Here is a 70,382-nt window from a genome sequence, read left to right as displayed (position 1 = left end):
CTTTTGTTAAATTTCTATGTACTTTTTCCAGGCAAGCATGACGAATTAGGTTAAGGTGTAGCATGTAGAACAATTATGGACTTTTTTTTGTAATCATTGGTTCCCCTGTTCTACAAAATATCTCAAAAATAAAAATTACTGGCAAAGAGTTTGGCCTGCTTCGTTTTTACTTCTGGGACCGCAACACATTTGGACGAACCTGCTGGTTTGTTCGTTTTTTTAACTACTTGAAATTATGACAGCGGAGCTGCAAGGGCCTTGTTGGTGGGAAACAAGTGCTGATCTTGGTGCTGACTTATTTACATTCCACCTTTAATGCCCAACCAGGGGAAGACTGAATTACACTGCAACACTCGGGGACGCAACCTTTTGAATCACCGGCTAAATGTGGCTCCGGCTGAGGGAGAGATGGATTTGGATGTTGGGAGAGTCGGTGCCCAGGCTTTCCGACTGCCTTTGGTAAGGAATTCTGTGCAGGCGAAGCCAAACGACGACGAGAAATTTCCTCGTTGTACTGCAACTTCTTGCGTGAGAGGCGAGGATTAATTCTCGAGTCGGTAGAAAAGGTGATAAAATGAAGTCTGATGGCATAGAAAGTGTCAAAAGTCACTCGGGGAAGTGTACGGATGTGGAAAATTGATTGGAAGAAAATCCTTCCAAATTCCTACGCTCTGCCTCAGCATTTGAACGCACCAGGGTGAGTCACAGAATTACGAACCAATCAGAGAGCGCCTTTATTGCTCATTACGACCCGGGGCCAAATACAAACCGGAAGTCAGTTGCGAGTTCTTTACTCGAGCCAATAATACACTGTTTATGCGAAAAAAAGATTAATTTAAGCAAAATTAGACGGTGACAAGTAGTGACGGTCACTATGCACGTATTTTAAACGGCTCTGAGCAACCCGTCTGCTATTTTTTCAGCCATCTTTTCCAAAAATTGACTGTTGTATAAAAGTCAGTTGCAGCATCACGTTTGTGTCAATAACCTGATAATTTGTCGTTTCTATAAAACTGGTATGCTGGACTGTGTGACTGTATAATAAAACTTATAGATTAAGGTGAAGCAATCAAATGGATAAATGGTGAAACCTGTGACGCTTTTATGGACAATATTCTATGAATTTGGCACCACATAAATAATAATGCATGATTGCCCTTGTAAATGTATTGGGTGGTGGCTTTTTATTTTTATTTTAAGATTTCTTCTATATGAAAGCACTAAATACAATAATGGTAAAAGTTCGGGGTTTGATTTAAATTTCTAGTTTGATTGTATCATGCTTTCTCAAAAGTAATATTAAAAATAAAGTAGTTTTGGGTGTTAAAGTGTAGTAAGTTAAGGTGGAATCAGTTTTTGACTTTATATCTGTAAAAACATCAAATAAGTTTCATGGAAGGATGTTTATACATTAGATTTTTTTCCCCCTCTATTTTGTTGAATTTTTTAAAAAGTGGTCAAAACAATGTAGACTATATGTGCTGTTTGATAAAAATCAGTTTTAAACTAATCAAAATCTCACTTATTTTAGAATGTACGGCTGAAAAGTACAAAATCCATTAAAGCATATGTTGCTGGATGTTCTTATTACTTAGTAGACGTGTGAAAAGTTGTCAAATTAATCCTATTTCAATGTGAGCACTTCACTGATTGTTATTCATTTACCATTGTTCTTAAGAAATGAGGAAGCGACCAAATATGGTCAAGTTAAGTAGGTTAAGGGTTAAATAAGAGTCAGACTGACTTCACAGGAAGCAAACTTTTGTGGGGTTTACTTCTCGGAGCAAACAGAATAAACTGAGGTACAAAGGTTGGAAGTGGAAAGTCTTTCTGTAAATCAGCTGCAGCTGCGCTCGTTTTTTTTTTTCCACGGCTGTTACTTCCTGCTGAAACAAATGATGCCAGCTCCGTGTTGTTTTGCGTTCCCGGTAACAACACAATCCTCAGCCGCAGTGATCAAACCCCGCTGGAATACACTGATTAAAGCTGAGGCACCTGATTTGAGTGGTGAGGGAGGAGGGAGAGCACTGAAATAAAGTTATGTGGGTTAGATACGCTGTCAAGATCAAAAAATGCGTTTGCTTTTTCTTCCACCTCTTTTTATTTTCCAGCTCAGGCGTCGACATGTGTTCCGTTTGCAGCTCGCTTCCAATCCGCCTCCCTTCAGTTTTTCTGCGCTGCAGAAGCACGTGTTGGTTCACACTCAGTTTGTTTCTTGACTTTAATACCGTCATGAGGCCGACTCCATCGTTCCTCTCTGCTTCATCCACACATTCTTTAACCCCCCCTACCTGCCACTCGGCGTCAGAGGTATTCCCCGCATCCCGGGCTCATCAGGTTAAAAATAAAATCCCAACAACACCAAGATAAGCAGCTCAACTCGGCACCCATCAGCTGACAGTAGCTTAACACATCGCCGCCTAATTCAAGGTCATGAATGCTATTCTCCTTCCTGGGAGACCAATTAAATCTCCTCCCGGCAAAACAACAGGAGCCGCTTAAGCTTTTCACAGAACCTCCTCCAAAATAAGGTGTGTAAAATGTGGCGCGGCCTCAGCTTGGTGCAGCAACGTACATGCGAAGGCCCGGCAGAGGCCTCCAGTGGCTATCTGCTACGACTCGGGGAGTGAGTCGGCTCGTTGTGGCTCCCCAGCGTCAGAATGTGTGTCCATATTCAGACCAGGGCGACCGGCGCTAAAAATAGAACACAAAGTGCCCTCGTAAATAGACATCACCTCACAGGGACCTGCACTTTAGATGCTGAAACTCCAGCCAAAGTTACCGAGTGGCTTGACCTTATAACTCAGCACTACATGTGCCTCCAAGCAACATACTTTTTCAGGTCAGATGCTCAAATTGTGGACCTTTTGGAGCAGCGCTCTCAAATTTAAGGACGTGTCGTCCCCGAGGGCTGAGGACGGAGGAGAACTGAGCTGAATTAATGCTTTGTGTAACTCTTGTGTAACTATTTTGGTTCTTATTTCAATTCCCGCCTTTCTGGAAAAAGTTACATATTGTGTAGTTGGGCCACGTTGGGTTTTCAGAGATTGAGAGCCACATGCTTTACAACCAGAGGGTGATTTACCAGAAGAGGTTCAGGGAAAATATATGTCGATGTCACAGTTCTGCAACTTGCTTCACCGGAAATATAACATTATGCACAACATGTACTGTCGTTGCACAATAAGTGGGGATTTGGGGTGTTGATTAAAAGGTTTTCATGTTAACAGGGATCCGTATGTAAACTGTGGAAGTCGAGGTGAGGTGGGTTGGTCACAAAGGCCTGGGGATTGTTATACCTGTTCTGCTTATGGTCTAATTGATCTTCATGGTCATAAAGCTGTGCAATCACCGGTTGTAAAATTGTGATTTCAGCTGCTCCCCTTCCAGCAAATCAAGGGAGCTGCATGTTTGATCTGGCACCAAGCCGGATACATTCTGTAGCGGCAGGGCCTTGCTTAGGGATGACACATTGGCAGTATCTATAAGTATTTTTTTTGAGAACTGAGCTTCGACATAAAGAAAATTTGTCACTGAAACTGTAGCGCTCAGACAAAACAACTGACGTCAAACAGATTTGTATTGAATTTGAGGAAGAGCGATCGCCTTAAGGACAACGCGTCTCCAATCACGCTTTAGTACTTTCGAGTCGGCGTGGAAACACAAGGGCGGCTCACACTGTAATTTGTGCCCTCATTCAAAGGAAATCATCTTAAAAGCTTATTAATATTCACGCAGTCCTCGTAACACAATGTTCCCTCGGCCTGCGGGAGCAACAACAGATGCTCCCGGTGAACAACATCCGTCACTCAGACGGGGAAATTCAGCTCCAGAATTTACATAATGAAAGTTCCTTTTTCTTCTTTGGGCTGCATAAAGAGCTCAAAAAAGACAAAAGCTGGACTTTTTTTTTTTTTTTTTGGCTTTCTTGTATAATCAAAACATTCGACGAGTTGTTATGTTGTAGGATCGGTTGTGATGAATTAAGAGGATTTTCCTCTGCTCGGAGCAGCTGGAGGCGAAAGAAAACAAAGCCCCTTCTCACCAGGAACCATCTCATGTTGGTTTAGGTGCAGCGAGGTTTACGGATGTAGGTCAATTATGTCGTGTGACGATTTGATACAGCCGCTCAGAATCACCAAAGGTTGAGTCAAATTACACATTTGTGGACGAGGTCCATAGTATTCATGCTGCTATTCTAAAAGCTTTTTTTTTTTCCTGAACAATATGTTGTTGTGGATTAGCATGAGATATTCATGCACTTTTAAGCTTCCCTTTGGTTGTTTTTTAGGATTAAATAATCTGCATGATGTTATTCATTGTTCTCATCTGTTTTGTATTTTGCAATTCACTTCAGTAAAAAAATGGAATCACAGATTTAACCTATTAAGTAAAAGGGAGTAATCGAGGTTCCTAAAGGAACTTTCTTTTTTTTTTTTTTTAATGGGAAATGTATTGATGCTCTCTCTCTCCCCTCCATGCAGCTGTAGTGTTTACAACTCTTGCCTCGTGATAAGAATCAGGTTCAGTTGGGCTTTTTGTGTGGAGTTCGCATGTTTTTCCTGCTCGATATATCTGGTTTCCTTCTCCTGTGATCAGCTTCATTGTCGTGCGACCCTGAGTAGGAAAATTGGAATAGAAGATGGATGAGGCATGTTTTTTTACTTTACCTTTAATTTCAGCTAAAATCAGCCTTCATGTTGGACAGTCATGCAATGATGCAAAAAAACAAAACAAAACAGGACAGTTTCCATGATTCTGATTACAAACTATATAACCTATTCTGAAAATGTGAGTATAAACTAAAGATGTAAGCACAAGAACCTAAAAACTTAACAAAAAACAATCATCTGTACTTCATGTCTTAATAGCTACACTCATTTTGCTTATGTTGTTTGGCTGCAATTCTTTTCCAGTTGAGTTGTTTAATTGTCCTCGACAATTAAACATGAGTAATTTGAAGACCTCTGAATTGGATAAATATTTGGAAATCCTTCACTGTACTGACATGTGAGGTCTAAACCTTTGGCCTGCAGGTGTTTGACCGAATCGCCCCGGGAAAAAGATAAACTCAGACTTTATCAGTCCACTTTTTTCCACCCTGTGGCCAGTATTTAATGCACCGGGCACAAAACAACCTGCATATTTTCCTTCCGCAATAACAACTGGTTTCCATAACAAAGTTGGAGGAAACAGAGCTGAGTGGAAATCCCAACACAGAGACATTTCAGTTTAATGACATATAAATCCAGACAGTCAAATAAAACATATAGCATGTGTATTTTCTCAGCAGTTTAGCATAATGTATTTTCCACAAACCTCACGGGAGACAATACAACTATAATTATATATGCAGTTTCACACACTTGTGTGCCAAGTGCTGTAATTTAACTATTTATTTCTATACTTCTGCACTTCCTGTAAATTAGTGAATGTGGTGATCTCTACAGCAGCAGGAAGATGATGACAGGTTTTTTTATTTATAGGAGCGCATATGTGAGCGTGCCTTCATTTGAAAATAACACAGTCAAAAGCAAAGCATCGGCTCTGATGACTTCGCTGATTCTTCAGAACTAAATTCGACTTCACCGATGATGCAAGTAGCTGCTTGTGCGCCTGATGAATATAATCAACGGTTGTGTAAAGACCTCAGCATGTGACAGGATGTCATTATACTAAGTCCCTGCAGTGTGCTGTTAGACAAACTGCACACATCATGCCACGTCTCAGTGGTTATTACCCTAAAGACAATAAGCATTTTATTTTGCCTTCACTGACACATTTATATCATTTATCTGTGCTTGATCTGACTTTGCTTCAATGTTTCCAGTGAAATTCTTAAAAAAAAAAAAAAGAATCATCATTTTCATCCACTCTATAAACTCTACCAAAGGATAGCTTACGACTTTAGTTTCAAATTTGACTCGATCTATGGAAAAGTGACAAAGTTAAAATGATTTTCCAGCCGAATACTTCCTGCGAAGCATTTTACGAGGATGCGTGAAGCTGGACAAACCCTCGGAGGCAAGTTAAGAATGAGAAGCCGTTTTCCATTCAAGCAATTGAATCATCTTTCCTTTGGCAGACAGATGGTGGTGGTGTCATCTACCAACAGTCATTTATTCCATAAAAAGAAAAGAAAAATGGTGTCATGTCTGGCCACACTATATAAATTCACCCCAATAATTTAAAATACTTTTCCTTGGAATTGAAGTATTGTTAACTCTGAAGCCAAATTCAGTCGTTTTTTGTTTTGTTTTTGCAATTTTAAGAATTCCAGGTATAAACTGGTCATAAGTCCCGTAACAGGGCAAATACAAAGAGTCAGTCACAGATATTTAAATTCTACGGGCAAATTATAATCACCAAGTAACCTCACATACATGTTTCTGGGCTGTTTGAGGAAACTAGATGATTCTGAGTAAATCCACATGTGTCTAAGGAGAAATGCAAATCACTAAACACTACCTGTCACTTCAACATGTTGAGCAGGCGTGTGAAACATGTGGCTTGTGGGCTAAAATGGGCCCCCCTGGTTCAGAGAAGTGATGGGCGTTTGCCAAGTTTAAAGAAAAATCACCTGTTGGAACATTGTAGGGTTTCGTATTGTAGATAAATTGAGTTCAATACCTCTCGCGTAGAATGCTCTTTGAACAAATCCTCGAATTTGCACACGAATACACATGAAATCACAAACATCAAAGATAGATGAGTTAAATGAATACCGTACTTTACAGACTATAAGCCAGACCTGAGTTTCACTCCATTTAGCTGAGAACGGGCCGTTTACAGAAAAGCAACGTGTCCAGGGGTTGTTAGCTTCCGGTGGTTCTGTCGTTTGCAGACTTGTCAATCAAAAGCTGTTCCACAAAGAGAGCATCTGGAGGAAAATACTGTAGCTCACCTGCAGAATATATTTGAGTTGTTTCACACGACCAACTCTGTCCTTCACATGTTGCTTCAGACTCCCACATGAAATAAAATCACTACCTTTGTACTTTCTTAGCCATCGTGTGACACGGACCGGCCACTTCCCACTGAAAGGCATCCTGGAACAGCGGACACTTGATGATGCTTCAGGGAAACGAATGAATGAATGAATAGGTTTTTAGATGAGACGAAGCTCAAAAGGTGGCAGTGGAGGAGAGAAGATGCCCTTTCATATTATTGCATTAACATATTTTTCAGCTTGAAAGTGGATTTGATTTCATGCAAGAGAGCTTTCAGAGCCCTGTAGGCAGATGCACGATCCCGCCACCCCCAACGACAGGAAGAGTATTTCCATGACACCCCGGTGCTGCAGCAAGTATAACACATTCACAAACTGATGATTCCCAAATCATGAGGAGTTTTTACCATTTGTGCACATACTTGTTTCCCCAACTCATCACATTACATTCTTGTTCAATTGTGCAAGATTTGATTCTAGTAGATGACAGCTTTCAGGGAGTGATGTAGCTCTCTTCTTGTGTCAGTGAGGAATTATGAATCAAATTAGAATTAAAGAGTGTGATGCATGCAATATAGTCACTTTCATTCTGAAGGTGGCAGATTAATAGTTTAGACCTGTGGGCAAACAGTTTCCCATATCTTTGCAGTGTTAAATAAGCATCATTATTGTGCAAAGAAATACAAGAACCACACTGATGCAGGTTAACGTTGGCCAAAACCATATAACACACTGTTTTTTTAAGCATATCATTAGAGCTTATGTGACTTGATTCTCCACAGTCCTGATATTTCATGTGGCCCTGTGAGTAAAATCAATTGCGTAACCCCGGGCATACAGCAATAGAAGCCAAGTTTTAAATCCCAAAAGAGAGAATTATTATCTATGATGAAGACTGTAAGCAAATATTGTTTGGGCAGAACATGTAAAATTATACACATTTTTTTTTAATCAAAAACACCTGATGCTGTAAGTTCAAACTGCAGCTGAAAGACTGAAACTGATGAAAGCATCTAAATTTGATTTCAGGACTTTTGTGAAACAATTGCGTTATCACCTGTGCTTATGCAGTGGAAACCAGAAAGTGGGGATAAAAAAAATCCAGCTCACACCTGCACCTCTGGATGTGCAGTTCTCGTTGAGCCTGTAAGGGAAAAGCAGCTGAGCAAGGCTTGCTGCAGTGCAATGAGGGTAAAGCCATGCTATTACTCTGGTTTCTTACAGTGTCTGCTGGAAGATTCACGTGTTATAATTGTGTTCTGTGATAGTAAGACAGAATAGGACAGACACAAATATCTAACGTCAAGTTGAAACAGAAAAAAACCCACCTGATGGGGACAGATCAAGAACTTCCAGTTCCACAGCCAGAGACCCTGGGGGGGAAGGTGCAGAGCGAGTGACGACAGGAGAAAGACACGATGTAAATAACATGCAATGATGACATATGAATGACAGGAGGCTGAGGACTGCAGTAAAGAAGGTCTGTAGCAGCCACCACCTGTGAGTCCGGTTCTGCAGGTTTTCCTAAAAGTAAAGCAGAGTTTTTCTTCTTCACAGCCACTAATTCTCCCTCCTGTTGGATTGTTTCTTCCACTTTTCAGATGTCTTTTTTGTCAAAATGCCAAAAGTCGACTATGCCGCTATTGGCACAGCATGAATACCTGTGAAGTGAATGGAGGCGTTTTCGATTGCCTGAAATGTGAAATTAGAGTCTGCTTTTTCACACCTGTAGAGAGTTCCTCCACCTCCCGGACTGTTCCTGCTGGAAACCACTCGACATAAACCTCACATTTATATCCACAAAACTGCATCCTCCATTCAACTTTCCAGTTCAGGCTCTCATATTCCTATGCATCATTTTGCATAGAAATATCATGAGACGAAATAAGCATTTTGCATTTTGCATTTTTATTTACCGACATTTACGACTCGACCTTATATTCAATTGTCCGGATTCACCTGCTGCAAGATACAGCAAACAACAACATCATGTGAAACATCAAGTGCCATTGTTGTGTGTGCATGACCGGGCAGCTCAGATGTCACACTGGGTCTGTTGGAGTGAGTCCCGAGGTAGGAGGCCAGACCCCCGACTGTGAGATATGCCAGCCAGCCATGGTTCGTTGTAATGTAACGCCATCACAGGTGATACTGGGAATAGATCTCAGCACTCGAGATCTCAGTAAAGTCCGTCACCGATACTTTTGTGTGTAGATACAAGCTTGAAATCCATCTGTGGTTGTGTCATCGTGACTGTAAAGCATGTCAATAAAAACAATAAATCCCTCCTTGGTTAAATATGTTTCCCACATTGCGTAAGTTTATTCTATAGAAAGAAATTGGAGTGTGTGTCGAGTCATCTCTGGAGCACTCATCTAGACGAGTGTCTCTTTTTTTATTTTAGTCATTCGGTTTGTTTCTTTTGGTACACGTTCGGAAATGAATAAATAAAATAAATGTAAATTGTTTTTTAAATAAATAAATAAAATTTGCAATATGAAAAATAAGCAACGTAAACAGTAATGGTGGTTGCAGTCTACCGTATGTTGTTAATAAAGCTCAGCGGGTGGGAGCTGTAGGTCGTCACAGCCTTAAGTATTAACGAGACTCCCGCTGTCCAATAAGTGCAAACGCAGTGAGCGCAGATCAGTTGTAAGAAATAAAACATAATTAAAGGAAACACTGTTTTTGGACAAAATGTGCCACTATATGAGCTGTATTTCTCATAAAGGCCCCACAAATATGTACTTCTCAGTCTAATCAGTAGACACAGTAATACAAAAAGATGACAGTGATCGTGTCACTGTGAAAAAAAGCAGCCGTGCTTGGATTCCCAACGGTTTGCGAAATGTCAAGCTGAGTCCTGAAGTCAATCACAAGAGGACAAAAGACCCGTCACGAGAGCTGCGCTGCGATCACAGTGTCATGTTTTCATGTTACCAAGACACTGTTGTCTGGCTACTGTGGGTCCCCGGTGTTTTAACGCAACAGCAAGATTCTCATGAGTGCGTTTCACCTGAGAGCAGGCGTGTGCATGTGGAGAGCACATTCAGTCTGTCAAACACTCCACGGGATGGAAGTCACAACTTGAGGGCTCTGCTCATTTCCCCACTTTGCTATGAAACTGAAAAGGCTGCAGGAGGGACCTCAGGCTCACAGCAATTGCTTTTTGTGACTCATCTCATCTGTCGTAGTGTTCTGAGATCAGAGGTCTCTGTTGGGGTTGAGCTCATTGCTACCTTGAGATGCTTTTTTTTTTATTTATTTTTTTTTATTCTTTTTCTTGGACTATGCACAAAGATTAACATGAAGGCCAGGGCTTTGACAGTGAAAGAATGCACCTGGACGTCAGAGGAGTGCCACCTAGTGGATGAGCTGCATGGAGATGCCCAGAGGGACAACCTTTGCCTGCCAAACATCTTCAGGTCCAGAAAAGTGAAACCGCTCACCAAGAATCCCACCAGCCCGACCGTGCAGGTTTACTACACAGCCAGGGAGCTTCTGCTGGAGGTGTTTGATAGAGATGCCGTCCGGGAGCTCATCGGGAGAGCGGCCGGCGGGAAGGCGGGCGCAAACCGGCCTCCACACAGCCAGGACAAGGAGCAGAGCGCGGATCTGTCGGAGGCGGAGTACGCAGAGGCCTTATCGTGGCTCTCTGTGGTCCTCCAGAGCGGCCTGTCGGTGGGGGAGGACTGCAGCTTCGCCTCGGAGCTCACCCAGAAACTGGACGGACGGCAGGGTGTCCTGAAGAGAAACAGCATCCAGACGAGCCTCGTCTCTCTGACCAGGTTGGAGGACGGAGACAAGCTGGACACGCTCTCCGCTTTCTGCGGCCGCTTGACCAGACGCTACCAGGCCCTACACGCACCCGGTCCCAACTTAGCTGTGAAGAAATACGCACTCTCCTACCAGAGCGCGTCTTGCTCCCTCTGCCTCGCCCTCCTCTGGGACCTGAGCTCCGGCTTCATCTGCAACATGTATCTGTACAGTCCAGAACAGCTGCAGAGGCAGAGCAGGAAGCCAGTGGTGGAGCAGGTGGTCAAGCATCTGCTGAGGCCTTTCTGCAGCCACAGGCACCTGGTGCAGCTCGACAGCTCTGCCTGGATGGAGGGCAAACTCTCAGACATCTTCTCTGGGTTGGGGGTGAACATTGACTTTGTTCCGGCCGTCAAGAGGCCACTCATGATCTCAGCATCAGCCTCGTCTCCCGCGGCGACACTGCCTCAGCACCAGCGACCCTCTAAGGCCTCAACGCCTCAGCTTGTCGCCCTCCTGCAGGGCTGGACTGGACCCGCCATGTTTCCTCAGTCGGACCTGAAAGGGTCGGTGGCCGACGACTTTCTGCCGGGGATCTGGGCGACGCTGCACGTGATCTGCATCAACACGTTTGTGCTTCACGCTCTGCAGAGCCAGGGCTCGGGCCGGAAGGTCCACCTGACAGAGTTCATCCGGACTCTGGTCTCTCAGCTGGGGGCGGACAGCAGCGTCTCGGTGCCCGTCCTGCCACGACTCAACAGCTGCTCATATGAAGGGACGGGCTCCACGGACCTGCCCAAGCAAAGGTTAGTCTCACTCCCGGAGCTTCTGCAATCTGTCAACTAAATGAAACGTGTTTAATTCAAACAAAAGCAACCAAAGATGCTCACGATTTTCTATTTTGGAATACATATGATCTGATAATCTAAAAGGATGAGTTCAGTTACATTCAAGGTCATTGAATTGTCTTTCAGCCATTCACTGCTGAGGTTTTGATCATGTTTTATGTTGGAAACATTCAATTGTGCAGCAAACATTGTGTACATATTGCAGGTTGCAATGAGTAAGACACTGTTCATTACCTATTAACAGAAGTCTAATCAGTATAAAACTGACACTTTTTGATAGTATTATGATGGGAAATATTTGTTATCCATAACTGATATCAGCAGTCAGTTTAGTTATTTCATGATCAGTTTTGAAACTTTCTAATCTAAAAGTAAATAATGCAAACATGGTAGGTTTGATTTAAAAAAAATTTTTTTTATCAAATACAAGCACTGGAAAATCTGAAAGAAGTTTTGTTTTATGAATGGTTTCATTGTGGAAGTGATTATAGTTGTAATAAACAAATGTTCAATAATCATCCAACTACGAAACTGATCTCCAATAGACAGGAGCTGTTTATGGGCAAATCAGGGCCCTGGACAGACCCTCAGTCCGTCGTAGAGCAAACGCAGAGACAGTCACACTCATAACAGTTTGAGATGTCAATTAACATTAAAAGCGTGTTTTTAGACTGTGTGAGGAAACTGGAATGGCCATCCAGTTCCTATTTCCAATGCTTTCACTCTATTGAGGCACACTGCACTGCAATGCACAGGATGATACTTTTGACTTCTGGATTTAAAAATATATTTTTTTAGGACAAATAACAGAAGTGTTTGTCGGCGGAGAGAAAGCGAGAAACACGGCTGTGGCGCCGCAGTGAGGCTGCAGAACAAACCGGGGGTGTGTGGTTTAGACAACTCCGGAAACTCCTGCTACCTAAACGCAGTGTTACAGTGTCTGTGCTCCACCGTGCCCCTGGTGGAGCACCTCCTCAACCAGGAGACGCGCAAAGAGCTGGCAAAGTAAGACCCCCCCCCCCCCACGTGTGTTTATTATGGCTCACCTCAGCGCCGACAAGTCGGGTCATCCAACGTGGCTTCGCCTCTTGTAGGTCGAAGTGCCGTGTCGCTGAGGTGTTGGTCCGCCTGCTGGAGCAGATGTGGCTGGGAAGGACCTCCAGCTGTGCGCCCGTGGAGGCCCGGTCTGTGCTGTGCTCCGTCCTGCCGCAGTTCAACAACTTCTCCCAGCAGGACGCCCAGGAGCTGCTGCTCTTTCTCCTCAACGCCTTCCATGATGACCTCAAAAAGGTCAGCCCCCCCCCCACCCTCCTCCGTCCAGTAGATATGTTGTTTTTCCCCACACCTTTTAGTAGCCATACATTTTAGAACCCTTTCCATTTCTCTGCGAGGTTGCAAAGCGCCAGACGCGTCCGACGACCCGACGGCCGAGGCAAGAACGCAATAAGAACTGTGCCGGCGAGCCCACCATCGTCTCGCATCTGTTCGAGGGCCGACTGAGCTACATGACCCTCTGCATGCACTGCAGCCAGCGGGGCCACAGCGAGCAGACCTTCACCGTGCTGTCGCTGCCAATACCCACGGACATCATAAAGTGCACCATCCAGGTCCGCTTTAAAAGGCTTTTCTCTACACGCGTGCGTTCTAGACACGGCTGCTCCCGCGCTTCCTCACGGTGGTTCTGTGTGGCGCAGGACTGCCTGTCGCTGTTCTTCGAGCAGACGGTCCTGACGGGGGGAGAGCAGATGTTGTGTTCAGCGTGTGGGCTGAGGAGAGAAACGGCCGTCCTCACCTGTCTGGATGAACCTCCCGAGATTCTCACCTTGCATCTGAAGCGGTGGGTGTAAATAAATGGAAGGAAAAGAAATACGAAGCTGAGATAACACTTTCAAGTCAATTTGCATGTTTCTTCGACGAATCTTTCGCCGCTATGAATGAAAGCGTTACACCTATTTAATGAAATATTGAGAGAAAACTATCACCTACAGGTCTAATTAGTGTCGTAGCTGGCTGTGGGCTCTTTATCTAGATTCAGTGTGAATAACATCCATCTGAATTTATCAACTCAATAATAAAAATTTTTATACACCAACATAAGCTAGATATTCTATTCTAAACTCCCATCACAGCCAAAAAGCCTGGAAATTAAACTGCTGGCGATGAGATTACTCAATCTGTAAAATCCTCCCTAAATCAATGTGATGAATAGAATTGAATTTGTTTCTTTTAAGCAGGTTTGGCTGCAGAGGGAAGAGTCAGGTGAAGCTGAGGACCAACGTTGTTTTCTCCATGAAGCTGGATCTCAGTCCGTTTGTGTCCAGCTCAGCGCAGAACGACTCGTATTCCTCATACCACCTCTACGCTGTGGTGGTGAGTGAAAACAAAGAACGAAATCAACACATGGGATAACGGTCCATCAGTTTTCTCTGTACTTTATTTGTGATTATATTCATTGGATAATCTTATTGATGAGGTCACATGATGCTGGCTCTCCTGCAACATAACAAGATCGAGTATTTCTATATGGAGTTTTTTTTTTTTTTTATCTTGGTGATTCGAAGAAGGCACCGATGTCTTATCTGTTCCACCCGATCATTTTATCCTTCTTTCTCCAGAACCATATCGGCCACCTGAACATGGGCCACTACACGGCCCTGTGCCTCAACGCCCCGGCTCGGGCGTGGCACTGTTTTGACGACTCGATGGTCAGAGAGGTTCAGGACAGTCTTGTGCAATCACCAAACGCCTACATGCTGCTCTACAGCCGCAGGCCTTTCCACAAACCAAAGATCCACGGACTGTGAGTTGCTCGCTGGAAGTCTTTTGTCCCAATCATGCCTCTCATCATTCAGGGATCAATTCCACTGCCTGCAATTTGTAGTCGATGTTTTTTTTTTTCCACCCCCACTATTAAGAATAAAATTAAAAGTCTTGTCATGATGTGTGACAAAGTGTGTATAATCACAATAAGACATCAGGAAACACTCATCCACAGACACTATTTTGAAGCGGTTTTAATAAATAGTCGTATGAGGTTAATATGATCGCTATATCTGAAACACAATTTTCCTTCTGAGCATTAAGAAATAAAAATCAACACATATACAAGTGAAAAGAAAATGGATAATGATCTCATGCCAGGCAAATTAAAACTGCACTCGGGATGTAGAGTCAAATCCCTTCAATTCATACGTCTGGTCCATTCAGGAAAATAAAAATGAAAAATCTCTTAACTTTGTGCTCTCGTTATTCAGTCAGCAGATTTTGACACTAATGCACTCATGGAAGTGAAGAGGGCCAATTTCTCATGTCTTCATATTGTCCGTCTCGGTGGCGAACACAAAAAAAGAAGAAGAATCAACATTCCGGCCTCGGAGGATGTTAACGTATCTCAAAAATGTGTCCCCCTAAATAGTGGTAATGCTTGATTATACTGACGTAAAAGACTTTTATAAGTTCAGAGAACGAACACGACAGCAGCAGGGAGGATCTTCTGTCACCGGCTGGACCGAGCGAGGCGGACGGGTTGGCGGCGTCTGCGTTGTTGTAAAGCATTCAGAGGTGATTATTAAAGTTAAACCATGTGTTCTACACGAACAACTCAAATTGCATATTGTGTAAGTGCAACAATGTGGCTAATATGAACAAGCAACAATCTAAACGTTGTCTTCTCCTGCGGGAAGAATCTAAACTCACTCACAGTCTGTTTCGCGCCTCGTATGTGAAACATCAGAAAGTTAAACTGTTAAACGGTGATATTATGATGCCTGCTACTTCTGAGAAGATAAAAAAAAAAACAAACAAACAAGCAACATTTTGGTCACTTAACAGATACACTTGCCCTCAAAAGTATTTACATGTTTGAATGTGCAACATCAGCATTGGTAAGTTATGGACATGCCGTCTAACCGTTACTCCTGTGGATACACAGCACAAGAAAGCCGGGGGGGGGGGGGGGCAGTTCCGCCGCTCTGCCGTTCACACCGAGTGGCACAGAAATGAGAGTGGAACAGCGTCTGAACCTGCTGTTAAGCTCTACAACACAACCATGGCATCAGAGTTAGATTAAAAGGCCTGTTTAGTCCCTAAACGATCAGTTAATATGAAGAGACGGCATGTTTTTAACAGCTATAGGTTCTCCTAGCTGAAGCATTGCACCGTGTGCCGACACCACCCACCGGTCTGACGCGTCCGGGGGAGGGGGGGGGTGGGGACCTCGCCGCCTCCCCACTCGAGCGTGTACCCTCGTGCACGCGACAACGACTGGCTTACCCGCAACTGTGTTGTGCACAGCAGGTCCTCAAGCAGCCGCGGCTTGAAAAAGGGAGAGAAAAAAAAAAAACAACCTCTCGGCGTCGCTGCTCTGGCGTGGCGTTTCTCTCCGTGTCCGGCAGCACCGTCACAGGGTGGAGTAAAACAGGATGTAGGCCGCGGACGACTTGACGGACGAGGTGGAGATCTCGGACACCTCGTGGTCGTCAAACTTGTACCAGCGCTGCTTGAGGGCGTTCTTACAGTAGGCAGTGTAGTGTCCGCCGTCCAGACCTCCATAGTGATTCTAGCAGGGAGAAAATAAAACAAAGAACAAAGAAGAAAAAAAACAAGGGGGAATTTAAATGCAATTTCTTTTCTGCAAAGATACAACAACAAAAGAATAATCCAAGGTGCTGAGTTCACTTGTACTCACAGACACTCCGTACAGGTTGTATCTCTTCAAGGTCTGTCGGGGTCCTATGACGTACTGAGACAGGTCCAGACTGTCCAGGGGGAAGTCCACTGACGTCTGGAGCTTTTGCTTCCACCTGCCCTCGTAGGAAAACCTGCAGAAATCACGAAAGAGTGTGTTAAAAAAAAAAAAAAAAAAAAAAATAGTAATGTTGATCATCTAATTATGTAACGCACAAGACTGCCTGCACACAAACATGCTTACAAACCGTTTTAAATGGACGAGGACAATGGGCGGGACTTTCCAGATCTCCAGCTTCTTGGTGGAATCTCTGTGGGCTTTGCAGTGTCGGCAGAACACTTTGTTGTTGTCGGTCAGTCTCTCTTCTTTGGAGAACAGACGTAAACAGTCCTGCCGAGAACAGGACATTTTGGATGTTGTAACTTGTTGTTTTTTTTCACCGTCTAGAATTGTCCCCAATGATAAATACTCTGAATGAAACTGCAGACTAAGAGGAAGGGTTCTGTTATTAGGCAAAAAGAGACCTTTGTTGAAAAGCATTTTGAGGGTAGCTGGCGACCCTTAAATTGCCCAGAGGGGTAAAATATAAGTGTGTGTGTGTGGTTGACCGACTCTCTCTCTCGTTGAGCCCTGTGATGGACGTCAGCTTCCATCTGACCTACCTGCAGGGAGCACTTGCTGGTGGAGGCCAGAGGCAGTGACAGGTACATAAAGGTCTCGAACGTTCGCGACTTGCGGTGGCAGGTCAAGCATTGCACGGTGGACTTGAACTGGCCCTGGAACAGCGCCACGATGATGGACTCGTTTAGCAGCTTGTGTTTGCTCCAGGCCACGTCGGCGGCGGTTTGATCGTCCAGGTGGTCATTCTCCTCCTCCTTGTACCGCTTCCTGTTGTCCGCCTGAAAGCAGAGATGAGGAAACAACGTCGTCTTTTTTTTTTTAACAAATGAACAACTCTCAACTTTAGCTCAGCAGTCCCTCTTTTCATGATCCTACTAAAGCTTTGGTGGCAGATACCGACGACCCCTTCAATTTTACCACAATTTACTGGGAATTTCTTTCCGTACGACACCTTTCTCAACTCTTTCAGCATCACTAGAATGCAGCTTAGCCACAACAGTGATGAGCGGAGAAGAGATGAGTGGCAGATTAACTCTTGCGAACATATCTTTCATTAGTTACTTGAACTGAATAATCAACAGGTTTGAACATCACACAAAAAGGACACGACGAGATGGAGTGTGCGTCCAGAGAAATGCAAACTATCAACTTCAAGTCTCTGAATCTCTTAACGTGAAGGATTGTACGTGAAGCAGCCTCGTGTGATGTGGCGGTTGTAATACTGCAACTCAACTCCAGGTGGAGACATTTGTTATTAAATCTTCTCTAACGGCTCCAAACCTTCATGATAAATATTTTTCTTTATGTTGTAAATATGGTGCTTTGCCAAGTATTGAATCTGAACAGTTGCAAAAAAAAAACAAAAAAAAAAACCCCTACAAAATATTTGTGGTTATCTTAGAGATTCATCTTTCCTTTCCCTCACTCAAATGAACATGGAGCCTGTAATAGCAGAAAGAAAGGGAAAAAATAAGTTGATACAGGCAATGAGCATGTCTTGGGTCTAAATGCAAAGAGGTTCTGACGGATCATCAGACCAGACAGATGCAGACACGCCACACTCACACCGCTGTCGGAGGATCAAGGCCACAATTTGCCATCAAAATGAAACCCAGTGAAAAAAAAACGAAATCCCCCCCCCGAAAAAAAAATTATTAAAAAGACTGGTTGTTTTGTTGTCAACAGGTAAACGTGAAACACCAAACAGGGGCAAGCCCTAGTAAGCTATTATTTAAAGAAATATGTACTCGATATTCAATTTAAGATATTAGACCTCGCCGAATTAATGGTTTACTTCCAATGAAACGGTTGTAGTACTCCCTTTGCCGCGGTGGCGGTCGTGTTGGAGGTATGAAGAAAGGCGTGCGCTCTACCTTGTTGAGGTCCTCGTGGAGCCCGTCCATGAGGAAGAGCAGCAGCTCCTGGGAGTCCTGCTGGTCGTAGCCAGAGAACTGCTCGTTGATTTTGCCGATGGTGATCTTGAAGTCCCGCGCGCTGATGCATTTGTACAGGCCGGCCCACAGAGCTTTCATGATCTCGCCAAACTCCTCGGCCACCTCCCCTTTATGGCCGAGAATATTGTATCTGACGGAGAGGGAAAAAAAAAAAAACTAAATACAAAGCCGTTACGGTAAACACATGACTGGTCATGGTACAGTCGGAGATTTATCGAGGCGCCGGACCTGTTGATGTCCTCCAGGTAGTAATTGTTGTTGAAGTATTCAGCCATGGCAGGAGTGTTGCAAAGACATTGTAAGATAGAGTTCATGTAACAAGTGTTGCCCAGGTTGCGGAGGCCAGTCAGAGATGCGCCCAGACCTCCAAACACAGGATTCAGGTTGCGAAGTTTGGCCGCGGAAGGTCGAACGATCTCCACTTTAGAATAAACTTTAGCGATGGGAGGTCTGAAGAACAGATAACAGAACGTCAGAGACACAATTACAACAACCCGTTTGTAGTTATGCAAGTTTACAACAAGTGTATAGTGTTTCACATTGTTGTCTTATTGTGATTTCTAACAGTGAAATGTGCTTAAACAAGAGGAAGGGCAGTGTCTCCATGGAGCTGAAACACAGTGGAAATAACTCGTGAAGCACTGTGAATCACAACCAAGATTTTTTTCGATTCAATCTAATTTGTGTGAAACTTAAACATTTGTACCTGTATCTAATGTATTTCTTTGGCAAAACAATATTTTGCATTTTGATGAGAAAAAAAAAGAGTTAAAGGCTGTTTAATGGCTCGAGATCTGTTAGCAGCTCAGCGTCCGAACCAGCTCTAATGGAGAAATCTGTTTCATCGCAATGTCTGCGATTATGTTCTACCTTCTTCCTCAGATTTCACAACTCGTGAGCAAAATGCTGAAAACATTAGTCAATCAACGGAGCGGAGTCTGTTCGCTATTAAGCAGAAACATTGAGTACAAACTAAACATGTCCCTTACTTGGTTTCTCTGTTGATGGTGGGGATGACGGCGGTGGCGTTGGGGGGCGTGGCCTTCTTCTGGGCCTCTTCTCTCAGGTCCTTACTGATGTCGGGGGAGGAGTAGGAGCGCTTCAGTTTGGACTGTTCCCGCTCACGCTCGCGGCTGGCGTCTGGCTCGGCTGCTCGCGGCGGCTTGGGTTTGACCGTCGGCGGCGTGGAGGGCGGAGTCTGAGGGACGGTGACCTCGGGCGGGTACAGGTGGACGCGGTTTGTCGGGGAATGGTAGTATCGGTACGTTCCCGTCACCGTGTCGAGGAACTGGCGGCAAGAAAGAGAAACGAAATGGAATGCTGTTGAAATAGACACATTTTTTAACTCCGCTGACTCAGCATGTTTCTGGGGTTAAAAAAAACAAAAAAAACAACGCACCTTCATCCAACCATCCGGGAGGCCGGGCACACTGCGACCCATCTCCTCGCTTCTGGCTCTGGTCAGTGGCTCCTTCTGTCGATACGAACACACGCCCCCTTTACTCCCCATAAATAACAGCTTCTAGTTATAAATCCTAAAAATCACACGCAGCTTTGTTTTGTGACTGAAAGCCGACAATCAGGCGAGGCATTAAATAAAAAGGTATTTCCACCCGACTCAAGGGACAAAGAAAAAGAGAACGCTTCATATGGCATCGCTTTGATGTTGACTAAGGGAATTGAATGGTAAAAATATTGTTTTTTGAAAAATGCCCCACACTTTAAAAATAGTATAAAGCCTTGGAAGTGAAAATATGTCAAACACGACATTCTTACTGAAGTATTATTTTAATCATTATTATTGCCAAGTGAGTTGAATTAAGATAAACTGTTTTGATTGTGGAAAATGAACAGATATCCCTCACTGGAATGATCGTCTCCTTTGTAAACCGTGCGGAGCTCAATATTTTACTCACTGTCAAAAAAGTTTGATGACGACTCGGCACATGTTCGGAAATGGAGCGATCTCCCGGTTAAATGTAGATTAAATTGAGGAACTCCTTATTTCAATAAACTAGAAGCAGCCAGGTCATCTAAATCCTGTTTGTGTGTTTATGTACACAGAAGGTAGATTTAATACATTTCCATTAATCTACACAAGTAACACCCTTGCCTGTGGCTCCTCCTACTCTTTCCTTTATGACCGTCTCTTCTTGCAACAATAAAAGCAATGAAATGCTGTGAATAGTCAGAGATGAGCGATATTAAGTGAGGAGGTTTGAGAAGTCCAACTCTGTCTGATAATATAATTTCTCGAAGATGCAGCAAGGAAAAAAAAAAATCACCTCAAATATTTGTGTGATTTCACCTTAGTTCTTCTGTAAAAACCTGCCAGACCGTGTGCATTTTTCCCAAACCTTCCCGACCAAAACTGCAGCAGTGACGGACGCAGACAGAGCACGATACTCGCCTTAATTTCACTGACGATGTGATTTGGAGCGGGAGAATCCAGCGACATGCTCTTTGAGGGCGTGTCGGAGTTCCTCTCCTTCTCGTCCCACGTCCTGCCCTCTTTGTCCTCCTTTTCTTCCGCCTTCTGCCTTTCAAGTCTTTTCCTCTCCTGATGCCCTTTCTCCTCCTCTTCGTTGGTCTTCTTGTCAGCGTCCTCCCTTTCCAGCCTCTCCTTGAGCTCCTTGTTTTTCTGCTCCTTCTCCTGCTCCTGCCTCGACTCGCCGGGCATCTGGCCTTGTTCTTCTTTGGACAGAGACGAGCCGGAGCTAAAGGGCGGTTTGACGCCGCGGTCAGGAACAGCCGGGCCGTTGACAGTGGAGTCCTTCGCGGAGCCGTTCTGACTGGGCTTCGGTTCGTCCGGCACCCGGGTGGAGGGTTTCTTGGTTCGATCAAACTGGGAGAAGAGATCACCCATGTTCATTTGCAATAGTTTGAGGGGGTTTATTACGCATCGGGGGGGGGGGGGGGGGAGTGGATACAATACCTGCGGCAAGGCCTTGGCTGCTGCCGGCGACTGGCTGGACGCACCGACAGCGGGGGCTCTTTTGTTAGCGTCGAACCCAGAATTCGAGGAGACGACAGCCGGGGAGTCAACAGTGTCTGGCAGCCTGTCGGCAACCAAGGAGGTTTTAGACGTGGGAGGCTCTGCTGGTGTGACTCCATTCAGCAGCACAGGAGCCGATGGCTCTTGAGGCTCAGGTGACGCCTCGGGCTCTGGCTGAGGCGGGGCGGGAGGCTTCGGTTCCTCGAGGGATGGATAGCTGAAGTCCACTGTTGACATCATTAAAGAAAGAGGGGGAAAAAAAAAATCAATACATCCGATTGAAATTTGAGCTCCATTTGACGAGTCATGCAAGTTTAATACGAGTGCATGCTGTTCTACATCAGTGTGGTTAACGCATACATCATATATCAAGTGGAGAATACAGGGACCCATTCTTATCGGGTGTAAGATCAATGATTCCCTGAAGGGATAGAACTTGACATGTGGTGCTCATTGACACTCACGCTGAGGAAGGGTGTTGATAATAGTCTGTCTGGGGGGTCGGACTTTAGCGTTGGTTGTGTACATGGGGTAGAACAAGAGCCAGTTCTCATAGCCTCCCTCCAGCACCAGGGGCTCACTGCGCAGGATGGTGATGCTGTCCCACTGCGAAGAGTGCAAAGTCGATGACTCCACAAGGAAAATATGCCGCCGTGACTATTGTTATTACGCATACCAGGGCACAGGAGCCAGAACGACGCACAAAGACACACCTTGAAGAGAGCGTCTTTGAGGCTCTGCAAGGTGGTGCCTAATTTAAGATCAGTGACGGAACTGAACCAGTCGAGCAGGACAATATAGTCCGCAAATCCACGTCGCTTCCACTGATCTTTGGACGAGTCTGGCAGCTTTTCCGCGATTTGATTCACAGTCATTCTGAAAAAAGAAGAAAAAAAAAAGGTGTCAGATTTAGGCGTCTTTTAATATTTCGCGCAGTTTTGTTCACGTTAATTGTCCGAAAGAAGCTGGAGAGCAGACGTGTGATTTCACAATGGGCAAATGGGGCATGAAGCGCCGGCTCTCACCCGGGGCGAATAGCCTCTTCAGGCACGTTGATGCAGTTCTGGGTCGGAACGTGCATGCGAGACTCCTCAAAGTCTCGGAGGCTGCGGGCGTCCATGACAATCGTGGTAATTGTCTGGTCCTTCATCATGTGGAACAGTTTCTCTGCCGTGATTCCACCAGCTGGCTGCGGGGCTGTCAAAACAATAAACCGACAGTGTCACACGTATGAAATCCGTCAGGAGACAAAACATAGCGACAATAAAACTCCTCGAGGGCTTTCACCGAAGGGTCTCAATAAGAGGGTCAGGAGTTTGTCGCATCTTACCTTTTGAAATTACATTCTTCAGTTCATTCTGCTCTCCTTTTACCTGACACACACACAGAAAAGGAAAACAATCCTGTTGATTATTTATACCCCAGTTGCCTGATATGACCGGGTCGCTCACGTCCTCACTAATCATTAAGCTGGGTGTGTTGGCAGGATTATGACAACTATATCTTTTCAGAGAAGGGTTGAAAGCTTTCATTAAATACGTTGATTTATTGTTTCATACATTCGTTTTGGCCTGGGCAAAATGCAAAAGGTGTGTAAACAGGCTAAAGTGAGTTTGGCATCAAATGATATTTTGATGACGAAAAAGAGATGTCGACATAAAACTAGGATGACTTTTAAAAACATCGACCTTTTTGCTGTCTTTCTTGTTTGCAGTTAAAGCTTTTGGAGAGTCCCGGCCAGCATCTTTCTCTGTCATTTCCTCTCTTCTCTTCTTCTCCTCTTGCCTCTCCTTCTCCTCAAGTTTTTTTCGGACCTCAACTTCCTCATACCTGCTCCAAATATAAACATCGGTGGGGAAAAAAAAAAAAAATTATAATATAAATGCACTGACATATATGTCTAGATAGCACATTATGCAGTTCATGCTTTAAGGGAGAATATACACTTTCAGAAAATCAAAACCTCTGACCTGAGTTTAAGGCTTTCAGACAGCTTCTCGGCTTCTTCAATGGCTTTCTTAAAACTGGCAGGGCCAAGCAAGGAGAGGAAATACTCCTATATTGGAACATAAGAGTCAACGATGATTAACTATGTTCACTCCGTAGTGGTGTGCAGATGAACATTAGGTCTGTATGTTTATGATATAAATCCCATCACAGCGACAGACCGTTTTACAAAAGCCAACTGTACCGCTTGATGCTTGAAGTCTGGTCTTTTCTTGATGATGTCATATACTGTTAAATACTTCATGTACAGGACATAAGCTTTCTCCTCATCTCTGTCCAGGCGACACTCCTCTGCAGCCTTGAAGATTTTGCAGGCACTCTGGACATAGCTGCAAACAAATAATAATAAAATTAGATAAAAATGTTTTAAAAAGGAAACAAGCGTCATCACGATGTTTGTACTGATTGTATGTTAAAGCTGAGCTTGAGGACCCTTTTAAATGTCTCCTCCCTTAAATGGTGCAACAACCTGTGTGATCTCGCTAAGACTTTTACAAAAGAATTTGTGGCAGAGCAACTGCACCACATCGCATCACACTCCACAAATGTATAAAATAAACCAAGCATTGCGATTGGATGTTAAAGTGCCGTGCAGGACGAGTCAGACATTTGTCACCATTTAACATTTGTAGCTTCTTTGTATCTTTTCCATTATGAAATGATTCACACAATCCATTCATGGGTAATTTAATAACAACAAATATAAACACATTTTTGGTTTAAATATAACAAAAAGGAAAGGGCCACATCAAAGCAGTGGTTCGCACAGCGAGAAGGCTGTGTTCAAATAGAGCTGGGGGGGGGGCTTTCTGTGTGGAGTTTGCATGTTCTCCCTAAGCGTGTGTGTGGGTTTCCTATGGAATGCGAGTCCTCTGTCTCTCTGTGTGTTTGTCCTGTGATGAACTGGTGACGTGTCCAGGCTGTGTCCTGTCTGACACACTACATTGCATCTCTGACTATTGTGAAAACTATTCTTAGAATCCAAACAAACGCGCTAATCGACAGCGTACATACATGATCTCAAGCGTACTTTGAAGCAGTAGCACTCTTTTATATCCTATCCTTCTAGTCAACGTGTAACTTTGAGTTACCTTCTGGTGCTCGTCTTGTCGGCCTTGATTTCAGCCTTTTTGTTGAGCTCGCCCAGAGACGTGGACAGGTAGAGGTCTTTGACCCCGGTGGACACTCCAGGCATCTTCGCGGTTGGTTTTGACAATCAGAGCTCGCACAGGCAGGCAACCAGTCACTGTTGCTTACCAGCTCTGGACATCTCTAGATAAACATGTTTGTAGAAGTAAACAACACACGTTGACTGTGTTTTACACAACAACAAAAACAAAAACAGAGTCTGAACCAATCATACAGATCATCTGCAGACATTTAAGTTATAAATGAGTCTTCTGAGCAGCTCAACTACACATAAACACAAGTTTTACATTCCATTATCTGACAACGGGAATTAAGATGAACAATTAGACGCAGTTAAGCTAAAGTGTTGACATGTGGGTAACTTTAATCTGTCGCAAGGCTTTGTTATTCCTGTTTACACTATAATTTCCTCCTGGCTGCAGTTGACTTTCGCCAGAATTCACGCCACAACAATAAATACTTTTGCGGTTAGCGTTAGCTAAACACCGTCTTCCTGATCTGCACGATTGCCGGTAAGTTCACGGACAACTAAGGTGGCTTCATTCTGTGTAAAGCACGAACTCGCAACTCGCTCAATATAAAAAGAGATGAGCTGGATGAGCGTTAACTCTTGTTTTCTTCCTGGTTAGCTTCCAGTTAGCCACGTTAGCTCCGAGCTCACGCAGTTAGCAGCAGCCAATGCGAGTGCTCACAGCGATCGTTATATTCAACAGGAAGCCTGCCTCCTCCGAGCGTCGTGCCAGCGGATATCTACCCCACATTGTTTGATATGACACGGGTGATTTTTAAAGTACCTGTTTTTGATCCGTTGCTTTCACTTTAGCTACTTTTTTTGACAGCTGATTCCTGATCTCGCCTTCCGCCTCTTTTTACTTCTACGATATTTAGTGTGGGTTGACAAACAGCGACCGGGCTCATTATCGCCCCCACTGGTGCAAATTGTGAATTACAACGCTCATTTCAATTAAACAACGTGGGTGCTTTTTCACATAATCCGTGAAATAATCATGCACAAAGACAAATGGCTGCAAAAACTGTAATACAGAATACTCGATTTGGTTAAACTCTTTATAATGGATCCACTAATATAAGCATATATGTACATTTTGAACCCCACGTATACCTTACTGAAATTACCACCTACATATTTTTTTTCCAAGTTTGTCAGAAGACATAAACAAACTTTGATTGTATACTATTTATTTATTATTTCATCCCAAAACGTGTCCTCAAGCCTTAAGACATTGGAAATTATTTAAGCGAGGTGTTGATAAGACTCAGAGTTACTTATAGTTTGAACATAGACATTACAACTTGCTATATTATGTTTTTCTGTGTACAGCACTGATGTTCAAGCACAGCTTTTCATATTTATATTCATGTTGATGTAATGTCATCAATTTCACTCCCTGGAAGTAGGAGACAGGGACAAAACGGCAAAACACAATGGTTTTTTAATGTTTTGAGAAAGCAACAGCGAAGTAGCAGACGTATTCTCCTATATTCTTATTGTTGTAGAAAGACCGAAGCTTCTTGGTGGTGCGCGGTTTCAGGAAGATGAATGAAACTCAGTCAGTAACTTCGATGCAAAGAGTGTTTATTAAACAGATGCAGCTGGAGATCCACACATGCAGACACTTCAGGAAGACACAGACAAGACTGACCATCTCGGTCCGTTCGCCTGTCTTAACTTGTCCCCCGCTAATCTCCTGCCTCCAAGGTCTGGCTTCTGTGACAGAGACAGTTCTTAAAAGTGCACCATAAACAAAGTGATAGACAATACACCGCACCCGCTAAAAGTCCATGACGTCTGCTAAACCCCGCCGGAAAGGCATCAGCCTGACAATGCAGCAAAATATCTGGTCATGGGGCAACCGGGAATGAGAAGGCCAGAACACATCTGTGAGTCCCTTAGATAACAGCACAAGGTTGTCTTTGTGGACATAATTCTGAAAATCTAAGAAAGGCCTGAAGATTTTCCATAACACGTATAGTTCTGTATGTCAGGAGAAAACATAAAGAGAAGTTGCACTTGTGTCTTTACTCTGTTTAAAAAAAAAAAAACTTTCATTATCTTCTGTTGATTCAAGATGCAGGGCCCACCGCACATGACCGTGAGTATTTTTTCCCAGCAGTTAATCTACATATCATCTATATTTTATAATTATTTTTGAATGACAAGTTGAATGCAGGAATGTTCTTTGCTTTGCTGATATGCTTTGGCTCTGTCTGCAGCCTTCTTCAGAGTGTCAGCTGGCATAATGTATGTTTAAGGAATGACAAAATGAACATAATTCAACTATTACATAGCCTCTGTTTTTACATGCTCTTCCCAAAACAAAAGGCAGGAGTCATTGAAACCTGCTCTATATGTCTCTTTGAAATAAATGTATAATCTTATATGCTTTTATCTTCAACTTCTTGGGAGTTTTACAGAAACAAATATTATTAAAGTCGCATCACCAAACCCGTCATGTGTAATTCTGTAAAACTAGTTGTTTCTTTTAAATTATTCTAACCACACCGCACATTTACATGAAAAACTAAATCTAAGTTAATCCATTGATTTCCTCTATTTTAGTATTCATTCACAAGCCCATCTTTAGTCACGGATTAGTTGTTTTTTGTTTTTTTTCCCATCATCACACATGAAGAACCCACGTGGCAACATCTTTGTCAGGAACACTTCTGACGTTTGATTTTGAATCATCAATCCCACTGTTTCCTTTGTCACAGGATGATGTCAAGAAGGCGTTTTGCTCAGCGTATTTGAATAAAAGCAACAGAATGAGCTCCGACATGAAGCACTTTGACTTTGATGTCACAGGCCAGCGATTAGGCTTAAATTGCACAGTAATGGATAAACCTGCTTTCATCAGGCCGTCAGACGTGAACGCACGCAAGGAGCACAATAGTCACACTGTGTTGTGCTCCATGTCGCACAGCACTTAAATCTGTGCTTGGCATCAGAAACACACAGCCGCCATTAGCATGGCACTGGTTAAACATCCCTTTGCCTTTTGGAATCAAAGGTCTCTGCCCGGGCTCAGTGTCAGACGTGTATTATTAGTTAAACAAGTGAAAGAAACAAACTTGTTGTTCAACCAGTAACTGTTAGTAAACCAGGTTACACCATTATGTTGTAAGTGTCGCGCGTTTTAAAGAACAGCTTTTGATGTTTGAACCCACATGAATTACATTTTTTATTTTTGTATTTATTTATTTTTTTTATATTTCTTTCACGGGGGCACTCATTCACACGACAACATTTCATGTGACAACACCTTTAAAGAAAAGAGTTGCATGTACACTGCAGCACACAAGGAGAAACATAGTCTCAGTGTGTTGGGCTCCATATGGCACAGCACCTGGTATTGTATCCCTTAAATTGTTTTTAAATCACTTTTTTTATATTAATTAGGATTTATTTTTTTTAAACCAATCATGTGGCATGAAAAAAGGTTCTGACCCTCGATTTCTGGGTGATGGCTCTTTTAAATATTGTGCTTGGTATTCCAAACACACAGCCACAACCACTCATTTACCTCCTGGGCTAAAAGGTATCTGCCCATGCTTAGAGTCTATGCATAGTTAATTAAACAAGGTAAAAAAAAAATGAAACCTGTTCTTCATCAAGTAACAGTTTAAAAATCCATCATGTCGTCAGTGCCACGTGTTTTAAAGAATAGCACGTTGTGATTTCTGCTTTTTATGTTTGAACCCAGAGCAGAAAATACAGTTAAATTCTTTTTAAAAACGAAGTGACAATAATTAAGGACATTTCCAGTATGGAGAAACTCACCTACAAGTTGAAAAGACAGGAAACCATCTCTCGGAAAAACTTTTCAAGAGAATACAATCAATTCAATTGGTACATTTCCATTACCTCCCTGAAATGTGGTTTCAATACAAAAGAACAGTGATACAGGTTTCAAATGACTCAGATAAACATCTGCTGGCGTTGTGTCGCTTCCAATGAGAAGTTTGCCTTTTGTCATAGTCTCTCTTTGTTTAGTTGAGTATTATTTAGAGGAAAATCCAGCGATGGTTTCTTAAAAGGGCCTCATAAAAGCTATCACATGTCAAACACAATGCAGAGTCAACATCAGGGAGGGTGTGAATGGTCCAGGTGCTGCTTCAGCTTTTGTCACAGTGTAAAAGGATCGACATACATGAGCTAATCAACCACTCAAATTTTACTGGATGTTCATTCATTGTGGTCTTTCCTGAAGTGATTCTGTGTTCATCTTGGATTGCACTTGATTTGGGAAGAGACGTTTAATATCGTTTGTTATTCATCTATTACATTTGTTCCTATTTATTCAGACACAATTAAATGAATAAAGATCCGTACATGTTAAAAGTATTCACCTTTTTTTTCCCTCCATTTCACGTTGGAATATTTTAGCAAGCTTCATTCTTGCTCTATCCAAAGGAAACACAACAATCCATTCATCTATTAGATAAGATGAGATGTTGCTTTATTAGTCCCACAGTGGGAGAAATTTCCGATTGAAGCTACACTATGTGTTTCGACCAAGAACCGCGCACAGCTACTTGTCAACAATTAATCCAGTGAATTAATGTGTCATTTATAATATCTGTTTATGTGTACAATTATTTACTGATCCGCAAACTCTTTGGGCCGGGCCAAGGAGCAGATAGATGGAAAGCTTGCGTGAACTTTATGCAAAAACCATGCAAAAGACATTACGCCAAAGCTTTTTGTTCTTTTATTTATTTATTTATTTGTTTATTTATTTATTTGTAGAGAAAATAACATTCCATTTCAGTGGGAAAAGTGTTGTTGGCCTCCCTTTTTTTAGTAAAACTATCAAGTTCTGGAGTTAGTTTTGTTGTGGTAATTCTTGAGATGGGTCTGAAGTGTTAAGTTAGTGAACTTTGACCTGTGAGGGGTTTGTTGACGTTCTCACACACGTAGTTCAAGCCATGCAAGCGGGTATTTTGATGCATGTTGATTCCATGTGTGAAAATATGTCCACAGCAAAAACGTAAAAAGCTCAGGAAAATTGCCCGATTTAGCCGTCCTGGTGATCTGCATCGGTTCTTTCGAGGAACGTAAAAGTCTGTCGCCCGACCACGCTAAAGTCCCCTTGCTCATATAAAGTGAAAGCGCTTTACGACCCGTACATGTTTGGAAATAAATAAATAAATGAATAAATATCCTGCATTATTTTAAGCAACCCAATATTCTTTTCCAGTTGAATTTCGCAATCCATCTATGCTGACATTGGTGAGATGTCTGGTCTATATACTGTTTAAGATATGGCTGAACTTGTGAGTTATATGTGGTTACATATTTGGAGCAAAACAACCAGATTGATAAGACAAAATCAGAACATCAGGATCAGAGCAAAACGTTGATAATCGGCTGAAACATTCACTTTGAGCCTGGATTTCTCCACCAAACTCCGGGAAGATATCGCTTATTGCACATGTATCTTACAACTGCTGCCGAGTGTTTCTAATCACATACCAGATGAAAACAATAAGATTTAAGGAACATAATAGATAATAGGAACATAAGATAATGTACTTCAGCATATAAGTCTTTTGCACATTTTCATTGAAGGGCTGCAGAGGGAAAGTGAAGAAGCCGAAAATAATACCACACCTTAAGAAAGATGGCACCGTTGAGAAGCCTATGAAACAGTATAATTCAATTTAAGAATATAATTCGGCTGGTCCGATTATAAAGCCTGATGGGCTGCCTATAGCCAGTGGGGCGTAGTTTTCCCATGCCTGCCCTGGTATAGACAAATAATTTATCATCACGGGGCAAAGGTAAATGTTTAGAACAAATGTAAAAGTGTTGTTTGATGGGGTTAATGCGTCATCTAGTATGTGGGGCGTGTTCTTCACAATGAGCTCTATTTAATTCTGTGATCTCTGCTGTGGAGCTCACAAAGCATCACTGCAGGACCTGTTACACACCAAGAATTACCTGGAGGAGGTTTCATCTCTCAACATGCAGGCGGAGGAATACAATCGCAGAGGTAACCATAGGATCTTTTAAAGTCCCCCCCCCCCCCTTTTTTTTTTGTTTTTGTTTTTTTTTACCATTTCATGTTACGTTAAAAGCAATAGTTTTGTAAAGTACATACAATCAGTAGACGCTATTTCCAGCCATTTTAAGTGCGTGTTGTTGGTTAGGTAAGGAGCTGGTGGACTACATCACAAAGTACCTGAGCTCCATCAGGGAGCGGAGAGTCATTCCAGATGTGAAGCCAGGCTACATGAAGGAGCTTCTTCCTGACAGCGCGCCGACGGAGCCGGAGGGCTGGGAGAACATCTTCCACGACATAGAGAGAGTCATCATGCCAGGAGTAAGTTCATACTAGCTCCTGTGCAATTTCAAATTAAAATAAAATGTTATACAATTTTATACAATTTTATTTCTTTTTCTTTTTTGCCCAGGTGGTTCACTGGCAGAGCCCTCACATGCATGCGTATTACCCGAGTCTGACTTCATGGCCCTCTATGCTCGGGGACATGCTGGCTGACGCTATAAATTGTGTTGGATTCACTTGGGTAAGACAGCATTGCATGCAACAATAATGCTGCCGATATGATTCTTACTCTGCGTTGTGGTTTTCAACAGGCTTCAAGCCCAGCGTGTACAGAGCTGGAAATGCATGTGATGGACTGGTTGTGCAAAGCACTGGGACTCCCTTCTTTCTTCCTGCATCATCATCCCGACAGCAGAGGTGGAGGGATACTGCAGGTTTGCAAATCTGCTTGTTTTAAATCTTTTCACTGTGTTATTGTTATCCCCTGTTGAGGAAGCTTATTATATTTCCCTCTTCACCTGTGACAACCAGTCTACGGTCAGCGAGAGCACGCTGGTCGCCCTGCTGGCGGCCAGGAAAGATAAAATCCTGCAGCTGAGAGCCGAACTCGACCACGACGTGGATGACTCCATCTTGAATTCAAGACTTGTGGCCTACGCCTCTGATCAAGTCAGGCCCCCACACCAACTTCTTGTGCTGTCTACTCTATGTGCGTTTGACGAAATAAACTGAGAGGAGCAATTTGTTGTGTCGCGGCTTTTACAGGCTCACTCCTCAGTTGAGAAGGCCGGGCTGATCTCGCTGGTGAAGATCAGGTTTCTTCCCTCTGATGAGCATTTGTCTCTGAGAGGAGACACTTTGAGACAAGCCATAGGAGAAGACCGAAAGAGGGGACTGGTTCCTTTTCTGGTATGTATTTCACATTTCAAAGTGGGTGGACGGCATAGAGCAGTGGGGAGTGACGCTGATGTCTGCAAATTTCAAATTGTTGCATGTGAAATGGCCATGTCCTTTTCTTGACTCTCTTGCCTGCCAGTTGGTATTTACTTTTTAACCTGCTTCTCTGTTAATAGCGAGCATGAAAAGTGATTCTAAACCCAGAGAAGTTTGTGTATTTGTGTTGTTTTAACGAGACAAAATACATTATACACAATATGTATTATATATGTACAATATGTACAATATTATAACAATTTGTCATTTGTTTCCAAAATAGAACAAATGAACAATGATCGTTCCGGGGTCATGAACCTTTTTAGAAAGTGAGAGCAATTCAACAATGTCTTGATTGTTTTTGTTTGTAGGATTTTCTCAAAAATACCACCTGTTACATATGCAAATGATCAATTAGGTCACAATTGTTAGCAAGTCATCAACGTACCTTTTCAAGTAATGTTTGCTTTCAGAATGCGGTTTGCAGGCTGCTGAGGGCTGTGTGCAGTGCAATTAATTTTCCCATATGAGTTCATTCAGAAATGAAAAGTAATGTGTTATTGTTTAGGGAAAATGTGATTGGACTAAAGAAAGTTGTAAGAAATTATCCAACTTGTCATATTGAGATGAGAAACAGTGACGGACAGACAGTGATAGTGTAATGCTCTGTCTCACACTAATGTCAATTTCACATGATCAAAGTGAGATATGGGATTTTTTTAAATGTCACAATATTTAATTATTTGTACTGAACGCTATATTCCATCTGACATTGTGTTTCCTTCCTCTTCAGCTTTGTTCCACTTTGGGAACTACAGGAGTGTGTGCCTTCGACAAGCTGTCTGAACTGGGACCCGTGTGTGCGTCATGGAAGCTTTGATTTCAAATATCTCTTCAACACTGTAAACCTCAATGTTGTGTTCCACACCCGACATAAGACGCGAGCTAAAAATCCGACGTTTTACGTCAACCTGTTCACAGGTGAGGAGGAGGGACTGTGGCTCCATGTGGACGCTGCGTACGCAGGCTCAGCTTATTTCTGCCCGGAGCTCCGCTGGTCCCTGCAGGGCATTGAATTTTCAAACTCTTTTGTTTTTAATCCTTCCAAGTGGATGATGGTGCATTTTGACTGCACAGCCTTCTGGTGAGTCAGAATAGATTAGCTTTATTCCACCTCAGCCACACAACATGTTCACTGAGAACATCGCAAGAAAATCACAAATAATCACCTTAAATTACATGAACAACATTTCTACGGGGACTTATGAAATGGATGAATAAAAAAGGGGGGCCTGTAACACATTTTTCTAATATTCTGAAAACCTATAATGTTTGGAATCGAAGGTGCATTTAAAAACAACTCATCAAACCCATTTTACTTTGGTCTTCTCAGGGTAAAGGATAAATATAAACTTCAACAGACCTTCAGTGTGGATCCCATTTACCTCAGACATGAAAACTCACAGGCTGCCACTGACTTCATGGTAAGATACCATCATCGTCCTCATCCTCAAGTCAATAATTACAATTTTACTGCTGACTCATTTAATGTAGTAACACGCCTGTTTTCTGTTGTTAAGCACTGGCAAATTCCACTCAGTCGGCGTTTCCGGTCTTTGAAACTCTGGTTTGTCTTGCGCGCCTTTGGCCTGAAAAACCTGCAGGCTCATATCCGACATGTAGGAGAAATTGACTTTTATTCTCTCCTTTGGCTATCCTCTATCAACTGCTGTCCAACAACATATGTAGAGCATGCTGTTTCTTTTAAATTTATTGCTTCTTTTTTGTTGTTGTTGTTGTTTTTCAGGGGATTGAGATGGCAAAGCTCCTGGAGTTGCACATAAAAAAAGACCTGAATTTTGAGGTTCCTGCAGAGAGGCACCTCGGCCTGGTCGTCTTCTGTCTGAAAGTACGTTGCATGATATTGCACCAATAAAATGTCTGCATTTAACCCATTCAACATGTAAGTGCTGGCTAATCATTAGTGAGATGAACTTAATTCACCGTCACACTTCGTACAAAGGTAATTTTCCCGAATGAGGTCGACTTTTATCAAACGCAGGCAAAGGGCAGAGTAATATTCAATATGTTTGCTCACTAAAGACTCAAGGCAACTGAATTTTTTTTTTTTCTTGCTTGGAAGCCTTGCACCTTTCCAGGCTGGTAATATTAAATAATGGATTTTTTTTGTGTGTGTCATTTTTCTTACTGTAGGCAGGAAATGCTTCCACCCAAGAGCTGTTGAGGAGACTGACCCGGTCAGGCATCATGTACCTGATTCCTGCAGAAATTCTCACCAAACGCATCATCCGATTCACAGTGACCTCGCAGTTTACAACCGCCGATGACATTCTCAAGGACTGGAGCTTCATCTCTAAGGCAGCTGCTTCTCTTCTGTCCGAGACCGAGGGTCTGAACGCCGAGGAGCCAAAACTAGGGGAAGATGAAGTGATAGGAGCCGAGGAAACCCTGGACCCAGACTCCAGGTCAGATGAGAAGGACGACACTGTGGCCAGCTTGGACAAGGTCCAAGTGGACCTATGGATCGACAAAGCCTGGAATCCATCCAGGAGGCCAATGCGCTCGCTCAGCTGCAACAGCGACCCCCTGCCTCGCAGCTACTTCTCCCTGCGGTCCGACTTCGACTTCAAGAAGAGGTCGAGCCTCAAAGAGACCGCCGGAGGTCTCCCCACACCTCCGGTGACAGGAATTTCTCCCATTGCGAAGAAAACTGAGATTCCTTCCAACCTGCTGGGAAAACAGGTCCTGAAAAAGTTCTACAGCGTGCCGAGCTTCTGCAACCAGTGGATGCAGTGTGGCCAGCATCAGTGCTGCCCTCTCGTGGCTCAGAAACACTTCTCCTCCACCTGCAGAAGAATGAACTGTATGAGTCCTTCTCCTGGAGACAATGCTGCTCCCTCTCCCGCTCCGGTGGAAAATGCGGCCGCCGCTAAACTCCTGCAGTGATGCTGAAAGCAATCGACGCACAAGTTCTGTGGATCGGCGGGAGCTGTGTGCCACGACCGTCAGCTCTTGATGAATCGAAGACAAAAAAAAAAAAAATTAACTATCGTTGATATTTGATTGATTTTGTGCTCTTAAAACTGTATTCTTTCCTTTATTTTCATCAAATAATTAAAATGCTAAATAAATGTCACTATTGGCTAAAACTTTTAAATTGTTCGGGTCTTATTAAAATTCAAGCAATTGAAAAAAATTAAGAGGGAAAATAAAATTAAAAAAATTAAAAATCCAAGCAATTATTTTAAGGATTATTTCTCAGTATTCTGGATCTCTGTGAGGTGAATTTCCTAGTGAATAAAACCCCAAGGAGACACAATATACAGAAATCACAGTATTTGAAAAGCTATTCTTGCAGTGTCACAGTACAATCTTTAGCGGGCGTCCAGGAGTTTGTCCTCACAATATAGTCACAGAATGATTTCTTAAAGGCTGAATTGTTTTGAGAAAGATCCCTGTTCATCCTGCACTGCAGATATCAAAGGTTACAAAAAGTGGCACAGAGGTTCCAAAAGTGCTGACACAGGTCATCCTTGAAACTCAGACCATAAACTTTGAGATCATTCTTTATGAGGCAAAAACCAGCTTTCCATGACGTTCCCTCCCATATTGACTGATAAAGAACAAAAGAAAAGAAAATGATAAAGTTGGCAAGAATTTTTTCTTTGCAAGAGCAGTTGAGCATTTAAAAAACAAAAAAACAAAGTAGAAACACATGTGACAGGATTGTACTCGTCATTTGACAGGAAAATTCCCACACACAGCCGACCAACCATTGTGAGTCGTGAAATACTCACTCGTCTCACATCAGATTAGACAGTTCAGTAGATTTTATTAGTGACTGGCAGCCAGCGTGATAATGACTTAAAACATTCTGCTGTTACTTTGAATTTGATCTACATGCTCCTTATTATCAAATCTGTCCTTAGCAGATTATCTTTTAACTCTAATCATGTTCCTCTGTTGCCGTTTTGTCTGTTACCATTCCTCATTCATATATAAAAATAAAAACAGCACTTTTTTTTTCCTGAAATGATGAAAGTATTTTCTATATATCTTCTATTCAATACCAACACATAAAAGCGTCTCTGGCTGGATCACCGTGCGCATCCTTCTCCTTTCCGGTGTCAGAGTCTCACATCAAACCTTCCCTCCACTAAAATCATGCGAGGAGGTCATGTTTCCACCTCAGACTCCTCGTGTGAGACAGTCAGACCATTTATTTATTTAGAATTGATTAATTGATTATCCTTGTTCCCGCATCTTTTGTTCCCTGAAGAAAGTTCAGGTAAATCACTAAATTTAGAGTTTGAAAGTCATGTGGTTATATTTGATCTGATTTATTACTGGGCTTTTCGTTGTTCAGATCTATGAAGTAGATTGATAGTCACCAGATCTCTTGAGATGTCTATCCCTAACTACCAAGTCATAATTAGAACCTCTTCTGTTTGTTCTTTTAAATAATAGTAAATGTAATGGAATTTTAGCAAGTATTTTGTTGACCAATATAAATCCTTTGTGGAAATCCATGTTAACCCTTTTGCCATCATTGTTGCATCAATGGAGGCTGTGAGGATTTCTTCGAAATGTCTGAAACTACGAACAATCACCCCCACAACACCTAGAAATATATACCGTAAAGGGGCCAATTGAAACTGATAAAACAACTGTAGGTCGCCGTTGCTTCTTTTTCTAATGAAACCACACAGACATGTTTGCAGAGAACAATAAGCTGCGAATGTGAACAAAATGGAGAGAATGCAACATCCGTACGGACTGATGACACATCGGATGCTATCAGGGTAGAGTCTGAACTATAAAACTACCGATATGGACGACAAAACTAGAATATATACAGCGAGTCATATCATTGTGGGTCTGGAATAGTCCCCTATTTTGTTTACCGAGTGAGCGCTCCATAGCATCCGGCAGTCTCTGCAGGAGGGAATCGTGACCATGAAAGAATCTTTCCACCGTGGGAGCCGGTATAAAAACTTTGTTTGTTGCATTTGAAAAGTTTAGGACAATTTTATTCCAGTATTCTTGCAAAAAGAGACGATGCCATGGTACAATCTTTGGCAGGTGTCCAGGAGATTGACTGACAATGATTTTCTTAAAAGCTTAATTGTTTTGAGAAAGATCCACGTCCTTCCTGTACTCTCGACATTGAATGTCACAAAAAGTGTCGCGGAGGTTCCAAAAGTGCTGACACAAGCACATCCTTGAAACACAGACTGTGAACTTGCACATCATTGTTTATGAGACACAAACGACATTTCCAGAACGATCTTTAATCTCAATCCCCTAAAACCACGTGACAATCCAGTAATAAACATTCAAGTCGTTCAGAGCCTCAGTGATCCCTCTGTGATGGCGTTGAAGATCTCCTGAGTCATGGGTATGTACCCCTGACTGTCATGTAAGAAGAATAATGGGTGTTTGACGGCTGTGGGGTCGAAGCCCTCCGCCGTCAGCTGCACCTTCATCGGTTTGTACGTCCCGGTCACTGCCAGTTCATCCTGAGGAGAAAGAAATGGTTATTTCATGATTAATCATGGGAGATCACTGAGACGACGTCGACACTCAACACGATTTTTCTCACCTGTATGCGAATGAAGCGTGGTCTTGCGTAGCTCGGCAGGTAGCTTTTGACGTACTGATATATAGCATTTCCATCAAAGTCCGTGTTTTCTTTCAGCTTCAACGCTGCCATCCCAATTCTGCCTTCATGACCTTGGTTAAAAAAAAAAAAGAACTTAATTACATCGAATTCGAAGAGCTTTTATAGTTGTTGTTGTAATAAATAGAAGACCCACCTGGCACTTTCACACCATAGACATAAGCCTCCTCCACAAAGTCCAGAGTGACCAAATGGTCAACCACCTCCGTGGTTGCCACATTTTCTCCTTTCCACCTGTATTAGATGAGGAAAACACAAAGTAAATAACTCCATTTATTAGACAAGAATCAAATGACTCCTTCAACTGTTCAACCCCGCCTGGCAGTGTCTGAAGACACTAAAATCAGAAACTATTTTTAATTAAAAGTATAATTTTTCTTGCATCTTAAATTAATTTTCCTGTGACAGAATTTGTTGATTTTTTTCCAAAACTAAAGTAAATGCAGCCAGGATTATTTTTTGATAATAGTATATGAAAGTATTTGCGCGGCATCCACACGCAAAGTTACAAGCATTCGAGCGATTGAGGCTGTGTGAATATGGTTATCTAATGGACAAAGAAAATTTTTTCAGCACGCTTATATTTAAACGTTTTCCTGCCTCCAAAAGCAGACGCACTGACCTGAAAGTGTCTCCAATGCGATCCTGGAAGTACACGAATCCCTCCTTGTCAATCCGGAGCAGGTCGCCACTGTTGAAGTACACGTCTCCCTTCACAAACACGTCCCGCAGCTTCTTCTTCTCCGTCTGCTGCTGATTTTTGGCGTAGCCGGCAAACTGCGACCTCGACGAGATCTTCCCGACAAGCAAACCCGGCTCTCCTACGAGCCAAAGCAACCAAACGTCACGAAGGTTTTAGCAGGAGCGTCCAAAGCTCAGGACGGGAGCTGAAACTGCGGAGGGGACCGGCTCACCCACTGGGACTTCAATGCAAAAGCCTTTGGAGTTTCGGACCGGTTCCTCTTCCTCTGTGTTGTACCTGATGAGGGCATATGGAGTAGCATTCTGCGAAACAATTTTGAAAAAAAAAAAAAAGTCAAGGAAATGACGGTAATTCACTGGGACTGGCCCCAGCTCCTCACGACATCAGTCTCGAACATTTTGTAACTCAATCAGCCATCGTAATGTTGCTAATTGCTTGAGAAAACCAGACGGGTGTTTAAACTCCTTCTGTCCTCCTCTTACTTTGTGGAGAAAATGCACCCTGCCAATGGCCCCGACTTTTCCGACGTAGTTGACAAAGCCAACGTTTGCCTCAGTCGCTCCGTAGCATTCACAGATATGAATGTCCCCAAATCTCTGCAAGAATTCAGTCCATGTGTCCGTCCTGATGCCGTTCCCCACAGCCAGCCGGACTTTGTGATCCCTGTCACTGTCTCTCTTTAACGGAGGCAAGACACAACACACAGCGTCGTGTTGAAGATGAGCTGCTGATGAACGTGTATTGACACATTTATTTGATGGAAATATGACTTTATACTGATTTTTACCTGTGGCGAGTTGCAGAGATAGCGCATGATCTCTCCGATGTATTGAATGACAGTCACATTGTGCTTCCTGCAATCATCCCAGAAGTTGGAGGCGGAGAATTTACGTCTTAAAACTACAGTGAGGCCTAGACATAAAAGGGACACACGTTTCAGCGAGCATAGCTGTTGACACCAACAGCTCGGGAAGTGTTGTGAACTTTGAACATTGGCCTTGAGGACGCTTAAACACAAACAGCACAGCCTGTTATTTGAGGTCATATGCTTTCATAAACTCTGTGCTATCGCCAGGACACATTTGGGCGTTCAGTTGTGGGCGTTTCATATATTACCGCTGTTTATGGCTCCAGTGAGTCCCATCAGAAAACCAGCGGTGTGGTAGAGTGGCAGGTAAATGTAGATCACATCATCTGAGCGTATGCCGGCAATACATAGAAGAAAGGTTGCCATCCACATCTTCTCGTGGGTAACTACAGCTGCCTTGGGTAGACCTAAAAGTAAAGAGGAGCCATTAGAAACGCGCAACTTCTGACACACTCGATCCTCTTTATGAGCAAATTATGAAATCAGATCGGAGGTCAAGGTCAGACAAACACCTCAGATTACCTGTGGTTCCAGAGGTGTAGATGTATAATGCAGGACTCTTAATCGTCAGATTTGCCCTCAGCTGAGGGGAAAGCGGTTGATCCGAGGCGTTCTTGATTTTGTCACAGAGGCTGTCAATGCCCTCCACGTCGCAGTGCTCACTGAGGATAAACACTCGGACTCCCTTCTCCTTTAGCGTGGGCAGAACTTCCTCCACGGCTCCTCGCAGGTCTGAGAGGGAGACACCAGAAAACTGCTGAGACCTTAATGGGGGTCAGAGCCACGGCGATAAACTGGGATGTGAGGAACGAGTGGGACGGAGCCAAATAAAAGATACCTTAAAAAAAATTTTTTAAAAGTGCTCCTTTCTGGAGACGAAAAGCATTTAAATAGTGAACTATAGTTCAATGTAGCAATTTTCAATTTTCAATGTATTGTAACAATCAATATTATACATAAAACATAGAAATTAATATTATGATGGGTGATGACCTTGTGGTGGGCTAATTATGTTTTCCAATAATACATGTACAGACATATTTTGTGTAGATTTTATTTGTTGTTGCTGCAATTGTGTTTTCATGGCATATTTTCACAGAGCAAAAACTATTAAGAAGTTTCTCATTTGAGAATTTCACACTATGTTTCTATTTCAATCGTGATCTCACTGTTCCTGCAGAACTGGAGGATGGGTGTTTGTTCATTTTAACAAGAGACAAGCTGCTACTTTCCTGCACAATTTCCTGCTTGTATATCTTATGTGTTTTATCCTTATAATTATCATTGTTGCTTTGGTCTGGGACAGGTGCTATACACATTTCACTGCACATTATATTGTGTATAATTGTGCTTGTAACAAATAAAGGTCTTGACTTCACAATCTTGTACACAGTTTATACACTTCAGTATCAAAAGGAGGCTGGAACTGATCCAACCCACAGTAAACCCTGGACTGGTTGACCCGTCTTTCAGAGTGCAAACACCCCCCCCCAAAAAAAAGACATGGTAAAATTCACTGGCACCTTTAAAGTTATCGATTATCCTCAAATGCATGAAACTGTTGGAAATTAAAAACCTTTATTGTCGTTGCTATAAAACAAGGAAAGTTTGTCGGTGCACAGGCAAACAAAGCAAACTCCAAAACAGAAAGCATCCCAAGCTTGAACTCAAACCAAGAACCTGGCACTCTCGCCTCACAGTGAAACTATCCAGGGTTCGAGTCACACCTTCGGGTCTTTCCGCAAAAAGTGTTGCATTGATACAGTTTATTCTGGTTTCCTCCCACAATCCATAAACATGCCTTTGCGGTTAATTTTTGACTCCAGATCGCCCACGGGTGATAAATGTTTCTTCGTGTACTGGACTACATGGTATTATAAAAGACTGGCAACTCATCATGGCCGTCGGTAAAGGCGTTTCAACATACTGAAAGCCAGCGTAGTTGCCAATCAAAGTAAAAGCCTGTCATGGGACATGAAACATGAAGACGCAACACAACAGGGACAGAGTAGAACACAGGGTTAAACCAGTGATTCCCAACTGAGGGGACGAGAATGGAATCATAGATTGTCTTAAATATCATGTCAATATTTAATGTGGCAATACATTAATACGCGGGTGAAATTTTTTTTTTGTGTGTGTGTTTCAGCTGAAACCCGGTATCATGAAGTTGCCGTCCCGTTTGGGTACTGTCACGCACAGATCTCCGTCTCATGACCTCAGACACCAGCGATCCGGGAAATCTCCAAAAGCCACTCCAATCTCTGTGTGAACGTACCGGGGAATCGCACCCACAGCCCCGCATGCTTTCTGGCCAGAAGTTTCCTTCTTAATATTTAATTTTTGATAATTGATTAACATTAAGTAATGAATCACTTACTTTAGGAAACTGGTAATGAGTAAATAACTTACAGTCATTTAATGCTAATGACCAGACGTAAATCCCAACACTGCTACTACAAAAGAGTTCTTAAATATCACATGAGCAAAGGCGTTATGCTGGTCCAAAAAATAAAGTTACTGGTATTGATGGCAGTAATATCAGTCTTGGTGAGGGTTGCGGGGAGAGCAAAATATACACAAATCAAATACGTTTTTGTCTGCTTGCACCAACAAGGCGATTGTCTTAAGGTCCTCTGTGGGTCCAAGAATATGACCAAGAATACAACTCGAAACAAGCATTAAACTTAAGTATTGTTTTGAAAAACCCTTTTCTTTAAAAATGTGGATGACTGGAACAAATTGAACTGAACATGCGTGAATAAACAAACAACATTCTATAATTGTCACCATCAGCTTCAAATTAGAAAAGAGCAGATATCATTTTTTTCCTGAGACAAACCCACTTTTTCAGACCTATAAAATATATCCGGCACCTTGAGGCAGTACGCATTTGGACTGTGGCTCGGTTGGTGGACCGGGTCGTCTCTAAATTGGAAGGTTGCAGGTTTGATTCCACATGTCAAAGTTTGTCTTGAGCGAAGCACCGAACCAAAACACAACCTCACTGGATGGATGGCCTGGGAGTCTTCAGTGGCTGTCGCCTCTACTGGTGTATTGAATGTGATGATTTTTCTACTCTACACCATCCATCTCCTATTCCACTATATGTTCAGGGTTGCTGGAGCCAATCGCAGCTGTCTCCGGGTCGCCAGTCTATCACACACACAGACAGGAAACCACACTCACACACACCTAGGGGCAATTTAAGGTCACCAATTAATCTCACAAGCATATTTTTGGATTGTGGGATGAACATGAGTAAACACACACACACCTCCCTTTTTCAGACCAATACAAAATATATTCAGATGCATATGGCTGTGGCTCGGTTTATCTCAATCCAAAAGTTTAAGGGTTCAAATCCCCATCTGTCAACATGCCAAAGTGTCCTTCAGCAAGACACTGAACCCCCAAAAACTGCTAGTAATGGATGAACTGAGCATCATAAATGGAAAGCCATGTGAATATGTGTGCGAACGGGTGAATATTGACAATATTGACAACATTGATTGACAATTCAAAGCGCTTTCGGGACTGATCAGGCGGTGGTAAAGTGTTGTACTAGTGCAATCCATATAAAGAGCAAATACCATTTTTTTTTGTAGGAAAATAGCCCCATAAACATAGAATCAAATAAATTAAATTCAAAATTAAATTCAAAATTAAATCAAATTTTGTTTTATTTTATTTAATTGGCCACTCTTCGCCAGGACACGGGACTCACCAGCCCCAGCCACCAGGACTTTGGCGTCGCAGCAGGAGAAGCAGTGCAGCAGGGACTTGGACCGGAGGTTACAGTTGATGAGGGCCGCGGTGCAGCCCAGCTTGGCCGCGGCCAGCCACAGCCAGACGAACAGCGGCTCGTTCCCCAGCAGCAGGGCCACCGTGTCGCCCTCCCGCACGCTCCCGGACAGCGCCCGGGCCACCTTGTTGCTCTCCCTGTCGGCCTGGCGGTACGTGAAGGTGCTCCCTTCGAACACCAGGAACGTCTTGTCGGGCTGGCTCGCAACTTTGTCCAGAAAACTGTCCAGGACGCCGTAGAACTTCTTGTGGATTTTGCTCAGACGCACGCCGACGCGAAGCGCGGCGATTGCGTAATTCAGATCGTGCGTAAAATAAGGGTTTCTCAAATACAGCATGAGAGGCAAGACTGCCAGAAGGGTGAAAATAATAATCATCATCAATGCAGCCATCGTTTTGTCGGAGGCTCGTCTCTCGGTGCAGCCGCCGGTCTGAGCTCGAAAACGTCCAGGTTTTGATTGACGTGTCGAATCTTGAACTTTGAACAACTGTTTTTTTTTTCTTTCCCCGTGTTGGAGCATCAACATTTGTTTAAAGGGACCACCAGCTGTCCCGAGTCCCGACCGATCACCTGGTGAACTGGGAGCTCACTTAAGAAGCCGGAGGGGGGGGGGGGGTGTCTCAGTGGGGGGCATGGCTTCATTGTTCATTCAATGATTGGAGTTTTGACCAGGTTAACAAGGTTTTATTGCGTTTCATGATCAGATCCAGATCATAATGTCCCTCTTTGTTGCACGAGGTGATCCAGGGGTCGGTGGGCGGGACTGGAGGCTGGATTCTGCACGCTGATTGGAGGAGCTGTGTGATTGACAGCGACTCGGCCATCTGGAACTTTCAATTCCTTCAGTGTATCAACAAGGGGCGTTCGGGGGCACCTTGGGCCTCCCAACACAACACCCATATATATAGAGAGAGATTTTTAATTTCTATTTTCATCAACTCCTGTTTCTGTTTAACATTTTCTTTGTGTCTGTACTTGTGCTTTAAATGTGTTTTGAATGTGTTGTATTGTTTGGGGCTTTGTTTAAAAAAACACCGCTTGGGACAACAATAACGTTTATCTTATCTCCTAATCTCCAGTAATCTCTCTCTCTCTCCTTCTATCCTCGCAGGTGTGTCAAAGTCAGATCCTGGAGGTCCGCAGCCCTGCATGTTTTCGCATGTCTGCCATCTTTAACAGACTTGAATATCCTGATGGTTCACCACCACATTCAGCACAAAGCCAGACAACGAGCTGCTCATTGCAATCGGCTGCACTGAAGCAGGGAGACATGGAAAACGTGCAGGGCTGCAGCCCTTGAGGAACTGAGTTTGACACCCCCTCCCCGGAATAGCAGAAAGCCAAAACCTCTGATCCTGGTCCTGGAACGTCTCAAAATGTGGTTGTTTTTTGTTTTGTTTTTTGTGACAGTTCTCTTATGTACAAACATATATCATGGTTTCTGCAGATTAGTTTAAATTTCTGCAGAAGCAAAGAAAATACAGGAGTGAATTGTTTTCCTGTTTAGTTTCCCTAAAGTTTATTTGCAGAAAGAACAACCTCCCAAGTGATTCAGTGCAAAAGAAACGCCAAAACTACCTTAATAATGATAAGCAATCAATCAAACTGTATTGCTATAGCCCTTTACAATCACCCAGTGGTATCCAAAGTGCTGTACAACAAAGCTATAAAAACAATACATTAAGAAATAAATAGGAGATAAAACAATCCACTGAGAAATCAGAAATACTTGTTTTCAGTTGCTCCACAACACAAAGGCAACCAATGAGGCATTGACTGAGGCGTGTAGGAGGGCACCTATAAAGCCCCGCTGAGGGTTGAGGCATCTTTCATTTTCCATTGACGAGCAAACCGAGAGGTGGATACCTGCACTGCTGCAGCCGTTGGATTTCACTTGGCAAACTCACTATTACGTTGGACAATGCTGCGAGTAAGATGTCTGAGAGGAGGTAACAGGGGGGCCGAGGCTGCCCATCTGATCGGAGCCATGGTTGGTATCACGGTGGTTTCATGTCTTATCTTCTCTCTCTCTTTCTTTACTATTATTTTTCATTCATATTTCAGAAACAACTCTTTTGTTTTATTTTGGGGGGTTTAAAAGAAGAAGAAAAAGAGGCACATTTGATAAAAGATTGTTGTCTTCGCTCGTTTGATGATGAGAAGATTTAAAATTTCTGCATTTCTGGCAAATTGCAAAACATTGGGGGGTGAAATCCAGTTGACTGAGTGCAGCTGCATGGCACATATTTGGTCCTGAGCCGGTGGAGCCCTTCTATATTTGCAGATAATGTGTATTAACACAAATTGGCATCAAATTAATGCAGGCATTTTATTATGTGGTATGTAACACCTTCCTCACTAAAACTTACCAAATCACTCAATTTACGCCCTCATACTGTAACCTGATTATTGTCATGCAATCTTAATCTATATCACCTGTAATTTCACTTCATGTACAAATAAATCATAAATTCTGTACAGCAACTTATAATCTAATTTCTTAATCACACCCAACAGAAAACCAAATCCGTTGATCCTAGAGAGAGAGAGCGAGCGAGAGAGACCTCGTGATCTCAGTTTGTATGTAATAAAAAAGTTCCAGATCAGCTATAAGAGTAGAACACTGGGTCCTTGGAGGAATGCTCTCTGCTTAACAAAATACTTCCATCAAAAGAATCTGCAGAATCCATTTAGTTTACTTTGTTAACCCACCTGCTACTTCAGATACAAGCATTCTGCCACTTTGTGCCACAAACAAACTACAAATTAAACTAGCTGCTTATTAAGGGAAATTCAACTTTATTTATATATCACATCAAATTAATGCGGGCCTTTAGTTATGTGGTATGTAACACCTTTCTCACTGAAACTTACCAAATCACTCAATTTACGCCCTCATACTGTAACCTGCTGACTGTCATGCAATCTTAATCTATATCACCTGTAATTTCACTTCATGTACAAACAAATCATAGAAATTCTATACAGCAACTTATCTAATTTCTTAATCAAATCTTGATCAACGTAAAACAAAAAAATGTAACCTACTTTTCCAGCACAAAAGTTTTTTTTGTGTTTTGAAAGTAACTTTCTCCCTTCTCAGTTTGGTCGGTCAGTCACTGGCTGGGTGCAGAGGGCTTTTGAGAGCTCTTCCAGTGCAACAGCAGTTGAAGAGGAACATGATACTGAGCCAGTGCAGCAGGAATGCCCTGTGTGCAGCCACAATGAATGGGACCTTCTTGAGGAGGTGATTGTGGGCCGAGCTGACAATGCCCGGGTGCCTCCATTCACTGTGGAAGTGAAAGTAAGTCAAGTTTTTATCTGACGCACAGCTTGAAAGTCACATGAAATTATTGAAATTGTAACTGAGAGAAGTATCAGACTGACTGCGGGTTGTCATGTTGTTAACAGGCTAACACAATTGCGAAATATTGGGGCTTCTACCAGAAGTATGGGGGTCAGTCTTTTCCTGCGGACCACTTGAAAAAAGCTGTTGCTGAGATTGATGAAATGTGCAATATTCTGCATCATGAAGGTGTCACAGTGAGGAGGCCAGAGCCCATCGACTGGTCTCTGCAGTACACAACTCCTGACTTCACATCATCAGGTAAAAAGTCAGAAATTGTTCAACATTTGCTCTGTAAAATCATATCATCTGTATCTGATGATGCTGGGAACAGCAAATTCAACTATTCTCCACGACATAATTCTCTATTGAATCATTTACAGGCATGTATCCAGCCATGCCTCGAGACATCCTTCTGGTTGTGGGGAATGAGATAATTGAGGCTCCGATGGCCTGGAGGGCTCGTTTCTTTGAGTACCGAGCCTACAGACCTTTGATCAAGGAGTACTTCAGAAAAGGTGCCAAATGGACCACTGCTCCAAAACCCACCATGGCTGATGCCCTGTATGATCAGGTGAGGCAATTTCTTATTGGAACACCAGTGCTGCAATGTTTTACGTTTACAGTTACACCTTCATTAAAATACCTTGTATAGGTTGTCTATGTGAAAACCTGAGTACTTTGCCCTTTGCAGTATATTGCACCAACATGTGACAATGGACTACATGCAGTGACTGTATAAATCATTGTTTCGTCTTTCAGGACTACCCCATTCGTACAGTGGAGGACAGAAACAAGTTGGCTGCCGAGGGGAAGTTTGTGACCACAGAGCATGAGCCCTGCTTTGATGCTGCAGATTTTATCCGAGCTGGGACGGACCTGTTCGTCCAGAGGAGTCAGGTATGAAGACTGCAGAGATGTTCTCAGTCACGGATGAGACTAAGCCATAAATGACATGCTGTCCTTATGAGAACCTGTCAAACTTTATTGAGAATTCATGCTGTGTCTCCACATGGTTTTTACTTTCTTGGCACCAACAAGCAAAGACTCATAGTTTTGCAAATTTGTCAAAAATGTAAAACTGAATTAATCAGTGTCAAATGCCTGGGCTTCATGATTTGGCACCAACTAGGGCTTTAATTATGTTCTGATACAGGCCCAACAAGTAGTAGTCATCTTTTAACCGTCATTTATTTTTCCTCTTGCTTTGCACCGCTGAGAATTGAAAGACTGCTCATCCCCAGAGATTACATTTTTTTTATGGGGAGTTCACAAGCTTTGTCAGGTCAACACTTTTCTTAATCTGTCTGGTATTTCTTGAGCACAACTGCAGGTTTTGTTCCATTGACACAAGAACAAACCACCCAGCAAGAACATCCTGATTCAAACAGACTTTATTGGAAATTGCAGCTGTTGGGATTTATGGTTGGTGATTAGCTTTAAAAATTACTGTAAGTAATAGATTACTGAAAGTAATTTATGAAAAATTTTAATTATTAATGGACGGAAACTGTCCTTTACTCATTAACAACTTCTAGAGTAATTTAGTAATTACTCAAAAGTTAATAAATTATCCAAAATAATTTATTAATGAAAAATTATTAATTTGAATAAATTGATTATTTATCAAATAATAATGGAATTGGGGCACCACCAGCTAAACTGGAAATAGCTAACACCAAATATCAGTCTTATTTGTAAAAAGGGTTATTTAAGTTAGTTAATATTCCTGTGCAAAACAATATTAAATAACAAGGAAGGTGTGAGATTCGAGCACAGACTGTTACAAACCAGTGAATTGCCAACAATAAATACACTAATTACCAGGAAATTGATCAATTCAGTGAAAAGGCATTTATTAACAAAAATATATTAATTCAGAAATTAATCTCGATCAGTTAACACACGCGGCGGCGGGATACTTGCAGCAAGCTGGATTTGACCAAGTTGCATTTCGGACACCCGCTGTGTCTAGGTCAGGTTCGACCAATTATATGGCTTTTTGTGGTCAGGCAGGTTTAAATTCAGTCAACCACTAGTGGTTGTTCACTCTTGCATGCTGTACAAGTTGAAAGACCCTTACTATTTATAGGCACTCAATGGAATGCAGTTTTAGAGAAAATAAACTTTTAGAAAGTGTACAACTGATAAAAAATACAAGTGTTTATGTTGGTAAATATTCTGTAATTTGGTGATGAATTGTTACTGGATCCACTGAACTCTTTCACCACCTGTAAACTGTTGACAAGTACAATTGTGCAATATAATTTGCACAAAAGTACAAAAACTGACTCGACATAGTCATTGGGTGAATGTTACAAAGACGACATGCTGCCACTTTTACTAGTTTGTGTGGGTATGTAAATAACCAAATATGATGTCACCACTTTTCCACCCACATTTTTAAGTTCAACAGATCAGTCAGGGAAAGTTTAAGTTTGAAAAATGAAATTGGAAAGGATTGGCATCTTCAATGAATTCACTCAGTAAAGTCAAGTTAAATCCAGTTAAGTCTTTAAACTTGAGGAATTTAAAGTGTGCATCATGATTGTGGCAATAAACGCTGATTAAAACACAGGATCTGACTACTTATATGAATCAGATATGTTTGTCATGCCGGCAACTTTGTTGTACTGCAGAATTCAACAGTTTACAAATGAAAATGCAGTAGTGATTCGTCATTCAGACCTTTTGACTCCATAATGTCCTTTTAAAGGTTACAAACTACATGGGAATCGAGTGGATGCGTCGTCATCTGGGCCCCAAATACAAGATTCACATCATCTCATTCAAGGACCCAAACCCACTGCACATTGATGCAACTTTCAACATCATTGGGCCGGGTTTGGTGCTGTCAAACCCCGATCGTCCATGTCGCCAGGTATGGCATGATACCGTATTGTGATTAATTAAATTTTGAAGACAAACCCACAGTGCATTGATGTTCTTGCTCTTTGTCCCCCACCTCAGATTGAGATGTTCAAGAAGGCTGGCTGGACTATTGTGAAGCCTCCAACTCCTCTCATGCCGGATGGTGGGTTCTCAAACAGAAATATCTCTGACATATGAAAGCTATAGATCTTTATCTATTTAAAAATGTACAAAAAAAAACAAACAAACAAACCCAAAAACCACTTTGTTCTCAGACCATCCAATGTGGCTGGGCTCCAAATGGCTGTCCATGAACGTCCTCATGCTGGATGAGAAACGTGTCATGGTTGACGCCAATGAAAGCACCATTCAGAAAATGTTTGAAAACCTTGGTGAGTCAATGATCCTCCAGCGTTTCACGTAATTAGGATAATCTGTTAAATTAGACGTTTTGATTCCAGTTTTGCATGATTTGGGAGTTTGATGCAGTTTAATGATGTGTATATGTGCTTTTTCATGCAGGTATCAAGACCATAAAGGTGAACATTCGTCATGCCAACTCCTTGGGTGGTGGCTTCCACTGTTGGACAACCGATGTCCGCCGCCGTGGTACCCTGCAGTCCTACTTCCATTAGCCTTGCCAGAAATGGGCAGTTTCTATTGAGCTTTGAAAATTAAAGCATCAGTCTGGGGTCGTATGACAACCGTAATGAACCATTTTTTCTGCCAATCCATCAACGGCAAACACGCTGCTAAATGAGAAGCAAAACCTTTTGCAATCATCTAAAACTGCAATTTGTTTTTGTATTTGGTCTCGTCAGATACATGTTGATGGCTTTGACATCTGAGAGCCATAGCTTTGAGGACAGTCTGGGCCAGTTTTATGCTACTAGTCTTTCACCAAACTGCTTTGCTGCTTTTGTGTGCAAACACTGTCTTAAGAATGCGTGAAGTTTTCTGGTTTATTATTCCTTTTCTGGAGACAAAATGTAATTGACATGTCTGACTGTCCTGATGCCAATTAAAATAATCCTTTCAAAGAATAGTGTGTCTTGACAAAGGAATGTTTTGTATTACTGATGTGCGATTAAATGAGACTAGAATAACAGGTTCTTGCGTGGAATCATTTAAACTTTGAAGGCTGTACCCAGGAGGAGAGAGAAATGTGGAACATGCTTGGGTTCTGCTTCTTCTAACAATATGCAAACGTAAACATTACTTCTTTAAGCAGAAGTAGTACCAATGCTTGTACCAACTGCACTTTTCCTGAAATGCATAAAAGTATTTTTTTTTTATTGACTCTTTTGCTGTTGGTGGAAATCCATTGTTGTTGTAGATAAACCAATAAATCATGTGATACCATTGGGAAAAAAAATGTTTTATCACAAAAACAAATCTTTCATTTGACCATGTATAATGCTACTGTAGAATTTGTCACCTGCTGTGTTCAAATAACTAACTTCCTCATAGGAACGAGTCAGTTGTAGGATTATAAGGAATACAAAGTACACGACTGTGTTAACGTTTGACGTTACGGCAAGTTTATTGTTGAAACTTATTCTTTTTCCAAATTTATAGCTTTCTGACTGATGAAATTCTTTATACAGTGACAAAGAACACATTCTTCATTACTTCCCATCTCTAATCATATACATGCGTCATATAACACCTCTTGCATGGATCACAGCCGGAAACCATTTCAAACAAAGATACTTCGGCAATAATGTACATTTGTTAAAGGCAAAGGGCCACAGTTGAGTTTTTGATGTCTGTTTATTTAGCCGGTGTAAACGTCTTAATGAAATATAAATGAAGGAGCTGCTGCGTGTGCTCCTAAGCTAAATCAGTTTGTGCAGGTGAGGACCAGTGATGCCTGTTAAACACGGTAATTAATAAACTGCATTCAGAACATCTTTAATCAAAATGTGTTTACAAAGTAAACACTATCTGAATTTGCCAAAACGTAACTGACATATCTATGGTCCACAGTGACACCTATTGGACTTAAAGAGTACAAACCCACAAATTACCCAAATAAGTGTCATTTACATTTACAGAAATTACAGTAACTTGCACCATTGAAACAATAACACACTTATCTTAAGGGACTGACACACTATATGCTAAACAGAGAACCTTGTGTGTGTGCAGGATTTGAATCTCTGCCCCAGTCAGTCTGTCTGGCCTATCCTTTTCTCTACTCTATCCCGTCACCCCAACCAGAATAGCAGAACGTTTTTCCTTTCCACGGTCACTTATACTTGCTCATGTGGATCTGTGGCGTTTGTCTCTGTAAAAAAGCATCTGTGTGACTGTGTTGAATTTGGTGGTATATAAATAAAGTTGAACTGAATTGAGTATTAATGTTTCCCTTAATAAGCAGCTAGTTTATTTTATAGTTTGTTTGTGGCACAAAGTGGCAGAGTGCTTGTATCTGAAATGTGACAGATGGGTTAACAAAGTGAACTAAACGGATTTCGGTGTTCTGCAGATTATTCAGCAGGATCTGGAAGTATTTTTTTATAAGCACATAGCATTCCAGTACCCAGCATTCTTCTCTTTCAGCTGAAAAAATGTACACACAAACTGAGATCATTATACCTGGGACACACAAGCACACACACTAAAGGATTCAACTTTCCTCCTCTCAATTGTATTTTCTTATTGGAGTAGATATTCGCTTGAAAAGCTTCAAACAGAAAGATATGTACTCCCATCATTACTTTCAAACAAACAGATGTCTTAAATGGTTTAGCCTTGACAATATTTGATTACCATGTACCTCCAATTTATCAATCAAATATTATTTCTCAATTATTATTGAAGCATGAAATCAATTTGTAACAGCAAAGAGACCAAACCCAGCAGGCTGCTTCACTGCTGCTCAACATAAACAGGCCTGCTGTCTATCCTACTCATGCCAGAAACCAAACTACATATTTTCTGCTTTCAGCAACAAAACAAACATTTCTTATCAATATAATTTCGGTTCATCCATACCAGTAGGCAGTAGCTCCTTCATAGTTTGGCCCAAGCTGAACAGATAGTCTCTCCTCTGCCTAAAGACTGAGGAAGGAGTTCTCAATCAGCTGGCGTTATGTGGATTTTCCTCTCCTCAACATAGAAGCAATAATACTGCTCCACATGTCCTCCAGGTGTCATGGTTTCTTTGACTTACACTGACTCAACACACGCACACCGACACATACCCACTCGTGCCCGTCTATAATATCCTGGCAGCCCCTATAATAAACGACGCTTTATAAGAATCGAGAGCGTCATTTGCGTGTCCTGACCGTCTGACCGAGGTCCATTTATATTTCATTAAGGCTTTTAAACAGACACAAACAAAAAATTCAACTGTGGCTCTTTGCCTTTAACATGTACATTATTGCCCAAGTATCTTTGTTGAAAGGAGTTTCTGGCTGTGATCCATGCAAGAGGTGTTATTTGAAGCATGTATATAATTAGAGATGGGAAGTAATGAAGAATTTGTTCTTTGTCACTGTACAAGGAAGAGTTTGTCAAAAAGCTTTAAATCAGGAAAAATGCTACATAATTTAAGTTGCTGCACGCCACACATTTTAACCCAGTCATGTACTTTGTATTCCTTTTAATCCTAAAACTGGCTCTTTAGTTTTAACTTCTATGAGGAAATTGGTTATATTAGCACAGCAGAAGAAAAAAAGTCTAAAGTAACATATGTGATCAAATACAAGATTTGTGTTTTATTATGTTTTTTTTTAAATGGAAATCACTCAATTTATCTACAACAATGGATTGCCAACAGCAAAAGGGTAATAAAAAAAAAAGTTGTGTATTTCAGGAAAAGCACAAGGCTTTTTATTTACTTTTAAATTAAAGTTAATCAGTACTTTTTTCCCAAACACTTTTTATACACAAGCATTGGTACTACTTCTGCTTCAAGCAGCATCATGTTTACATTTTCATACTGTGAAAAGATCTGTCCATTTCTGTTCCATATTTGTCTCTCCTCCTGGGTACAGCCTTAACGTTCAAATGACCAGCATCCACACAAGAACCTGTTATTCTAGTCTCATTTAATCGCACATCAGTAATACAAAACATTCCTTTGTCAAGACACACTATTCTTTGAAAGGATTATTTTAATTGGCATCAGGACAGTCAGACGTGTCAATTACACTTTGTCTCCAGAAAAGGAATAATAAACCAGAAAACTTCATGCATTCTTAAGACAGTGTTTGCACACAAAAGCAGCAAAGCAGTTTGGTGAAAGACTAGTAGCATAAAACTGGCCCAGACTGTCCTCAAAGCTATGGCTCTCAGATGTCAAAGCCATCAACATGTATCTGACGAGACCAAATACAAAAACAAATTGCAGTTTTAGATGATTGCAAAAGGTTTTGCTTCTCATTTAGCAGCGTGTTTGCCGTTGATGGATTGACAGCAAAATATAGTTCATTACGGTTGTCATACGACCCCAGACTGATGCTTTAATTTTCAAAGCTCAATAGAAACTGCCCATTTCTGGCAAGGCTAATGGAAGTAGGACTGCAGGGTACCACGGCGGCGGACATCGGTTGTCCAGCAGTGGAAGCCACCACCCAAGGAGTTGGCATGACGAATGTTCACCTTTATGGTCTTGATACCTGCATGAAAAAGCACATATACACATCATTAAACTGCATCAAACTCCCAAATCATGCAAAACTGGAATCAAAAGGTCTTGTGCGAAAATTACTAATTTAACAGATTATCCTAATTTCTTGAAACGCTGGAGGATCATTGACTCACCAAGGTTTTCAAACATTTTGTGAATGGTGCTTTCATTGGCGTCAACCATGACACGTTTCTCATCCAGCATGAGGACGTTCATGCACAGCCATTTGGAGCCCAGCCACATTGGATGGTCTGAGAACAAAGTGGTTTTTGGGTTGGTTTTTTTTGTGTGTTTTCTTTAAGTACATTTGTAAATAGATAAAGATCTATAGCTTTCATATGTCAGAGATATTTCTGTTTGAGAACCCACCGTCCGGCATGAGAGGAGTTGGAGGCTTCACAATAGTCCAGCCAGCCTTCTTGAACATCTCAATCTGAGGTGGGGGACAAAGAGCAAGAACATCAATGCACTGTGGGTTTGTATTCAAAATTAAATTAATCACAATACAGTATCATGCCATACCTGGTGACATGGGCGATCGGGGTTTGACAGCACCAAACCCGGCCCAATGATGTTGAAAGTTGCATCAATGTGCATTGGGTTTGGGTCCTTGAATGAGATGATGTGAATCTTGTATTTGGGGCCCAGATGACGACGCATCCACTCGATTCCCATGTAGTTTGTAACCTTTAAAGGACATTATGGAGTCAAAAGGTCTGAATGACGAATCACTGCTGCATTTTCATTCGTAAACTGTTGAATTCTGCAGTACAACAAAGTTGCCGGCATGAAAAACATATCTGATTCATATAAGTAGTCAGATCCTGTGTTTTAATCAGCGTTTATTGCCACAATCATGATGCACACTTTAAATTCCTTAAGTTTAAAGACTTAACTGGATTTAACTTGACTTTACTGAGTGAATTCATTGAAGATGCCAATCCTTTCCTATTTCATTTTTCAAACTTAAACTTTCCCTGACTGATCTGTTGAACTTAAAAATGTGGGTGGAAAAGTGGTGACGTCATATTTGGTTATTTACATACCCACACAAACTAGTAAAAGTGGCAGCATGTCGTCTTTGTAACATTCACCCAATGACTATGTCGAGTCAGTTTTTGTACTTTTGTGCAAATTATATTGCACAATTGTTTGCAGGTGGTGAAAGAGTTCAGTGGATCCAGTAACAATTCATCACCAAATTACAGAATATTTACCAACATAAACACTTGTATTCTTTATCAGTTGTACACTTTCTAAACATTTATTTTGTCTAAAACTGCATTCCATTGAGTGCCTATAAATAGTAAGGGTCTTTCAACTTGTACAGCATGCGAGAGTGAATAACCACTAGTGGTTGACTGAATTTAAACCTGCCTGACCACAAAAAGCCATATAATTGGTCGAACCTGACCTAGACACAGCGGGTGTCCGAAATGTAACTTGGTCAAACCCAGCTCCCCGCACGTATCTCGCCGCCACGTATTTTAACTGATCGAGATTAATTTCTGAATTAATCAATTTTTGTTAATAAATGCCTTTTAGCTGAATTGATTGATTTCCTGGTAATTAGTGTTTTTATTGTTGGCAATTCACTGGTTTGTAACAGTCTGTGCTCGAATCTCACACCTTCCTTGTTATTTAATATTGTTTTGCACAGGAATATTAACTAACTTAAATAACCCTTTTTACAAATAAGACTGATATTTGGTGTTAGCTATTTCCAGTTTAGCTGGTGGTGCCCCAATTCCATTATTATTTGATAAATAATCAATTTACGGTATTCAAATTAATAATTTTTCATTAATAAATTATTTTGGATAATTTATTAACTTTTGAGTAATTACTCAATTACTCTAGAAGTTGTTAATGAGTAAAGGACAGTTTCCGTCCATTAATAATTAAAATTTTTCATAAATTACTTTCAGTAATCTATTACTTACAGTAATTTTTAAATCTAATAACCAACCATAAATCCCAACAGCTGCAATTTCCAATAAAGTCTGTTTGAATCAGGATGTTCTGGCTGGGTTGTTTGTTCTTGTGTCAATAGAACAAAACGTGCAGTTGTGCTCAAGAAATACCAGACAGAGTAAGAAAAGTGTTGACCTGTCAAAGCTTGTGCACTCCCCATAAAAAAATGTTAATCTCTGGGGATGAGCAGTCTTTCAATTCTCAGCGGTGCAAAGCAAGAGGAAAAATAAATGACAGTTAAAAGATGACTACTACTTGTTGGGCCTGTATCAGAACATAATTAAAGCCCTAGTTGGTGCCAAATCATGAAGCCCAGGCATTTGACACTTTGATTAATTCAGTTTGACATTTTTGACAAATTTCCAAAACTATTTATGAGTCTTTGCTTGTTGGTGCCAAGAAAGTAATAACCATGTGGAGACACAGCATGAATTCTCAATAAGGTTTGACAGGTAAGGACAGCATGTCATTTATGGCTTCGTCTCATCAGTGACTGAGAACATCTCTGCAGTCTTCATACCTGACTCCTCTGGACGAACAGGTCCGTCCCAGCTCGGATAAAATCTGCAGCATCAAAGCAGGGCTCATACTCTGTGGTCACAAACTTCCCCTCGGTAGCCAACTTGTTTCTGTCCTCCACTGTACGAATGGGGTAGTCCTGAAAGACGAAACAATGATTTATACAGTCACTGCATGTAGTCCATTGTAACATGTTGGTGAAATATACTGCAAAGGGCAAAGTACTCAGGTTTTCACATAGACAACCTATACAAGGTATTTTAATGAAGGTGTAACTGTAAACGTAAAACATTGCAGCACTGGTGTTCCAATAAGAAATTGCCTCACCTGATCATACAGGGCATCAGCCATGGTGGGTTTTGGAGCAGTGGTCCATTTGGCACCTTTTCTGAAGTACTCCTTGATCAAAGGTCTGTAGGCTCGGTACTCAAAGAAACGAGCCCTCCAGGCCATCGGAGCCTCAATTATCTCATTCCCCACAACCAGAAGGATGTCTCGAGGCATGGCCGCATACATGCCTGTAAATCATTCAACAATGCAGAAGTTTGTCATTGAGAATAGTTGAATTTGCTGTTCCCAGCATCATCAGATACAGATGATAAGATTTTACAGAGCAAACGTTGAACATCATCTGACTTTTTACCTGATGATGTGAAGTCAGGAGTTGTGTACTGCAGAGACCAGTCGATGGGCTCTGGCCTCCTCACTGTGACACCTTCATGACGCAGAATATTGCACATTTCATCAATCTCAGCAACGGCTTTTTTCAAGTGGTCCGCAGGAAAAGACTGACCCCCATACTTCTGGTAGAAGCCCCAATTCTTCGCAAATGTGTTAGCCTGTTCACAACACGACAGCCCGCAGTCAGTCTGATACTTCTCTCAGTTACAATTTCAATAATTTCATGTGACTTTCAAGCTGTGCGTCAGATAAAAACTTGACTTACTTTCACTTCCACAGTGAGTGGAGGCACGTGTGCGTTTTCAGCTCGGCCCACAATCACCTCCTCAAGAAGGTCCCATCCATTGTGGCTGCACACAGGGCATTCCTGCTGCACTGGCTCAGTAACATGTTCCTCTTCAACTGCTGTTGCACTGGAAGAGCTCTCAAAAGCCCTCTGCACCCAGCCAGTGACTGACCGACCAAACTGAGGAGGGAGAAAGTTACTTTTAAAGCACAAATGGCAGTTTTGTGCTGGAAAAGTAGGTTTAATTTTTTTTTTTTTTTTACAGTGATCAAGATTTGATGACGAAATTAGATTATAAGTTGCTGTATAGAATTTCTATGATTTGTTTGTACATGAAGTGAAATTACAGGTGATATAGATTAAGATTGCATGACAGTAATCAGGTTACCGTATGAGGGTGTAAATTGAGTGATTTGGTTAGTTTCAGTGAGGAAGGAGTTACATACCACATAATAAAATGGCCACATTAATTTGATGCCAATTTGTGTTAATACACATTATCTGCACATATAGAAGGGCTCCACCGGCTCAGGACCAAATATGTGCCATGCAGCTGCACTCAGTCAACTGGATTTCACCCCCCAATGTTTTGCAATTTGCAAGAAATGAAGAAATTTAAAATTTTCCCATCAGCAAACGAGTGAAGACAATGTTTTCTTTAATCAAATGTGCCTCTTTTTTTCTTTTAAACCCCCCAAAATAAAACAAAAGAGTTGTTTCTGAAATATGAATGAAAAATAATAGTAAAGAAAGAGAGAGAGAAGATAAGACATGAAACCACCGTGATACCAACCATGGCTCCGATCAGATGGGCAGCCTCGGCCCCCCTGTTACCTCCTCTCAGACATCTTACTCGCAGCATTGTCCAACGTAATAGTGAGTTTGCCAAGTGAAATCCAACGGCTGCAGCAGTGCAGGTATCCACCTCTCGGTTTGCTCGTCAATGGAAAATGAAAGATGCCTCAACCCTCAGCGAGGCTTTATAGGTGCCCTCCTACACGCCTCAGTCAATGCCTCATTGGTCGCCTTTGTGTTGTGGAGCAACTTGACTTGAGAAAACAAGTATTTCTGATAATTTAACTTGATGAGCAAATTGAATGACTGTGATTTAAGCTTATTCACTCATAATATGTGCAGGATTTGAATCTCTGCCCCAGTCAGTCTGTCTGGCCTATCCTTTTCTCTACTCTATCCCGTCACCCCAACCAGAATAGCAGAAAGTTTTTCCTTTCCACGGTCACTTCTACTTGCTCATGTGGATCTGTGGGGTTCTTCTTCTTTTCACAATATACAAATGTCAACATTACTTCTTTAAGCAGAAGTAGTACCAACGCTTGTGTCTAAAAAGTGTTTGGAAAAAAGTACTGATTGAACTTATTTACTTTAAAAGTAAAAAAAAAAAAAGACCTGCACTTTTCCTGAAATGCATAAAAGTATTTTTTCATTGACTCTTTTGCTGTTGGTGGCAATCCATTGTCATTGTAGTTAAACCAATAAATCAAGTGATACCATTGAAAAAAAGATTATCACAAAAACAAGCAAATCTTGCATTTTACCATCTATAATGTTACTGTAGAATTTGTCACCTTCTCCTGTGTTCATATAACTAACTTTCTCATAGGAACGAGTCAGTTGTAGGATTAAAAGAAATACAAAGTACACGACTGTTTTAAAATGTTTGACGTTACAGCAAGTTTATTGTTGAAACTTATTCTTTTTCCAAATTTAAAGCTTTCTGACAGATGAAATTTTTTATACAGTGACAAAGAACACATTCTTCATTACTTCCCATCTCTAATCATATACATGCGTCATATAACACCTCTTGCATGGATCACAGCCGGAAACCATTTCAAACAAAGATACTTCGGCAATAATGTACATTTGTTAAAGGCAAAGGGCCACAGTTGAGTTTTTGATGTCTGTTTATTTAGCCGGTGTAAACGTCTTAATGAAATATAAATGAAGGAGCTGCTGCGTGTGCTCCTAAGCTAAATCAGTTTGTGCAGGTGAGGACCAGTGATGCCTGTTAAACACGGTAATTAATAAACTGCATTCAGAACATCTTTAATCAAAATGTGTTTACAAAGTAAACACTATCTGAATTTGCCAAAACGTAACTGACATATCTATGGTCCACAGTGACACCTATTGGACTTAAAGAGTACAAACCCACAAATTACCCAAATAAGTGTCATTTACATTTACAGAAATTACAGTAACTTGCACCATTGAAACAATAACACACTTATCTTAAGGGACTGACACACTATATGCTAAACAGAGAACCTTGTGTGTGTGCAGGATTTGAATCTCTGCCCCAGTCAGTCTGTCTGGCCTATCCTTTTCTCTACTCTATCCCGTCACCCCAACCAGAATAGCAGAACGTTTTTCCTTTCTACGGTCACTTATACTTGCTCATGTGGATCTGTGGCGTTTGTCTCTGTAAAAAAGCACCTGTGTGACTGTGTTGAATTTGGTGAAATATAAATAAAGTTGAACTGAATTGAGTGTATTAATTTGTCCATTAATAAGCAGCTAGTTTATTTTTTTTGTAGTTTGTTTGTGGCACAAAGTGGCAGAGTGCTTGTATCTGAAATGTGACAGATGGGTTAACAAAGTGAACTAAACGGATTTCGGTGTTCTGCAGATTATTTGGCAGGATCTGGACATATTTTTTTTATAAGCACATAGCATTCCAGTTCCCAGCGTTCTTCTCTTTCAGCTGAAAAAATGTACACACAAACTGAGATCATTATACCTGGGACACACAAGCACACACACTAAAGGATTCAACTTTCCTCCTCTCAATTGTATTTTCTTATTGGAGTAGATATTCGCTTGAAAAGCTTCAAACAGAAAGATATGTACTCCCATCATTACTTTCAAACAAACAGATGTCTTAAATAGTTTAGCCTTGACAATATTTGATTACCATGTACCTCCAATTTATCAATCAAATGTTATTTCTCAATTATTATTAAAGCATGAAATCAATTTGTAACAGCAAAGAGACCAAACCCAGCAGGCTGCTTCACTGCTGCTCAACATAAACAGGCCTGCTGTCTATCCTACTCATGCCAGAAACCAAACTACATATTTTCTGCTTTCAGCAACAAAACAAACATTTCTTATCAATATAATTTCGGTTCATCCATACCAGTAGGCAGTAGCTCCTTCATAGTTTGGCCCAAGCTGAACAGATAGTCTCTCCTCTGCCTAAAGACTGAGGCAGGAGTTCTCAATCAGCTCATCAGCTGGCGTTATTATGTGGATTTTCCTCTCCTCAACATAGAAGCAATAACACTGCTCCACATGTCCTCCAGGTGTCATGGTTTCTTTGACTTACACTGACTCAACACACGCACACCGACACATACCCACTCGTGCCCGTCTATAATATCCTGGCAGCCCCTATAATAAACGACGCTTTATAAGACTCGAGAGCGTCATTTGCGTGTCCTGACCGTCTGACCGGTGAACGTCACCAATCCACCAGCAAAACTCTCCGTTAGTACTCCTCACCTGCACGAACTGTTAATTTTACCAATGAGCAGCTCCATTTATATTTCATTAAGACTTTTAAACAGACACAAACAAAAAATTAAACTGTGGCTCTTTGCCTTTAACATGTACATTATTGCCCAAGTATCTTTGTTGAAAGGAGTTTCTGGCTGTGATCCATGCAAGAGGTGTTATTTGAAGCATGTATATAATTAGAGATGGGAAGTAATGAAGAATTTGTTCTTTGTCACTGTACAAGGAAGAGTTTGTCAAAAAGCTTTAAATCAGGAAAAATGCTACATAATTTAAGTTGCTGCACGCCACACATTTTAACCCAGTCATGTACTTTGTATTCCTTTTAATCCTAAAACTGGCTCTTTAGTTTTAACTCCTATGAGGAAATTGGTTATATTAGCACAGCAGAAGAAGAAACATTCTAAAGTAACATATGTGATCAAATACAAGATTTGTGTTTTATTATGTTTTTTTAAAAATGGAAATCACTCAATTTATCTATAACAATGGATTGCCAACAGCAAAAGGGTAATTAAAAAAAAAAAGTTCTGTATTTCAGGAAAAGCACAAGGCTTTTTATTTACTTTTAAATTAAAGTTAATCAGTACTTTTTTCCCTAACACTTTTTATACACAAGCATTGGTACTACTTCTGCTTCAAGCAGCATCATGTTTACATTTTCATACTGTGAAAAGATCTGCCCATTTCTGTTCCATATTTGTCTCTCCTCCTGGGTACAGCCTTAACGTTTAAATGATCAGCATCCACACAAGAACTTGTTATTTTCATCTCATTTAATCACACATCAATAATACAAAACATTCCTTTGTCAAGACACAATATTCTTTGAAAGGATTATTTTAATTGGCATCGAGACAGTCAGACGTGTCAATTACACTTCCGTCTCCAGCAAAGGAATAATAAACCAGAAAACTTCATGCACTCTTAAGACAGTGTTTGCACACGAAAGCAGCAAAGCAGTTTGGTGAAAATGACTAGTAGCATAAAACTGGCCCAGATCTGTAAGAGAATAATATAACAGAGGAAAAAAGGTATACAATATCTGATATGGACAACATACTTTTGAAGTAAATATATAAAAACACCAATTGTTGGGATATCCAATAAAGACTATGACAAATATAAACAGAACCTTTTGTACTCAATCGATTGTCATTGTTACACAATAAGCTAATTATAAAAGTTAAGATTATTCAGTGACCTACATAATAGTTTTACACATTCTTTTAAATATAAAAAGTATTTTAGAAAACAAGCATATTGTAGTTTTTGAGTTTTAATGTGGAGGTAGTCTCCATCCTCCTGTTCCCTAGTCGGATGACATTCACATACCAAATTGTACCTTGTCCTCAAAGCTATGGCTTTCAGATGTCAAAGCCATCAACATGTATAAGCCAGGCCAGAAATGCAGTCAATATTGAGGTTATTGATTAAAGTAAGGTGTCCAATTGTTGCTATTGAGCATGCTATTTATCGCTGAACAAAGCTGTCTGCAAAGGCACTGTGATGTACAGCGATGTCAAATCAAACCAATCCACAAAAATTCAGAGGACATAAAGAAGCATACCAGGAAAAAAAGGGGTGGGGTTTACTACCTGTAATGATCAGGTTGCCTCATTAATTTTAAAATTTAGTTTGTTTTTCAGATGCATCAGACGAGACCAAATACAAAAACAAATTGCAGTTTTGGATGATTGCAAAAGGTTTTGCTTCTCATTTAGCAGCGCGTTTGCCGTTGATGGATTGACGGCAAAAATAGTTCATTACGGTTGTCTTACGACCCCAGACTGAGGCTTTAATTTTCAAAGCTCAATAGAAACTGCCCATTTCTGGCAAGGCTAATGGAAGTAGGACTGCAGGGTACCACGGCGGCGGACATCGGTTGTCCAGCAGTGGAAGCCACCACCCAAGGAGTTGGCATGACGAATGTTCACCTTTATGGCCTTGATACCTGCATGAAAAAGCACATATACACATCATCAAACTGCATCAAACTCCCAAATCATGCAAAACTAGAATCAAAACGTCAAATTTTTACAGATTATCCTAATTACTTGAAACGCTGGAGGATCATTGACTCACCAAGGTTTTCAAACATTTTCTGAATGGTGCTTTCATTGGCGTCAACCATGACACGTTTCTCATCCAGCATGAGGACGTTCATGGACAGCCATTTGGAGGACATCCACAGTGGGTGGTCTGAGAACAAAGTGGTATTTTTAGTACAATTTTAAATAGAAACTTCTGACATATTAAATATAAACACAGATACACATATCTGTTTGAGAACCCACCATCCGGAATCAGAGGAGTTGGAGGCTTCACAATAGTCCAGCCAGCCTTCTTGAACATCTCAATCTGAGGTGGGGGACAAAGAGCAAGAACATCAATGCACTGTGGGTTTGTCTTCAAAATTAAATTAATCACAATACAGTATCATGCCATACCTGGCGACATGGACGATCGGGGTTTGACAGCACCAAACCCGGCCCAATGATGTTGAAAGTTGCATCAATGTGCATTGGGTTTGGGTCCTTGAATGAGATGATGTGAATCTTGTATTTGGGACCCAGATGACGACGCATCCACTCGATTCCCATGTAGTTTGTAACCTTTAAAGGACATTATGGAGTCAAAAGGTCTGAATGACGAATCACTGCTGCATTTTCATTTGTAAACTGTTGAATTCTTCAGTACAACAAAGGTGCCGGCATGAAAAACATAATATCTGATTCATATAAGTAGTCAGATCCTGTGTTTTAATCAGCTGGTAATCAGTAAGATCCTTGCAGACAGTGCATCAGTGTCCCCGACTGATCTTTTGAAAAAAGTGGTGACGTCATATTTGGTTATTTACATATCCGCACAAAGTAAAAGTGGCAGCATGTTGTCTTTGTAACATTCACACAATGACTATGTCGAGTCAGTTTTTGTACTTTTTTTCAAATTATATTGCACAACTGTGCTTGTCAACAGTTTACAGGTGGTGAAAGAGTTCAGTGGATCCAGTAACAATTCATCACCAAATTACAGAATATTTACAAACCTAAACACTTGTATTTTATTTTATTTTTTTATCAATTGTACACTTTCTAAAATATTATTTTTTTAAAACTGCATTCATTGAGTGCCTATAAATAGTTGAGGTCTTTCAGCTTGAACGGGATGTGAACCACCAAAACAAAATAAAAAAGTTTCTGTAGCATTTAAAGGTTTTGAGATTGCCGCTGCCTTCATCATGCAGGATCACAAATAGATAACACATCCATTGATTTGTTTGAAGTTAGATAAAGTTATGAAGATTGATGAGCCATTCTGGCAGGCAGGTAATCATAAACCAAGTGATCAGTGGTGGTGAGAAATCCAAAGTTCACTGCTGAAGATATGAACTTTCAAAAAAAAAAAAAAAAAGGTGAATGACAAATTGGAATTCATTATAATTATTCCTAAATCACATTTTAGAAAATCAAGGGATAAATATATGGTCCAATGAAATGAAAAGCTTTGCTGCAATTTCCAATAATGTCTGTTTGAATCAGGATGTTCTGGCTGGGTTGTTTGTTCTTGTGTCAATAGAACAAAACGTGCAGTTGTGCTCAAGAAATACCAGACAGATTAAGGAAGGTGAAGCTTGTGAACTCCTCGTAAAAAATCATTTTAATCTCTAGCGATGAGTTGTCTTTTGATTCTCAGCGGTGCAAAGCAAGAGGAAAAATAAATGGTTAAAAGATTCAGTTTTACATTTTTGATTTGCACAGCTGTTTAATACAGTCTACGCTTGTTGGTGCCGAGAAAGTAATAACCATGTGGCGACACGGCATGAATTCTCAATAAGGTTTGACAGGTTTTCATAAACAGAGCATGTACTCTAACAGCTTTGACAGATTCTCAAAAGGACAGCATGTCATTTATGGCTTAGTCTCATCCGTGACTGAGAACATCTCTGCAGTCTTCATACCTGACTCCTCTGGACGAACAGGTCCGTCCCAGCTCGGATAAAATCTGCAGCATCAAAGCAGGGCTCATGCTCTGTGGTCACAAACTTCCCCTCGGCAGCCAACTTGTGTCTGTCCTCCACTGTACGAATGGGGTAGTCCTGAAAGACGAAACAATGATTTATACAGTCACTGCATGTAGTCCATTGTCACATGTTGGTGCAATATACTGCAAAGGACAAAGTACTCAGGTTTTCACATAGACAACCTATACAAGGTATTTTAATGAGGGTGTAACTGTAAACGTAAAACATTGCAGCACTGGTGTTCCAATAAGAAATTGCCTCACCTGATCATACAGGGCATCAGCCATGGTGGGTTTTGGAGCAGTGGTCCATTTGGCACCTTTTCTGAAGTACTCCTTGATCAAAGGTCTGTAGGCTCGGTACTCAAAGAAACGAGCCCTCCAGGCCATCGGAGCCTCAATTATCTCATTCCCCACAACCATAAGGATGTCTCGAGGCATGGCCGCATACATGCCTGTAAATGATTCAATAGAGAATTATGTCGTGGAGAATAGTTCAATTTGCTGTTCCCAGCATCATCGGATACAGATGATACGATTTTACAGAGCAACTTTTTTACCTGGTGATGTGAAGTCAGGAGTTGTGTACTGCAGAGACCAGTCGATGGGCTCTGGCCTCCTCACTGTGACACCTTCATGATGCAGAATATTGCACATTTCATCAATCTCAGCAACAGCTTTTTTCAAGTGGTCCGCAGGAAAAGACTGACCCCCATACTTCTGGTAGAAGCCCCAATGCTTCTCATATGTGTTAGCCTGTTCACAACACGACAGCCCGCAGTCAGCCTGATACTTCTCTCGGTTACAATTTCAATAATTTCATGTGACTTTCAAGCTGTGCGTCAGATAAAAACTTGACTTACTTTCACTTCCACAGTGAATGGAGGCACCCGGGCACTGTCAGCTCGGCCCACAATCACCTCCTCGAGAAGGTCCCATTCATTGTGGCTGCACACAGGGCATTCCTGCTGCACTGGCTCAGTAACATGTTCCTCTTCAACTGCATGACGGGTCTGTGCAGCTGCTGCACTGGAAGAGCTCTCAAAAGCCCTCTGCACCCAGCCAGTGACTGACCGACCAAACTGAGGAGGGAGAAAGTTGCTTTTAAAACACAAATGGCAGTTTTGTGCTGGAAAAGTAGGTTTAATTAAAAAAATTTGTGATCAAGATTTGAGCAAGGATTTAGATGATAAAGTTTCTGTATAGAATTCGAGACTTATTTATTTTCTTACATGAAGTGACATAAGATGCGATATAGATTAAGATATTAAGATTACGTGCCAGTAATCAGGTTACAAGTATGAGGATGTAAACTGATTAGATAAGTTTTGAGAAATGCCCGCATTAGTTTGATGCCAATGTACACGTGTTAATACGCGTTATCTGCACAGATAGAAGGGCTCCACTGGCTCAGGACCAACTCTGGGAGCGCATCTGTGCTACGCAGCTGCTCACAGTCACTCATGGACCAAAAAAAAAAAAAAAAAAAAGTTAAAAATAACAAATCAGGCAAGCTTTTTTTTTTTTTTTTTTTTGCATAGTCTCTGCAATTAAGGTGTGTGCGTTTCTTTTCCTCTTTCCCTCCCCGCACAATCAATTGGATTTCACCTCGTGGAAATATTTGACATTTTGCAAGAAAGAAATCAATTTTTTTCAGCTGCAAACGAGTGAAGACAACGTTTTCTTTATTCACATGTGCCTTTTTTTTTTTCCTCTTTTAAACCCCCCGGGAAAAAAAAATTGCTTCTGAAATATCAAGGGGAAAAAAAAAAAAAAGAAATAAAGAGAGAAGATAAGACATGAAACCACCGTGATACCAACCATGGCTCCGATCAGATGGGCAGCCTCGGCCCCCCTGCTACCTCCTCTCAGACATCTTACTCGCAGCATTGTCCAACGTAATAGTGAGTGTGTCAAGTGAAATCAAGCGGCTGCAGCGGCGCAGGTATCCACCTCTTGCTCGTCAATGAAAGACGCCTCAACCCTCAGCGGGGCTTTATAGGTACCCTCCTACGTGCACCAAACACCATTGGTCGCCTTCGTGTTGTGGAGCAACGTGACTTGAGAAAGAAAAAAAAAAAAAAAAAAAGCAGTTCTGAAAAGCGATCCCTTATGGCATCAAATTCTTATCAACTAGGCCAGCAGAGTTAAGTTTCCAAGGACAACATCTGCACATCTATGGCATGGATGCGACATTTGATTTCACCGAGTGGATTGTTTTATTATTATTATTATTATTGATTTATTGATTTGGTTTTTGCACTGACTCACCTGGGAGGTTGTTCTCTCTGCAAATACCCTTTAGGGAAACTAAACAGGAAAACAATTCACTCCTGTTTCTTCTTTGCTTCTGCAGAAAGTAAACCTAACCCACAAAAACTGATCCATCTGGTGATTTTATGTGTTTATATATTTAGGTGTTCATACAGTCTGAAATTTAAAAAAAAATTTCAAAACTCATTCTCTGTATCACCCCGTTCTTTGCTGAATAAAAAGCATATAAAAAATGTATTTAAACATGCACCACTAAAAAGCTTCTTCGAGTTGCTGTCACCTTATCTTCATGCCTTGATGGAATAATTCTGAATTGATCAACTCCTGAGACGAAGTCATTTCACAATCCATCAGAAAACCACAGAAAGGAGTTAAAATAGTGACATAATCAAGGAGATAGAGACTGCCGTGTGCATGCTGTGACACCACATGCTTTGCTGGACTGTGCTCACAAGGGTTTCACAACCCACAGACTTCAATGATCGCTGATATTACTTTGCCCTCTGAAACTATTTCTGCCTGATATGAGTCGAAAAAATACTATGAACTCCCACCAGTATCTTCATGAATGCCTGCAAAGACACGTATGAGGATCTGACGGTTATTTATTTTTAATACCTAGGCAATATTAGTCATTTTATGATCACAAGGGGTTACAGAAAAAAATCTGTACAAATAGATGAAGAGAACGTCGAGGCACACGGAGCATAAAACCTCCAGAAAACTCTGCAAGGCTCTCTGACAACTTCACACTGATGATAAGATTTCAACATCACATCAGTTATTCTCGCTCTCTGGTTCTGCTGAAAATCAAACAAACCAGACTTTATTCGTTATTTAATGGGACTACATGTATTACAAATTACAGATATCTGGGGCACTTGAATATCTCCAATTTGTCTGGGCCTTGTGCGTACCTTATCTAATCAAACAGCTCTAACTATATTGGGTCAATAGAAAAGTGGCGTCATGCTTTACATCTGAAATGTGCAGCATATATAAAACGTATTAGAAGTTCCTTCATTGTGATATTCTACTTCAGTCACATACGCCTACCAAACACAAAAAGTAAGACAGACAACACAGAAATATTTCATTTATTTAATCCAAGATTAATTGGAATGTTTGTCTTTTCCGACACAGCTTGTAGTTTGTCTCAATTTTTTTTAGTTTATGTGTCTGACTGGAAGGTATGACTCAAATTAACGTCCTTGTCTCTATAGTATCACCAGTTTATTGTTGTAAACAGACATAACATAACACTACTGCATGTATTCACATGCATCTGCTTTAATGTAGATGTAATGCCGACAAGCAGTCTACCACCCAGTTGTTTGACTCCAGAGCTCATCTCTCTTGTCAGTCAGATCCCTAAATTTCATCACCGTAAGCTGTCTGGCAGACCCCATTAAGTAATGCCTGCATTGAAAAGATCTAAAAATTGAGAAAAAATAAAAAAATAAACAAACAGCACACCAACATAAATACTGAGAAATTACGACGCAATGAGTGTTTTAGCCCAAGAAGTGATTTAAAATCTGAGTTTGAAGAGGTAGAATATGAATCATTTGGCGGGAAGATCACCTCGAATGATTCATTCAATTACATTGTGAAGTAATGAATGGACCCAGGGCTCATATACTTCACTGATTAAATAAAACCCATTCAAGATAGATTCAGTGCCAAAGTTGGTACACGTGTCATAAAGAGGTGTTATCTGCACAGAAAGGCGTCTCAGCATGGCCTCTGCAGCGCCGGTGTCAATGAGTTTGAGAAAGCATCTGTGCCAAACAGCTGTTCACCATCACTCAGGGTCCACAGGGGAGAGAGAGAGAGCAAAATCCTTAGAAAAACACAAAAAGCGCACATTCTCAGCAAAGGGAGAAACTCAAATAATTCACAAGAACTAAGATTTATTTCAGAATCAAGTCATCAGTGTTTGACTTTTTGTTGTTGTTTGTTTTTCAAGCTGAGGCAATTGATAGTTTTGATTTTGTCTCTCTCTTTATCGGAAACTAAAATGCCTCATCGGACCTACCTTGAATCAATAAAACACTTCAACACTTAAGTGGGAAACTCACATGTAAGTTAGTTTTTTTAGACTTATCAGTTTAAATTATAAATGATATAGTAAGAACGAGCTCACAACATACAATGAGGAAGGCTTTTTTTTTGTGTTTTATTAAATTTTCGTCACTTTTTTTTTTTCCCCCCTAACTATCACAATATTGTGTACATTAACACAAATGATTATTGGAAAATGATGGTGTTGATGGGCCTCACAGTGTAGTGTAGAGATCAGCACTCTTGCCTCATACCATAGAGGTTGCATGTTCTCCCTGTGCAGATGCAAATGTTCTCTCTGGGTACTTTCACAGCCCAAAAAGACGTTGTTTTGTGGCCAAATTTGGTGATTCCAAATCGCCTGTTGGTGTGAATGCCTGGATGGGAATGTGTGTGATCGACTATCCCTCCCTGTTTGTCCTGTCAGCTGAGATGGGTCCAGGGGTCGGCGCCCTGTGACCCCGAGATGGATAAAATGGTAGCGAGGAGGATGGACGAATGGGCGAGCAGCGTTCTGGGTCAGCTGACATTCCATTCTCCCATTATCTCTGAGTGTGAAAGCTCTCTGCACACTGGTGAAGCCAATAAACGTCCCTCCACAATAAACTTTGGAACAAACTGAATGATTGCTCCAACAACCACACACGTCCTGTTTGGGTATAAAGTCTGCGTAAACGAGTCCTGCGCTCGATAGGTTGCATATTGAAGGCAAGGCAAATGTATTTATATTTATATATTCAATGAACACAAGAAAGGCAAAGAGATGTTTGCACGTTCAACAAGCTCAGACAGTCTTTTTCACACCTTTTAATATAGATGTACTTCCTCATAACTCAATAAAAAAATACATCATAAAGTATTATTTTGTATCATGACATGTCCAAAGGTAGTAAAAGACAAAACGTTGTGCTGCATTTAATTTCTCCAAGTTTTACACACACAAAAAACAAACAACAAAAATAATTTACCTTGTTGAAACTCAGGTTTTTCTCATGTTTTACATCTTGCTGTCATGAAGCCAGAAATATCATTTGAAACTAAATGAAATGGCTTTTGTTCAAATATTCAGTATGGAAAGTAAATATTCCATCCAAAGCTTGTTTTTAAGTAAAAGCGACAGGTATCTGGCAGTAGCTCAGGAAAATAGTGCCACCTGCAGGAACTTTAACCACATAAAAACGTCATTACTATCAGATTGTATTGCAGGTTGACCTCTGTTGACTTCCCTTTCTGTCCTGTTTTCTCCGGGGTTTTCTTGTGTTTGAATGTGTGTGCATATCAGCAAACTTCAACCGGCTTCAGGCGTTTCAAGCCTGATTCAAACCGGCCGCCAGTGTTTGTGAATTATTACTCAGAGCTGCTGCACTTTAACACGGAG

At 41.5% G+C, this 70,382-nt stretch overlaps 7 protein-coding genes across 7 annotated transcripts in view; 3 read left to right on the top strand and 4 right to left on the bottom strand.

Annotated features, from left to right (window-relative positions):
• Nucleotides 1–148, top strand: part of mapk6 (mitogen-activated protein kinase 6) — an 11,477-nt gene extending 11,329 nt beyond the window's left edge. The window contains exon 8 of the mRNA XM_080501406.1: nucleotides 1–148. This exon is cut by the window's left edge and continues 2,364 nt beyond it. The gene's annotated coding sequence lies outside the window, so the exon portion shown is untranslated.
• A 14,410-nt stretch (nucleotides 149–14,558) lies between these two features.
• On the bottom strand, nucleotides 14,559–25,329 carry usp8 (ubiquitin specific peptidase 8). The gene is made up of 19 exons (XM_080502373.1): nucleotides 25,261–25,329; nucleotides 24,409–24,589; nucleotides 23,502–23,646; nucleotides 23,281–23,366; nucleotides 22,999–23,140; nucleotides 22,641–22,683; nucleotides 22,336–22,507; nucleotides 22,024–22,186; nucleotides 21,775–21,916; nucleotides 21,251–21,537; nucleotides 20,726–21,160; nucleotides 19,715–19,789; nucleotides 19,305–19,603; nucleotides 18,544–18,765; nucleotides 18,235–18,445; nucleotides 16,903–17,139; nucleotides 16,488–16,630; nucleotides 16,241–16,373; nucleotides 14,559–16,111 (listed from the first exon to the last, which is right to left on the bottom strand). The coding sequence occupies exons 2-19, from the start codon at nucleotides 24,510–24,512 to the stop codon at nucleotides 15,953–15,955; spliced, it is 3,198 nt and encodes a 1,065-aa protein (XP_080358499.1). The 5' UTR covers nucleotides 24,513–24,589; nucleotides 25,261–25,329; the 3' UTR covers nucleotides 14,559–15,952.
• A 5,126-nt stretch (nucleotides 25,330–30,455) lies between these two features.
• hdc (histidine decarboxylase) lies at nucleotides 30,456–34,677 on the top strand (the record flags this gene model as incomplete). Its single annotated transcript, XM_080501633.1, has 12 exons — nucleotides 30,456–30,483; nucleotides 30,641–30,813; nucleotides 30,905–31,018; nucleotides 31,089–31,211; nucleotides 31,309–31,446; nucleotides 31,543–31,686; nucleotides 32,504–32,570; nucleotides 32,692–32,854; nucleotides 33,104–33,194; nucleotides 33,291–33,389; nucleotides 33,518–33,619; nucleotides 33,925–34,677. The coding sequence occupies 12 exons, from the start codon at nucleotides 30,456–30,458 to the stop codon at nucleotides 34,675–34,677; spliced, it is 1,995 nt and encodes a 664-aa protein (XP_080357759.1).
• A 2,399-nt stretch (nucleotides 34,678–37,076) lies between these two features.
• Nucleotides 37,077–43,178, bottom strand: LOC308131324 (long-chain fatty acid transport protein 2-like; the record flags this gene model as incomplete). Its single annotated transcript, XM_080498044.1, has 10 exons — nucleotides 37,077–37,250; nucleotides 37,334–37,464; nucleotides 37,548–37,645; nucleotides 38,034–38,232; nucleotides 38,326–38,416; nucleotides 38,597–38,791; nucleotides 38,902–39,026; nucleotides 39,231–39,389; nucleotides 39,505–39,714; nucleotides 42,710–43,178. 10 exons carry the CDS (start codon nucleotides 43,176–43,178, stop codon nucleotides 37,077–37,079), a joined length of 1,851 nt encoding a protein of 616 aa, XP_080354170.1.
• Nucleotides 43,179–44,708: 1,530 nt separating this feature from the next.
• LOC308132386 (glycine amidinotransferase, mitochondrial-like) lies at nucleotides 44,709–49,639 on the top strand (the record flags this gene model as incomplete). The annotated part of the gene is made up of 9 exons (XM_080499468.1): nucleotides 44,709–44,777; nucleotides 45,891–46,091; nucleotides 46,199–46,394; nucleotides 46,517–46,707; nucleotides 46,896–47,033; nucleotides 48,850–49,014; nucleotides 49,104–49,167; nucleotides 49,280–49,396; nucleotides 49,527–49,639. The coding sequence occupies 9 exons, from the start codon at nucleotides 44,709–44,711 to the stop codon at nucleotides 49,637–49,639; spliced, it is 1,254 nt and encodes a 417-aa protein (XP_080355594.1).
• Nucleotides 49,640–53,122: 3,483 nt separating this feature from the next.
• Nucleotides 53,123–58,022, bottom strand: LOC308133979 (glycine amidinotransferase, mitochondrial-like). The gene is made up of 9 exons (XM_080501552.1): nucleotides 57,900–58,022; nucleotides 57,086–57,286; nucleotides 56,783–56,978; nucleotides 56,467–56,657; nucleotides 56,141–56,278; nucleotides 54,169–54,333; nucleotides 54,016–54,079; nucleotides 53,781–53,897; nucleotides 53,123–53,635 (listed from the first exon to the last, which is right to left on the bottom strand). Exons 1-9 carry the CDS (start codon nucleotides 57,966–57,968, stop codon nucleotides 53,523–53,525), a joined length of 1,254 nt encoding a protein of 417 aa, XP_080357678.1. The 5' UTR covers nucleotides 57,969–58,022; the 3' UTR covers nucleotides 53,123–53,522.
• Nucleotides 58,023–61,410: 3,388 nt separating this feature from the next.
• gatm (glycine amidinotransferase (L-arginine:glycine amidinotransferase)) lies at nucleotides 61,411–66,628 on the bottom strand. The gene is made up of 9 exons (XM_080498880.1): nucleotides 66,488–66,628; nucleotides 65,530–65,748; nucleotides 65,227–65,422; nucleotides 64,931–65,121; nucleotides 64,605–64,742; nucleotides 63,094–63,258; nucleotides 62,941–63,004; nucleotides 62,729–62,845; nucleotides 61,411–62,597 (listed from the first exon to the last, which is right to left on the bottom strand). The coding sequence occupies exons 1-9, from the start codon at nucleotides 66,554–66,556 to the stop codon at nucleotides 62,485–62,487; spliced, it is 1,272 nt and encodes a 423-aa protein (XP_080355006.1). The 5' UTR covers nucleotides 66,557–66,628; the 3' UTR covers nucleotides 61,411–62,484.
• Nucleotides 66,629–70,382: the final 3,754 nt, after the last annotated feature.

This window comes from Blennius ocellaris, assembly GCF_963422515.1.
Source record: "Blennius ocellaris genome assembly, chromosome: 1".
NCBI lineage: Eukaryota > Metazoa > Chordata > Actinopteri > Blenniiformes > Blenniidae > Blennius > Blennius ocellaris.
Note: the sequence above shows the minus strand (reverse complement) of the source record. Positions and strands in the feature narration are given on the sequence as shown.

Excerpts from the sequence above, each read along its gene's own strand:
- usp8 (XM_080502373.1), bottom strand. The coding sequence starts at position 24,512 with ATGCCTGGAGTGTCCACCGGGGTCAAAGACCTCTACCTGTCCACGTCT. Across the intron at positions 23,647-24,408 it reads GACAAGACGAGCACCAGAAG|CTATGTCCAGAGTGCCTGCA; the intron begins GTAACTCAAAGT and ends ATTTGTTTGCAG. Across the intron at positions 21,161-21,250 it reads CAGCCAAGGCCTTGCCGCAG|TTTGATCGAACCAAGAAACC; the intron begins GTATTGTATCCA and ends CTCTTCTCCCAG.
- LOC308133979 (XM_080501552.1), bottom strand. The coding sequence starts at position 57,968 with ATGCTGCGAGTAAGATGTCTGAGAGGAGGTAACAGGGGGGCCGAGGCT. Across the intron at positions 57,287-57,899 it reads CCCATCTGATCGGAGCCATG|TTTGGTCGGTCAGTCACTGG; the intron begins GTTGGTATCACG and ends CTCCCTCCTCAG. Across the intron at positions 56,979-57,085 it reads CACTCACTGTGGAAGTGAAA|GCTAACACATTTGCGAAGAA; the intron begins GTAAGTCAAGTT and ends TGTTGTGAACAG.
- gatm (XM_080498880.1), bottom strand. The coding sequence starts at position 66,556 with ATGCTGCGAGTAAGATGTCTGAGAGGAGGTAGCAGGGGGGCCGAGGCT. Across the intron at positions 65,423-65,529 it reads CATTCACTGTGGAAGTGAAA|GCTAACACATATGAGAAGCA; the intron begins GTAAGTCAAGTT and ends TGTTGTGAACAG. Across the intron at positions 63,259-64,604 it reads TGTTCGTCCAGAGGAGTCAG|GTTACAAACTACATGGGAAT; the intron begins GTATGAAGACTG and ends TGTCCTTTAAAG.